A 58,890-nucleotide genomic window follows, 5' to 3' on the forward strand; every position below is an offset into this window, starting at 1 on the left:
TGTGAAATTGTGCCAAATCTCTTTTCTTTCTACTGCTAGAGATTGTCGTAGAGTTATCCTCATCAGACCCTTGTCCCTTCTGAATAACAAAAACATCATACGGAAGTTTCAACTGTGCCATATAACAACATCCAATCCAACCATAAGGTAAAAATAAGTATGCCTTATCGCCACAAATCCACCAGATATCTTTAAATGTTCCTATGGTAAAATTACCCGGTAAAGTTTGATTCTTTACACTTAGAGTTTTACCCAGTCGGCGGTGTGGTGCATGAAAGGTCACTATATACATGTCATCAATAGCCCTTTGATCACGTCGTCCAAATTGCATCATATAGTTATCACATTCTGATATTCCCATAAACATACCATCTCCACCATGAGTACCATTTGAACAAAAACAAGATTTAACCTTCACAGGTGTCACTTCCATAGGATCAGGGACTGCTGTCGTAATATCTTCATACTGATCAAGGAGATTTATATATGATAAATTCTTCAACCAAGCACAATTCCGTTGAGGTGTAAATAGATGCACCGACACGGCCATCCAATAATCATATGGTGCTTGTTGCTTAAATACCAACCACGATAGCGCATAATTTTGACATTTAGAAGTTAAAGGTTCTGGTACCGTCTCTAGAATTGAAGGCCATGTGCCTGGTGCTGGAACTCTCACAACACATGGACCACTCAAATTACTAGCCAATCTAACAGAGTGAGTCAACTGTTGGTACCACATATTTCTACTTGCCCACGGGTCTGCAATTTGCAACACCGAGGAATCAAACCCATAAGCTTTCCATTGGGTTTCACGCTTCTCTAATGCATGAAGATGTTTAGTCATGACTTCTGATGTCCCGTCAGCATCTACAAAATCATCAATCAGATTCGACATAGTCATCTGAATTGTTTCAGCTGCCTTAACTAATGTAGATGTAGCAACAGATGTCAACATCATACCTACAGACTTTGTAGACACCGAAGAACTCATCATTGTTTCGTTGATAGTAGATCCCATCTTTACAACCTCACTTGTAAAATTACTCGCAGCTAGAGTAGTAACCAAAGTTGATACGTTAATACTACTAGTTATTCTCTGAGCTACAGTAGTAGACATCATCTGTTCATCAGTCACCCTTGGAGTGACTAGTTGCTTTTGAACCTCTTTAGCCACCATAACTACTTCAATAGGATCTAGGCCTTCTACCACAAGCATTATCTTACGAGTTCTATACCCTTTTACCCAATAATTGTGATATGGTACAAATTTAAACTCTGGATCCAAATAAGTGCATGTATATTCTCCCTGATCTTCCCCTGTTACATTGATTAGGACAAGTCGTCTTCAACCCTAAACAACCTTATGTGATTATACAAAATATACTTTCTTTGATCACGAGGCACACTATTAATTTCAGGTCCTGTTAGCACTATTTCTTCACCACGAGCATTTTTCCAATTAGGGGGATTATTATCATCATTATTCCATTTTCCACATTTACATGGAAGGCGTGCTGAATTCCCTAACGTAGCTTTAATCACAATGTTTACAGGAATTTGAGTTGTAGAAATCATTTGAGGCTCAGCTGTATTTAGACGCAATATCTCTGTGACGTCAGTAACCTTCAGTTTTGAAAAGGTGGATGTCTGCTTTATTTTCTCAATCAGCGGGAGAGTTGATATGGTAGTTGACAGTTTTCCTACTTCAACAGCCAGGGGTTTTGCAATTCTAGTTTCATTTAGTACCACTAAAGTCACAATACTGTTTCTGTAACCTAACCCCGATTGGGCACTATGCTCTCCCATATTTACTAATTTTGGGTCATAATATGTACACTTATAGTCACCTTGATCTTCAATCTGAGATCTACGTAAATAAAGACTACAGTCTCCCTCAATCTTTGACCTTCTTCGATCATTAAGCAACACATACTTTTCTAGTGGTGATGTCCCCAATAAATCAATAACCTTACCATGGCTATCTTCCCACTTGACTCGGAATTTCCCTTTCCCATTATTTTCCTTTGTACACTGACATGGGAGCTGAACTGACTTTCCCAAAATCACTTCTACTCTAGTCCTCGTAACGTTTTGGTCTAACCTTTCTTCGGGTTGGCCTTGGACTCCTTGGTCCAACTGGGTCTGTGGATTTTCCTGTAGAGGCATCACAGCCCTCTGGAGTCTTTGACTCATGCTCTTGAGAAATAGACTCTGTTGTTTCTGGGACATGTTGTAAATCAATGTCACCAAATCGTCTTTCTTGCTCATGGACTGACAAGTCATCCCTGACATCATCAAAAGTGTAATCAAAATCATCATGCATAGCCCCAACATGGTCAATCCCTTCTTCCGGATCGTGACCTTGGGGGTCTGCACGAACCTCTGCTGCTTCTGCAGCTTCTGTTGGCTCTCTTGCGCTTTCAACATCTCGGTTCTGTGATCGTGGAACCTCTTCTGTTGGTGCTTTAACACAATGTGATAAATGATACCAGGTAGGAGACCCTTTAACCTGGACCGCAGTTCCCGTACTGCGGACTACTTCAAATGGTCCTTCGCGGCGTTCATTAAACCACTTCCTCCTAAACACCTTCACGAATACCTTGTCTCCAGGTTGCACTGCATTCGTCTTTTGCTCATCGAGTCTCTCTTGCACCTCCTCTCGTTTTTGCCTATCAGAGACATATGTGTATATTCTCTTATGTAAAGCAGCCATGTAATTAACATACACTCGCATTTCATCTTCTAAAAGGGCTAAACTTGGACCCTTGCCACTTGTACGCAAACAAGGTGTCGGCATCCGTCTGCCCATTGCCAACTCATGGGGTGTCATGCGCAAATCACGGAGCCCACTTGAACGACACACCATTAACGCCAGTGGAAGCGCTTCCACTCAATTCAAACCTGTGTGTTGGCAGATTTTAACAATGCGGTTTTTTAACACACCATTCATTTTTTCACAAGCACCTTGGCTTTGCGGATGATAAACAGCTCCTAAACGTTGTTTAATTCCCAATTTTTGCAGAATTAGTCTTACTGTTTTATCCACGAACTCTTTCCCATTATCTGAGGATATGCGGTCTGGGAGTCCCCACCTGCTTATAACCTCACGACACAAAAACTTGAAAACTTGGCAGCAGACTGAGCATCTTTTCGCTTGGTTGGACAGGCCTCGGGCCACCTTGAAAATCTGTCCACAACAACTAACATGTATCTTTTACCTCCTACCGGTCTTATCATGTCAACAAAATCCACAACTAACTCACGCATAGGACCTGTTGGCGTTGGAATGTAACCGGGAGGAACCATCACACCCCTACGAACGTTGTTTTTTAGACAGATAGTACACCTGCCTATGACATAATCAATCTGCTCATGCAAATACAGTACCCAAAAACCATGTTCTTTCTTAATCTTTCTCCTAACTCCCCCCTTGCACATTGGCTAAACCATGTGCCTCCTGGATCATCAGACCCAGCAGGTCTGACAATTTTCTTATCTGAGCATTCACTTATCTCTCTACTTCCTGAACCTTCACTATTCTACCTTACAATTCCTTCAACATAAATCTAACTCCTTGACCTTTCCTGTAAACAACAGAAAAGTCCTCTCCAACCTCAACATCCACTATACTCCTCTGAAACCTCTCTTAAAGCGCTGCATCCACCATCTTCCACCCCTGAACCGGCTGCTAATGGGTGAAGATATGAAGAACCTTCTCTCTCTGAGTCTTCATCATCATTGCTCACATCTGTGTCGTCCTTTCCTGGATCCACTCTTCTTATTGGCTTGTCTCCTTTTTTCTCCGCTTTAGCCAACATCCGTCTTACTGCTGGGTCATATCCACCAACAGCTTCATCCGAATCACTCTCACTGTCATCCTCTATGTCCAGTCGTCTGAACTGCTGACCACTCCAACTTCTCAAACGGGTCTTTTTATGTTTGCTGTCGGAGCTTGGGTACATTTCTATGGTCGTTGTAGCCTTTCCCTTCTCGATTATTTGTTCATCCTCGTCTGTGATGTGATAGTTGCCCTTCTGTATAATCACTGGGAGCTGGGGGTAAACATCAGTAAACTTCACTTCCTTCTCATAAGGCGGGGGCTTCTTTACTAAGGCAGTATGTGAGAAGGGTGTGTTAACCTTCTCCATTAACTTACCCACTGCCTTATCATTTTTCTGTATTTCTTGCATACCGCGGCCTCTTTTTTCATTTGCAGCTTCTAACAGTTTCTGTCCTTCATTTTCAAACAACTGCAGAACTCCAAGCTCAGTTTGTCTTTTCTCCATACGCCTTTTTCCCTTTTTCCCCTTCTTCTGCTTTACCTTGTATATAGACACAAGTACCTGTATTGTTTTGATCACATCCGGGTTCAAAGTCCCCTCCACTGGCCAAGGCTGGTCAATGTCAGGCCAACGCTTACTCTATTTTTCTGATATTTTTGGAATATCTTTAACAAGAGGATTAGTCTTCTGTACTACATCAACAGAAGTGATTGATTTTGTAATTTCGGTGTCCATCTTTGACATTACAATGACCCTCTTAGTTCCTCGTATTGTAAGTCAAACTATTTAGAAAGTACTGTTACCACACTTGAAAGTGAATGAATTTGCCAACCCCAAAGGAGACCAAAGCCTTCTTACTATAAAAGCAAAAGCACTTCTTTATCACCTAATGCATCTAATCACACTTATTTATCTTTAAAATTATGGAAATAATGTCAATGTTCCATCTCAAAATAGCCCAGGTCAAGCTAGACCATACTCAGACAATGAAACCAGCATTCACAGCACTCAACTGCATTTGAATCAAATCAACTTTTCCATAAATGATCAATCAAATCAAAAATACTCCATTATTGACCAAATGCTTCAATTAGTCAGTCTGTTGCCAAGACTTCCTCCTATATTATTGTAATGTGATACATAGAAGAAACAATGTAAGCCTCTATGCGAAAACAGACTAAGCATGTATCAAAGATGTTGACTATAAAAAATGTGTATACACAGATAGAAAAGTTCAGGTGTTTGTTGAAAGAGTTCGTGGATAAAACCGCACTGGCCTTGATCAAGCTGGATTCAGGATCCCTACATGCTGTCATCCGCAAGCTTCCAGTGTTTGTGAAGTACTGCCAGATATCTCCTCATCTGCCTTTTTGACTGATCCAGTTCAGACACAATCCATCTGTCTGTCTTCCCTTTAGCTCTCACACAGCATAGTAGAGAGAAACAGAGAAAACAGAAAGAAAACAAAACAAAAGTTTAATCACTCTGAATCCATATAGACAATGCAATAACAATTCAGTGAAATATGCACACATTATCTGTAATCTTTATCTATATATATATATTTTTTATCTATTGCAAAGGCTGTCTCCCTACTGGGGGTGTGTTTTCCTTCCCTCTGTGTCCCACAGAGAGAAGAAGGAGGAGAGGGGGCTACCTCTCCACTCCCCTTAACCGGAGGAGTAAGCTAATTGGCTTTCTATGTGAGGCAACGCCTCTTGGACCCGCCTCCTAATTTTAGCAAGGGCTTCCAGTCTAACCTGGCTGTCAAAGGGTTAACATCGTCTCCAAACCCTATGGTCCAAACCTAGTGCATTTAATGCACAGACAAGCGCATCTCACACGTGGGTGTTGTGGGTGCTGTGACACCCCTACTTTCACTAAAATGTACACTTTTTACTAGTGGAGTCATTAAAAGAAAACTTATCGGTCAAGTAAGATTTATTAAGTGACAACTAAGCCAATCATATCTATTTGATTACAGTTGAAGCACAGTAAGGTTACATTTGCATTTAATCCTCCTGTCACTCATCACTGAGTCAGAGCTCAGAGCTCACACATGGAAACATGCTGCATGTAGCATCCTTCTGAAAGAGAGTGAGTCACCCAAACAGAGGTTTTTAAGATAAATCCACCTCACAAACCAACGTAAGTGTAACATTTTCTCCTCTTGGTTGTTATTTTAGCTGTATGTATTTACTCCCATAACTTTACGATGTAGCAGAAGTCCCCTTTGCAGTTTTTCTAAATAAAAGCACATTTTATGTGAAGACCGGAAATAAAGAGACTGAGGCGTAAGGCAATAAGAAAAGCAAAATAATGGCATCACAAAGAACCGTTTTGAATCTGATTTCTAGAGCTAACTCGGTTACTCACAATGGATGTTCATAAAGTTAGTGTCTAATTATCTTTTGTAACTTTGTCTTTTTATATGATGTTTCAGCTAAACTTAGTTATTGGACATTAAATGAAACAGAATGTGTTGATTTCCTAGAGGGTGGTAATATACTAGCACAGAACACACACACTTCTAAGATCACTGCTCCACCCCTGTGCACAGAGTCTACGCACACAGAAATCAGCACAGTATCCTCCCAATCAACAGCCAAAATTGCCGATAGACGACAGAAACAGCTCCACAATATGTGCAGCAAAAAAAGAAAGAAACACTTACGAAGTGTTGGAAATAATGAACAAGCTGTGGTCCACTGAAGAAGGCCCCAACTGATCCTGTTCGTGACGCCAAAATTGATGTGGATTTCCTTGTTGTTGATATGTTTGATGATGAAGAAATTCGCCGTTGAGACTGACTTGCTTTCAAAGAGTATAATTTTATTTAAGCAAGAAACAGAATCACTGGTCACGTCTGACCAGGAGGATCAAGAAGCCAATAATGATCTCTGTCGAACACACAGAGACAATTGCTTATATGCATCTAAACATCTGCTTTCCGTCATGGGTCATAAAAACATCAAGTTACACAACCATATATGGCAATACTCCTATACAACACCTCAATTTAAACATTCCACCTAAGGGGACTCCTAAATCTCCTTCAGATACTATCTCCAGACGCACCCATTGTAAACTTATATTATCTCTGTCCTGGTTACATCAGACACTTCATCGTTGATTTCATAAACTCATAAACTTCATAAACTGCTTTTTCTCCAACCAGGTCAATGATTAACTGTGTGTTACAGAACAGTTAATCATTCACATATATGGATGTTGATTAGGAGTTTTGTTTTCCACTTTTGGCTTGTCTTCAGTACAGTAGAGAATATTTGGTCTGACAGGCTCGAGCTTGACATGCAGGCTCGATCAGAATTTAAGATTTTAAAGGCATGCGAGGCGGTTTCTCTGAGAACTCGGTTGTGAAAAAAGTTAAATAAACCAAACCTCACAAAAGGGCCTATCACAGCCTGCTCTGTTGCCTCCGACCAGTTTGATGGATGTCTGGCATTCCTGAAATGTTTGTCTTATGACTACATACTCTCACACAGTGAATGAAATTCCCAAACTTTTTTGTTCTCCTGATTGCGCCTGCGCAGACTGGCAGAGAGTGTCTGAAAGCACCATGGCAACAGCAAGCACGCCTGTTTTTATGCCTCTAACCCCTCCTAGCACAACATATATGAATAAAAGAAACATTGGCAGGAAATAGTTGCATTTCCTTAAAATACACACACACACACACACACACACACACACACACACAAACGGATTAAAAGTATTTCATGATTCTAACCCTTCACTAAAGACATGGAATGTGAAGAGGGAGTAAGAAGGAGGCTGATAAGCTGCCAAAAGCTACAGTTATTGCGTGGGCTAAATCATCACATTATACACTTTTGTCCTTCATAAATCAACATCAGAGACTCCGTGGTGTCGGAACGGTTCCCAATGTGGTTACTTTAAGACAACAGAGCCTGACCTGGACCCCTTTTACTCCTGTTGTCAGCGATATATCAGTCTTTGTTGACATTTTAAACTTGATTGGAGCTTGTTTACTTGGTAGATTAAGGGTGAACAAAGCGCTTACAGTTTCTTTTAAATCACAGTGATACAAGCTTTACCTGGTTATGTACATGGATGTTTGCATTAGGAAAAGTTAAAATGCTGATGCGGGCTCAAGCAAACAAGAAGTGTTGATTTCAGTGGTCGTCAGTAAGAGTGGTCTTGGTTTCTCCTGCACAGAGAGATGAAGAGAAAAAGAAAGGAAAAGGGAGGGTTAGTAACAAACTTATTACCTTGTTTGGTTGTTTGAATTTGCAACAGTTTTTGATGCCACTTGTTTTAAAATAAGACAATCTGAGAATCCTTAATGATGCATTGTATCAAAAAGTATTGAAGCTTTAATAAAAACTAAAGACCTTCAGTCACAAGCTGTTTTCACATCTGCCTGAAAATCTATATGCACGGTGCAGCAGTCACAGTATATAAACGTCACTCCCCCCCTCCTATTGGCTTGAGCTGAATTCTCCTGATTATATCCTGCTGCGTTTTCACATCAGCTCACTCGGCTGTGGAGAAAAATCTGGCAGGTGGCAAGTGTTGAAGCCCTAATATTTTGAACACAAAGCTGCAATGGCTCATTCAAATTCACACTCGTGTGTCATGAAGATGTAATGATTTTTTATGTCTAACAAACAGACAGCAGAAGTGGTGACTGTCTAAATTGCACAAACACATTGCTGCCAATGTATTATGTGCAATTTCAGACAATGTGCAGGAGTTTGCCTGTACATCTTTGGCAATAAAAAATGGAAATTCAACCAAAATTGTGCACTTGGGACTAGGTATCGAAACTTTTTTTTTTTAATGTCGTCTAATTCTTACTAGAATTATATTGACGTTTAAATAGTGACAATCCAACTCAAATGTTTGAATTATATTTACCTGTAGTCAGACTTTCTTGAACATCTCCCTCCGTTTCCTGATCATCTTCTGAAAAACAGATGAAATGTTAGAGTGTGAATGAAGATTAAATCGTGACTTTAAACACAAAGACGTTCTCGAGACTCATCTTGTCATCACTCCTCTGTAGAGAGAATAAAAATGGCCAACCTGTGCTAAAGTTTTGTTTTAGTCTGGGGGTGGAGTCCATGTGTGGAGATATCAGGGGAGGGTTTTATTTATATTTGACCAGAATCCCACTGTGACATCGCAAGGAGAGCACATTTGAAACAGAGCATTTCCCTCTGTGTTGTAAGACTTATGCAGACCACAAATAAAGGACTGGATGGGTTTATTTCACATTTTGTGGGTCAGTAGACACTCAGGTTACCCAAATATATGTTCAAAAACACTGTACAAGAGGATTTTTCATAACACAGTATGTCCCCTTTAAGGTCTTACAACAATGCATTTGCAAAGTCCAGGATGCAGGACAGCATCCAACATCCTCCTCTGGTGCAAAATGACATAGGTTTCAATATATTAATACCATTTTGAATTTCAAGAGATTTAAAGTTAAGATGGCTAAATGTTAAATAAACAAGAATGCATTTTCAATGGTCAGTTTTTGGATTCAAGCTGCCATGTTAAATATACAGATATATATTTAATGGTACTCACGCTGAGATCGTCTTTTTTAAAGTAGCAACCCCACGATCAGAGACCCGACGACCAACACAGAAGCCACTATCATGGTGTCCAAAATCATGTTTGAGTCTTTGGAGCCTTTGGTGCCTTCGGCGCCTTGTCCATGCCCTGAATAAATCAAATAGAAGAAAATAAAAAGTTACAGATGTAATACTTCACATGGATATAAAGATAGAACAATATTTGGAACCAGGTTGGCGTGTCATGCAGTGGTGGGAAATTCCCCCTGTGATACTTTTAGCTGCAAACATCCACTATCTCTTTCTCTCTAGGGGGGGGGGGGGGGGGGGGGTCTGAGTTGATGATCTGCCCTCCCAGACAAAGTAGAAAGTAAAGACAACGCCTGGAGGGGATTTTGGTGTTGCAAACGCGCGACTGTCGACTGCAAAACAGATATTAATCAGCTGATGATAAGTGACCGTTTACTGCATTCAGCAGATGTGGGGACTTGTAACAGCTCGGCTAAGGTCACTGCACAGATATCAACGACCCAGTTCATGAGTTTTCCCGTCAAAGAGTATGAACAATGGATCAAAACTTTCATGAAATCAAGAAGCTTGACCCCCCCATGGTTTAGAGAAAGTACTGGGTCAAACTTGGAGACTTATTGATGTCTTACAAGATGGAAGGAAACAAAACTGAAGCAACGTGGGAGGGAAAGTTGCTCCGACTTGTTTTTTTAAGGAAGCTTCAGCCTCTTTGTGGTTTAATGTTTACAAGTTCAGTCTGAGCTGCCAAGATTTTCTTTTCCCCTGCATAATCAAAACACTCCTGGGGATATTTTGCTCTTTGGACTCAGCTCTCATGGTTAAAATAACAGTTAGTGTTCAAATCAAGGGTGCTGCCAAATAAGCCCTAAGGTTCACCCAGGTTCTTCATATTCTAGAAAAAAACAAACACCTGCAAATCCGATTTGATAACGCTGAATATTCACCCTTCTTTAACATCTTGATTTATAGAAATATGTCGTATTTCAGGAACGTCTTTATTCAGCTTCTGGCAGCCTGATTCTGTGTTTTGAGTTTGTATCGGACTCACACAGTTTCCATCTTCGACATCTATAGCCGCCTACAAACAGGGGCGTGTCTAAAAAGGGTTGGCGTGGGCCCCCCCTTGAAATCTGATTGGCCACCCCTGGTGCCTGGTGAACGGCTAGGTCGGGAGAATCTCCGGAGCGGTCCTCCTGCAATTATCTAGATATCATCTGGAGTGCATATGTGAAAACAGCTTTAGTGAGTACAGCAAAGTCTGGACTGTTCAGTGTTTGTGCTGACGGGTGAGATAAGGCCGGGCCGGCTACCTGAATGAATAAATTTAAAAAAAAGGGAACCTACAAGTCACCATCATTCATGTCTTCAGTTACAAGATTTTGATTGCTAGGCCTCAATCATTTCCTCAGATCAATTCTATGTCCATATCGTACCCTGTTCCATTATTCACCATGTACCTTAATAACTTATCATTTAGTATTTGCCTACTTGCACATAGTTCTGTATATATATATTTATTTCTCGTTTACTGCATATAGTTCTGTTTACATCTGTTAGTCCGATCACTGTCCACTTACATCTACTTTTTTATATTTTGTGTTTTTAAGTTAAGTTTAAGCTTTAAGTTTTATTTAAATTGACACTTTCTATTTAGGTTCAAATGTTTCGTTTACTTGCACTGTTGTTAATTTGCTGCTCTGTGTGCCTTTGAATTGCCCCAAGGGGACAAATAAAGTTTTTTGAATTGAATTGAATTGTACTTCTGATAAATCCTCCTGGCGTTCCTCCCTCTATGACGGCCCCCTGGGTTCAAGTTCCTCTTAGTTGAGCGATCCTAAAAGAAGACCTGATTGCTTAACGGCATTGACGTCGGTGTTGCTTCAAAAAAATGTTTTGAATGACATAACATGTGACTGTAGCTAAAAGAAATCTGACAAAAAGTACCGGTTGTTGTGTGAAGAAGGAAACGAGTATCATGTGTGGTGCTCGACAACGGATACCTTCGGCCGATGATTTGTTCTGCACTGTGAAAGATTTCTCCGCCTCTTCGTCTCCTCTGGCGTTGAACACTTTGCAGGTGTACTGGGAGAAGGCAGATCCTCCCTGTATTTTCAGCGTGCTTGAGAGGATAAACAGACCATTCTTTGTCTTCAGCACCTTCACCTCGGGTTGGTCTAACCAAGGCTTGTTGTCTTTATCAAACCAGCTGAGTCGGCCTTTTGGGTAGCCGGTGGACTTGCATGTCAGGGAACCGTCGGTGTTGAGATCAATGTCCTGAGGTTGAGGCTGAATAGTTGGCACTCTGTATTTGGCTTGAAGGAGAACATGGAGATGAAACATGATTATTAATCTGAACTTCAACCCTCGACATCAATCATCACACTATTATTTTACCACTGATATTTGATGTGTGATAAGCAAATGTACTTTATGACAGCAGACATCTTATATGTCATAAAGAAACAGAAAGTAGCAAAGACACCGAGCAAACATTGAACAGTCTCTGTTGAAGGTAAATACCAGCCTGATGGGGAAGGAAAGTCTCCCGTTCTCCACACAATCTACATTCCATCTAGCTCACTTTTACATCTTTCCTGCAGTCCATCTTCTGTCTTTAATCTTATAAATGTTTACACAAACAGACACAAAAATGAGCTCTCAGGGGCTGCTTCAGAGATTAATCATTCCCTCAAAATGATGTGTGTGTGTGTGTGTGTGTGTGTGTGTGTGTGTGTGTGTGTGTGTGTGTGCCAAAAAGCTGAGACAAAGTTTTATCTTAGAGCTCACCTGTGACGCTCAGTCTGGTTTGGTTCTTGTTAAAACCACTGTTTGTGAACACATAACATGTATAAACTCCCTCGTCCTTAACAGCAGTTTTGTGAATGAGCAGGGATACGTTCACGTTCTTGTTGTTCCAGGACGGTTCAGCAAATGAATATCCAGGCAACGATGTAAGTTCTCCATGGTTGTATTTAAGTAGTTCTTCAACCCCCTCTTTCTTCCAAATTACCGTCACGATTTCAGGATCTTCTACCTCTTTTGAGTAGTGGATTACACAGTCAAGTCGTGACTCCTGCTCATACTGTCCGATATTTTGAGTCTTGCAGTGAATTTCCACAAAGCCTGTGAAGAAAGAATCACATGAATACCAAGAAGAATCAAATATTTCAAACTCCATATGACGGAGGATCTTACCATAACCCTGTGAACTCCATGCACTGTTGAGGACAGCGAGCGTTAAGAGCAGAAAACCAGCGGAGGCCATGTTCCTTTACCTGAAATGAAAGTAAAATAATTGAATGCTTTATGGCGCATTCATGTGGTGTCGGCAGGGTTGGGAAGTAACGGATTACATGTAACGGCGTTACGTATTTAAAATACAAAATAAGAGTAATTGTATTCCGTTTTAGTTACAGTTTAAATTGGTGTATTCTGAATACAGTTACTTTCTCAAACAAAGGATTGCCGGTAGGGATTACTTTACGGCACTACACGCAGGTTGCACTGTGCGGATGCAGAAGCAGGTGGCATTATGTGCGCAGGTGCGCTGCAAGTCAGTGCGCGAGAGCACTTTCCACACAACCGAACAACAATGGCAGAGGATGAGAAAAACGACCAGGAGGAGGACAAAAATGCATTTTTGGCATGGAAATTCAGAGGTCAAGAAGGCCGCAACATCACAGTGTTTACATCTTTCAAATGACAGAAAAATAAATGGCATGCATTCATTTTTTAATTTGATTCAATATTCTAATCGTTAAGGAAGAGGAACACCTTGTTGCCATATAGCCAAACAAAACTGAACATTCACAGCCTCTGCATTGTATAGAATTTCAACATTGACATTTATGTCTTCCTATTTCCCTCTTTTCGCCAACATTATATTTTTTTTATATTTCCTTTTTCTCGGGTCGTGCGTCTCTCCCCCAGCTCGCCCCCTCCGGTGCGCTCCTCTCCATAATGCGCTCGTCTCCTTCCTCTAAAGCCCGCTGCTGAGCACTCTGTAGGACGCTTGGATTGGGGGACCTCACCACTGTTTGTACCCCCGTCTTCGATACCTCTTTCCAGGGCATTTATATCCGATCAGACACAGCGCTGGCCAGCTGTCCGGTGCGCAACAACGGCGAGTGTAGAGCGTCCGTGCCACAGAGGACACAGCTCACACCTCCTGCGCAATGTATGACACTTCATTCTTAAGATGAAGGGAAGAAAAGACAGGCCCTGTTTAATGCCGAGGTTTTTCTTATAACCAAAATATTCTTTGTAATATTGAGATTTATCTGCTATAACTCGAAAGTATTGTGCGTTTATTTGCCTCTCCCACTAATACCTATTTTGCGCTTGCAGTCATCCTGCTTTCTGTCCAAACGCTCCGTGATGTAAACCAGTAGAACACGCAAAAAAACTAACTTAAATATTACCGCCTCCACAAGGTTTGCACCTGATGTCATTCGAGCAAATCTTAGTAGATCACCCGCAAAACGCCCACCAACCAAACGTGCAAACTTTTGGAGTGAACACGCAATTTAGTATTCTTTACTTGGGAGCTTAGTAAATCAGGCCCTTATAGTAGAGGAACTTGGGCCCCTAAAAGTTGAGAGACCCCTACCCGAGGTAGAACAAAGCACGACCATATTTTTTCATAACTTGAACATGTCTAGTTTATGAAACGGATTGTTGTATAAAAATATTTTACTGCAAAATAACTTTTTTTGGATGTTTTATGCATCTTACCAAAAAATGAAAATAGGTCAAATTAGGGCTTCTCCAAAAGGGACAGCTCTAGCCTTATCACATGTATCTCTGGGAATCAGAATCAGAATTTCACAAAATATGGACAGGATGTTCACAGATAGTTATTAGTTACAATTATGCAAAGTTTTTATCAATACTATTTTCATTTTTTGAATTTTTCACACTTAAACACATGTAGTTTAGGCGGAAATTGAAAATTGAAACAAAAATTCAAAAGGTATGTATATCAAAGTCTGTCATTTTTTAAGTAAGGACACCAAACATTAAAATATGTCATTTTTATCTTCTTTAGACTGTTATCTCAACATAAAAGCAAGTTATGTGACTTCTCACTTGACCCTATGCTGTCACCAGCCCCTAACAGGAAACTAGTGCAGCCAGGATTTCAGGGCGACCTGGTACAATGGGGCCCTATGGATGTGTATGTGGGAGGAGGTGGCCACAAACAATAGATTAAGACTTAACAACAAGACACAATATAATTGTATTCTGTAATATATATATAATTAAACATTTTATAGTTATTTCTAATACATTTTTTCTCATATTTTCTATCTTGTATATGATTTATATGATGACACTCAACCCGCTGCTTTCAACAATATTATCACCTATGACATTGTTTCTATTTCATTCTAAAAAATTAAAGCATTGTCTTGACATCAGTTGTGAAATATTAATGATCTAAAAACAGTATTGATATATATAACCTTGAGTTCTTAGAAATTAAATATACTTCATATAGTCTATTTGTATATCGGCCATACAGCCTGTTGTAGTTTTTTAATGTATTTCAGTCATATAAAGATGGTGTGTAGTCACCATAGCTCCTTCTTTTAAGATGAACCCTAGTTACTCCAGAGGATACACTGGATGAAGGGATTGTTTTTATAATACCCTAAGTATGATAAAGTGTTAAAAAAAAAAGCTACAATAGCTATTTTTGTTGAATGATTTATCAGGCAACCAATGGAGCTGGGATACAAAACAATTCTTATGATGGCGTAAATGTGTGTAAGGTAAATTAGGATAACAATCATGCAGACATGTTTATAAAAAACTTCTTTATACACTTATTTTACCTCATTATATATAATGACATTTGAGTTTTAATTGCTAATTACAAAGGACGATTTCCACGTTTAGACAAAATGACTGCGAACCTGAGAGCTTAATATCTTGCAACTAAAAACCTTTGTCTCACACTTAAGCATCCCCTGGAGACAAAGTTTGACCTCTTATCTCTTCGCTGATCTTGTCCTGTGCTTGTGTAAGTTGTGTTTACTGATGAAAAATCTCCTTCTGCCAAGTTTGAACCATCAAATATATCCCTAACTCTGAATGTTGGCTGTAGAAAATGACACCAACCCGCTGAAAGCAGTAACGAATAAGAATAACACAGAAGAAAATATATTCTATCTTAAGGTCTTGTTTGTTTTTGTAAACCATTTCACGATATCAGTTTAAGTTTAAGTGAGCTCCATAACCAACCAAAACAATCCTCCCAGGAGCTTTAAGAAAACAACTGCTGCAGAAAATAACCATCAACAAAGTCAACCAACCAAACATCACAAACAAATCAAGACACCATAACTAAATCAAGACACCATAACCAAATCAAGACACCACAACCAAATCAAGACACCACAACCAAATCAAGACACCATAACCAAATCAAGACACCACAACCAAATCAAGACATCATAACCAAATCAAGACACCATAACTAAATCAAGACAACACAACCAAATCAAGACACCACAACTAAATCAAGACACCATAACTAAATCAAGACACCATAACTAAATCAAGACACCACAACCAAATCAAGACACCACAACCAAATCAAGACACCATAACTAAATCAAGACACCACAACCAAATCAAGACACCATAACCAAATCAAGACACCACAACCAAATCAAGACACCATAACTAAATCAAGACACCATAACCAAATCAAGACACCACAACCAAATCAAGACACCATAACTAGATCAAAACACCACAACCAAATCAAGACACCATAACTAGATCAAAACACCACAACCAAATCAAGACACCATAACTAAATCAAGACACCACAACCAAATCAAGACATCACAACCAAATCAAGACACCATAACTAAATCAAAACACCACAACCAAATCAAGACACCATAACTAGATCATCAATAGAAAAGATTGCAGATGGTTAAACCTTTCGCAGGCATCAAAATCACTTCTACACCCACTGGCTTTGGTCTGATGAGCATTTAGTGTCTGATCAACATTGCCCTGCCTCCAAAGATAATAGTCCCCTTCGGATTCTCCATTCATATAATCTATTCTAAGAAAAATGACAACATATAACCAAACTCACAACTTTTTTGTTTGAAAATACATTTAGCTATGTTCTATTGTCTGTGGCTGGATTGCCTGTAGATGGTAATGCCTTTTCCTTGCATTTTGATGTATTGGCTGCATGTGGTTATTGTGTCAGTATTGTCTATCATTTGTAGATTGCCTTTATTTTGCTGTATTTGATTGTGTTGAATGCATTTCTACAATTCTACAGTTTATTTAGCAGACACTTTTATCCAAAGCAACATACATCAGAGAGTAAGTAAAACAAAAGCGAGGATCTAGAGAGGAGGAAAACAATGTCAGTAAATGCAAATTAACAGCTTTAAATCAGATCGGACACTAATGCTGACAGGCAGTGCACAGAGGCAAAGCACAACATTGACAGCTGTTCTTGGGAGCTCAATCAATATAGAAACCATCTTATAAGTCATCGTTATCAAACAAAAACCATCGTCAATACCATCATCATCAATAATAATTAGGTTATGTTGTCTTGATTTGGTTGTGTTGTCTTTGGTTGTGGTGCCTTGATTTGGTTGTGTTGTCTTTGGTTGTGGTGTCTTGATTTGGTTATGTTGTCTTGATTTGGTTGTGGTGTCTTGATTTGGTTGTGGTGTCTTGATTTGGTTATGTTGTCTTTGGTTGTGGTGTCTTGATTTGGTTGTGTTGTCTTGATTTGGTTGTGGTGTCTTGATTTGGTTGTGTTGTCTTTGGTTGTGGTGTCTTGATTTGGTTATGTTGTCTTTGGTTGTGGTGTCTTGATTTGGTTGTGTTGTCTTGATTTGGTTGTGGTGTCTTGATTTGGTTGTGGTGTCTTGATTTGGTTGTGATGTCTTGATTTGGTTGTGTTGTCTTTGGTTGTGGTGTCTTGATTTGGTTGTGTTGTCTTTGGTTGTGGTGTCTTGATTTGGTTGTGGTGTCTTGATTTGGTTGTGTTGTCTTTGGTTGTGGTGTCTTGATATGGTTATGTTGTCTTGATTTGGTTATGTTGTCTTTGGTTGTGTTGTCTTGATTTGGTTGTGTTGTCTTGATTTGGTTGTGTTGTCTTTGGTTGTGGTGTCTTGATTTGGTTGTGGTGTCTTGATTTGGTTATGTTGTCTTGATTTGGTTGTGTTGTCTTGATTTGGTTGTGGTGCCTTGATTTGGTTGTGTTGTCTTTGGTTGTGGTGTCTTGATTTGGTTATGTTGTCTTGATTTGGTTGTGGTGTCTTGATTTGGTTGTGTTGTCTTGATTTGGTTGTGTTGTCTTTGGTTGTGGTGCCTTGATTTGGTTGTGTTGTCTTTGGTTGTGGTGTCTTCATTTGGTTATGTTGTCTTGATTTGGTTGTGGTGTCTTGATTTGGTTGTGTTGTCTTGATTTGGTTATGTTGTCTTTGGTTGTGGTGTCTTGATTTGGTTGTGGTGTCTTGATTTGGTTGTGGTGTCTTGATTTGGTTGTGTTGTCTTTGGTTGTGGTGTCTTGATTTGGTTATGTTGTCTTTGGTTGTGGTGTCTTGATTTGGTTGTGTTGTCTTGATTTGGTTGTGGTGTCTTGATTTGGTTGTGATGTCTTGATTTGGTTGTGTTGTCTTTGGTTGTGGTGTCTTGATTTGGTTATGTTGTCTTTGGTTGTGGTGTCTTGATTTGGTTGTGGTGTCTTGATTTGGTTGTGGTGTCTTGATTTGGTTATGTTGTCTTTGGTTGTGTTGTCTTGATTTGGTTGTGTTGTCTTGATTTGGTTGTGTTGTCTTTGGTTGTGTTGTCTTGATTTGGTTGTGGTGTCTTGATTTGGTTGTGTTGTCTTTGGTTGTGTTGTCTTGATTTGGTTATGTTGTCTTTGGTTGTGTTGTCTTGATTTGGTTGTGTTGTCTTGATTTGGTTGTGGTGTCTTGATTTGGTTGTGTTGTCTTGATTTGGTTGTGGTGTCTTGATTTGGTTGTGTTGTCTTTGGTTGTGGTGTCTTGATTTGGTTGTGTTGTCTTTGGTTGTGGTGTCTTGATTTGGTTATGTTGTCTTTGGTTGTGGTGTCTTGATTTGGTTGTGTTGTCTTGATTTGGTTGTGGTGTCTTGATTTGGTTGTGGTGTCTTGATTTGGTTGTGGTGTCTTGATTTGGTTGTGATGTCTTGATTTGGTTGTGTTGTCTTTGGTTGTGGTGTCATGATTTGGTTATGTTGTCTTTGGTTGTGGTGTCTTGATTTGGTTGTGTTGTCTTTGGTTGTGGTGTCTTGATTTGGTTGTGGTGTCTTGATTGGTTGTGTTGTCTTTGGTTGTGGTGTCTTGATTTGGTTATGTTGTCTTGATTTGGTTGTGGTGTCTTGATTTGGTTGTGTTGTCTTGATTTGGTTATGTTGTCTTTGGTTGTGGTGTCTTGATTTGGTTGTGTTGTCTTTGGTTGTGTTGTCTTGATTTGGTTGTGGTGTCTTGATTTGGTTATGTTGTCTTGATTTGGTTGTGGTGTCTTGATTTGGTTGTGTTGTCTTGATTTGGTTGTGGTGCCTTGATTTGGTTGTGTTGTCTTTGGTTGTGGTGTCTTGATTTGGTTATGTTGTCTTGATTTGGTTGTGGTGTCTTGATTTGGTTGTGTTGTCTTGATTTGGTTGTGTTGTCTTTGGTTGTGGTGTCTTGATTTGGTTATGTTGTCTTGATTTGGTTGTGGTGTCTTGATTTGGTTGTGTTGTCTTGATTTGGTTATGTTGTCTTTGGTTGTGGTGTCTTGATTTGGTTGTGTTGTCTTGATTTGGTTGTGGTGTCTTGATTTGGTTAAGTTGTCTTTGGTTGTGGTGTCTTGATTTGGTTGTGTTGTCTTGATTTGGTTGTGTTGTCTTGATTTGGTTGTGGTGTCTTGATTTGGTTGTGATGTCTTGATTTGGTTGTGTTGTCTTTGGTTGTGGTGTCTTGATTTGGTTATGTTGTCTTTGGTTGTGGTGTCTTGATTTGGTTGTGGTGTCTTGATTTGGTTGTGTTGTCTTTGGTTGTGGTGTCTTGATTTGGTTATGTTGTCTTGATTTGGTTATGTTGTCTTTGGTTGTGTTGTCTTGATATGGTTGTGTTGTCTTGATTTGGTTGTGTTGTCTTTGGTTGTGTTGTCTTGATTTGGTTGTGGTGTCTTGATTTGGTTGTGTTGTCTTTGGTTGTGGTGTCTTGATATGGTTATGTTGTCTTGATTTGGTTATGTTGTCTTTGGTTGTGTTGTCTTGATTTGGTTGTGTTGTCTTGATTTGGTTGTGTTGTCTTTGGTTGTGTTGTCTTGATTTGGTTGTGGTGTCTTGATTTGGTTATGTTGTCTTGATTTGGTTGTGGTGTCTTGATTTGGTTGTGTTGTCTTGATTTGGTTGTGGTGCCTTGATTTGGTTGTGTTGTCTTTGGTTGTGGTGTCTTGATTTGGTTATGTTGTCTTGATTTGGTTGTGGTGTCTTGATTTGGTTGTGTTGTCTTGATTTGGTTGTGTTGTCTTTGGTTGTGGTGCCTTGATTTGGTTGTGTTGTCTTTGGTTGTGGTGTCTTGATTTGGTTATGTTGTCTTGATTTGGTTGTGGTGTCTTGATTTGGTTGTGTTGTCTTGATTTGGTTATGTTGTCTTTGGTTGTGGTGTCTTGATTTGGTTGTGTTGTCTTGATTTGGTTGTGGTGTCTTGATTTGGTTGTGTTGTCTTGATTTGGTTGTGTTGTCTTGATTTGGTTGTGGTGTCTTGATTTGGTTGTGGTGTCTTGATTTGGTTGTGATGTCTTGATTTGGTTGTGTTGTCTTTGGTTGTGGTGTCTTGATTTGGTTATGTTGTCTTTGGTTGTGGTGTCTTGATTTGGTTGTGGTGTCTTGATTTGGTTATGTTGTCTTTGGTTGTGTTGTCTTGATTTGGTTGTGTTGTCTTGATTTGGTTGTGTTGTCTTTGGTTGTGTTGTCTTGATTTGGTTGTGGTGTCTTGATTTGGTTGTGTTGTCTTGATTTGGTTATGGTGTCTTGATTTGGTTGTGTTGTCTTGATTTGGTTTTGGTGTCTTGATTTGGTTGTGTTGTCTTTGGTTGTGGTGTCTTGATTTGGTTATGTTGTCTTTGGTTGTGGTGTCTTGATTTGGTTGTGTTGTCTTGATTTGGTTATGGTGTCTTGATTTGGTTGTGGTGTCTTGATTTGGTTGTGGTGTCTTGATTTGGTTGTGATGTCTTGATTTGGTTGTGTTGTCTTTGGTTGTGGTGTCTTGATTTGGTTATGTTGTCTTTGGTTGTGGTGTCTTGATTTGGTTGTGGTGTCTTGATTGGTTTTGTTGTCTTTGGTTGTGGTGTCTTGATTTGGTTATGTTGTCTTTGGTTGTGGTGTCTTGATTTGGTTGTGGTGTCTTGATTGGTTGTGTTGTCTTTGGTTGTGGTGTCTTGATTTGGTTATGTTGTCTTGATTTGGTTATGTTGTCTTGATTTGGTTGTGGTGTCTTGATTTGGTTGTGTTGTCTTGATTTGGTTATGTTGTCTTTGGTTGTGGTGTCTTGATTTGGTTGTGGTGTCTTGATTGCTTGTGTTGTCTTTGGTTGTGGTGTCTTGATTTGGTTATGTTGTCTTGATTTGGTTATGATGTCTTGATTTAGTTATGATGTCTTGATTTGGTTGTGTTGTCTTGATTTGGTTGTGTTGTCTTTGGTTGTGTTGTCTTGATTTGGTTGTGGTGTCTTGATTTGGTTGTGGTGTCTTGATTTGGTTGTGTTGTCTTGATTTGGTTGTGTTGTATTTGGTTGTGGTGTCTTGATTTGTTGTGGTGTCTTGATTTGGTTGTGTTGTCTTTGGTTGTGGTGTCTTGATTTGGTTATGTTGTCTTTGGTTGTGTTGTCTTGATTTGGTTGTGGTGTCTTGATTTGGTTATGTTGTCTTGATTTGGTTGTGGTGTCTTGATTTGGTTGTGTTGTCTTGATTTGGTTATGTTGTCTTTGGTTGTGTTGTCTTGATTTGGTTTTGTTGTCTTGATTTAGTTATGATGTCTTGATTTGGTTGTGTTGTCTTGATTTGGTTGTGTTGTCTTGATTTGGTTATGGTGTCTTGATTTGGTTGTGTTGTCTTGATTTGGTTATGTTGTCTTTGGTTGTGTTGTCTTGATTTGGTTTTGTTGTCTTGATTTAGTTATGATGTCTTGATTTGGTTGTGTTGTCTTGATTTGGTTGTGTTGTCTTGATTTGGTTGTGGTGTCTTGATTTGGTTGTGGTGTCTTGATTTGGTTGTGGTGTCTTGATTTGGTTGTGTTGTCTTTGGTTGTGGTGTCTTGATTTGGTTATGTTGTCTTTGGTTGTGGTGTCTTGATTTGTTGTGGTGTCTTGATTTGGTTGTGTTGTCTTTGGTTGTGGTGTCTTGATTTGGTTATGTTGTCTTTGGTTGTGTTGTCTTGATTTGGTTGTGGTGTCTTGATTTGGTTATGTTGTCTTTGGTTGTGTTGTCTTGATTTGGTTGTGTTGTCTTGATTTAGTTATGATGTCTTGATTTGGTTATGGTGTCTTGATTTGGTTATGATGTCTTGATTTAGTTATGATGTTTTGATTACTTATGGTGTCTTGATTTGGTTGTGGTGTCTTGATTTAGTTATGGTGTCTTGATTTGGTTGTGTTGTCTTGATTTGGTTGTGGTGTCTTGATTTAGTTATGGTGTCTTGATTTGGTTGTGTTGTCTTGATTTGGTTGTGTTGTCTTGATTTGGTTGTGTTGTCTTGATTTAGTTATGATGTCTTGATTTGGTTATGGTGTCTTGATTTGGTTGTGTTGTCTTGATTTGGTTGTGGTGTCTTGATTTGGTTGTGTTGTCTTTGGTTGTGGTGTCTTGATTTAGTTATGATGTCTTGATTTGGTTGTGTTGTCTTGATTTGGTTGTGTTGTCTTTGGTTGTGTTGTCTTGATTTGGTTATGATGTCTTGATTTAGTTATGATGTCTTTATTTGGTTATGGTGTCTTGATTTGGTTGTGGTGTCTTGATTTAGTTATGGTGTCTTGATTTGGTTATGGTATCCTGATTTGGTTGTGGTGTCTTGATTTAGTTATGGTGTCTTGATTTGGTTGTGTTGTCTTGATTTGGTTGTGTTGTCTTTGGTTGTGTTGTCTTGATTTGGTTGTGTTGTCTTTAGTTATGGTGTCTTGTTTTGGTTATGATGTCCTGATTTAGTTATGATGTCTTGATTTGGTTATGGTGTCTTGATTTGGTTATGATGTCTTGATTTGGTTATGATGTCTTGATTTGGTTGTGGTGTCTTGATTTAGTTATGGTGTCTTGATTTGGTTGTGTTGTCTTGATTTGGTTTTGGTGACTTGATTTAGTTATGGTGTCTTGATTTGGTTGTGGTGTCTTGATTTGGTTGTGTTGTCTTTGGTTGTGGTGTCTTGATTTAGTTATGATGTCTTGATTTGGTTGTGTTGTCTTGATTTGGTTGTGTTGTCTTTGGTTGTGTTGTCTTGATTTGGTTATGATGTCTTGATTTAGTTATGATGTCTTTATTTGGTTATGGTGTCTTGATTTGGTTGTGGTGTCTTGATTTAGTTATGGTGTCTTGATTTGGTTATGGTATCCTGATTTGGTTGTGGTGTCTTGATTTAGTTATGGTGTCTTGATTTGGTTGTGTTGTCTTGATTTGGTTGTGTTGTCTTTGGTTGTGTTGTCTTGATTTGGTTATGATGTCTTGATTTAGTTATGATGTCTTTATTTGGTTATGGTGTCTTGATTTGGTTGTGGTGTCTTGATTTAGTTATGGTGTCTTGATTTGGTTATGGTATCCTGATTTGGTTGTGGTGTCTTGATTTAGTTATGGTGTCTTGATTTGGTTGTGTTGTCTTGATTTGGTTGTGTTGTCTTTGGTTGTGTTGTCTTGATTTGGTTGTGTTGTCTTTAGTTATGGTGTCTTGTTTTGGTTATGATGTCCTGATTTAGTTATGATGTCTTGATTTGGTTATGGTGTCTTGATTTGGTTATGATGTCTTGATTTGGTTATGATGTCTTGATTTGGTTGTGGTGTCTTGATTTAGTTATGGTGTCTTGATTTGGTTGTGTTGTCTTGATTTGGTTTTGGTGACTTGATTTAGTTATGGTGTCTTGATTTGGTTGTGTTGTCTTGATTTGGTTGTGGTGTCTTTGGTTGTGTTGTCTTGATTTAGTTATGATGTCTTGATTTGGTTATGGTGTCTTGATTTGGTTATGATGTCTTGATTTAGTTATGACGTCTTGATTTGGTTATGGTGTCTTGATTTGGTTATGGTGTCTTGATTTGGTTGTGGTGTCTTGATTTGGTTGTGGTGTCTTGATTTGGTTGTGTTGTCTTGATTTGGTTGTGTTGTCTTGATTTGGTTGTGTTGTCTTTGGTTGTGTTGTCTTGATTTAGTTATGATGTCTTGATTTGGTTATGGTGTCTTGATTTAGTTATGATGTCTTTGGTTGTGTTGTCTTGATTTGGTTATGATGTCTTGATTTAGTTATGATGTCTTGATTTGGTTATGGTGTCTTGATTTGGTTGTGGTGTCTTGATTTAGTTTTGGTGTCTTGATTTAGTTATGATGTCTTGATTTGGTTATGGTGTCTTGATTTGGTTGTGGTGTCTTGATTTAGTTATGGTGTCTTGATTTGGTTATGGTGTCTTGATTTGGTTATGATGTCTTGATTTAGTTATGATGTCTTGATTTGGTTCTGTTGTCTTGATTTTGTTGTGTTGTCTTTGGTTGTGTTGTCTTGATTTGGTTGTGTTGTCTTGATTTAGTTATGATGTCTTGATTTGGTTATGGTGTCTTGATTTGGTTATGATGTCTTGATTTAGTTATGATGTTTTGATTACTTATGGTGTCTTGATTTGGTTGTGGTGTCTTGATTTAGTTATGGTGTCTTGATTTGGTTGTGTTGTCTTGATTTGGTTGTGTTGTCTTGATTTAGTTATGGTGTCTTGATTTGGTTGTGTTGTCTTGATTTGGTTGTGTTGTCTTGATTTGGTTGTGTTGTCTTTGGTTGTGTTGTCTTGATTTGGTTGTGTTGTCTTGATTTAGTTATGATGTCTTGATTTGGTTATGGTGTCTTGATTTTGTTGTGTTGTCTTGATTTGGTTGTGTTGTCTTGATTTGGTTGTGTTGTCTTGATTTGGTTGTGTTGTCTTGATTTAGTTATGATGTCTTGATTTGGTTGTGGTGTCTTGATTTGGTTGTGTTGTCTTGATTTGGTTGTGGTGTCTTGATTTGGTTGTGTTGTCTTGATTTGGTTTTGGTGTCTTGATTTAGTTATGGTGTCTTGATTTGGTTGTGTTGTCTTAATTTGGTTGTGTTGTCTTTGGTTGTGTTGTCTTGATTTGGTTATGATGTCTTGATTTAGTTATGATGTCTTGATTTGGTTGTGGTGTCTTGATTTGGTTGTGGTGTCTTGATTTAGTTATGGTGTCTTGATTTAGTTTTGATGTCTTTATTTTGTTATGGTGTCTTGATTTGGTTGTGGTGTCTTGATTTGGTTATGGTGTCTTGATTTGGTTGTGGTGTCTTGATTTAGTTATGATGTCTTGATTTAGTTATGATGTCTTGATTTGGTTGTGTTGTCTTGATTTTGTTGTGTTGTCTTTGGTTGTGTTGTCTTGATTTGGTTGTGTTGTCTTGATTTAGTTATGATGTCTTGATTTGGTTATGGTGTCTTGATTTGGTTATGATGTCTTGATTTAGTTATGATGTTTTGATTACTTATGGTGTCTTGATTTGGTTGTGGTGTCTTGATTTAGTTATGGTGTCTTGATGTGGTTGTGTTGTCTTGATTTGGTTGTGGTGTCTTGATTTGGTTGTGTTGTCTTGATTTGGTTGTGTTGTCTTGATTTGGTTGTGTTGTCTTGATTTCGTTGTGTTGTCTTTGGTTGTGTTGTCTTGATTTGGTTGTGTTGTCTTGATTTAGTTATGATGTCTTGATTTGGTTATGGTGTCTTGATTTGGTTGTGTTGTCTTGATTTGGTTGTGGTGTCTTGATTTAGTTATGGTGTCTTGATTTGGTTATGATGTCTTGATTTGGTTATGGTGTCTTGATTTGGTTATGATGTCTTGATTTAGTTATGACGTCTTGATTTGGTTATGGTGTCTTGATTTGGTTGTGGTGTCTTGATTTAGTTATGGTGTCTTGATTTGGTTGTGTTGTCTTGATTTGGTTGTGGTGTCTTGATTTAGTTATGGTGTCATGATTTCGTTGTGTTGTCTTGATTTGGTTATGGTGTCTTGATTTGGTTGTGTTGTCTTTGGTTGTGTTGTCTTGATTTAGTTATGATGTCTTGATTTGGTTATGGTGTCTTGATTCAGTTATGATGTCTTGATTTAGTTATGGTGTCTTGATTTGGTTGTGACGTCTTTGGTTGTGTTGTCTTGATTTGGTTATGATGTCTTGATTTAGTTATGATGTCTTGATTTGGTTATGGTGTCTTGATTTGGTTATGGTGTCTTGATTTGGTTGTGGTGTCTTGATTTAGTTATGGTGTCTTGATTTAGTTTTGATGTCTTTATTTTGTTATGGTGTCTTGATTTAGTTATGATGTCTTGATTTAGTTATGATGTCTTGATTTAGTTATGATGTCTTGATTTGGTTGTGTTGTCTTGATTTTGTTGTGTTGTCTTTGGTTGTGTTGTCTTGATTTGGTTGTGTTGTCTTGATTTAGTTATGATGTCTTGATTTGGTTATGGTGTCTTGATTTGGTTATGATGTCTTGATTTGGTTGTGGTGTCTTGATTTGGTTGTGTTGTCTTTATTTGGTTGTGTTGTCTTTGGTTATGTTGTCCTGATTTGGTTATGTTGTCTCGATTTAGTTATGATGTCTTGATTTGGTTGTGTTGTCTTGATTTGGTTGTTTTGTCTTTGGTTATGTTGTCCTGATTTGGTTATGTTGTCCTGATTTGGTTATGTTGTCCTGATTTGGTTGTGTTATCTTTGTTTGTTTGGTTGACTTTGTTGATGGTTATTTTCTGCAGCAGTTGTTTTCTTAAAGCTCCTGGGAGGATCGTTTTGGTTGGTTATGGAGCTCACTTAAACTTATATTGATTTCGTGAAATGGTTTACAAAAGCAAACAAGACCTTAAGATAGAATATATTTTCTTCTGTGAAGTTATTCTTATTCGTTACTGCTTTCAGCGGGTTGGTGTCATTTTCTACAGCCAACATTCAGAGTTAGGGATATATTTGACGGTTCATACTTGGCAGAAGGAGATTTTTCATCAGTAAACACAACTTACACAAGCACAGGACAAGATCAGCGAAGAGATAAGAGGTCAAACTTTGTCCCCAGGGGATGCTTAAATGTGACACAAAGGTTTTTAGTTGTACGGTGTTAAGCTCTCAGGTTCACAGCCATATTGTCTTAAGTGGAAATCGTCCTTTGTAATTAGCATTTAAAACTTAAATGTCATTATATATAATGAGGTAAAATAAGTGTATAAAGACGTTTTTTATAAACATGTCTGCATGATTGTTGTCCTAATTTACCTTACACACATTTACGCCATCATAAGAATTGTTTTGTATCCCAGCTCCATTGGTTGCCTGATAAATCATTCAACAAAAATAACTATTGTAGCTTTTTTTTTTAACACTTTATCATACTTAGGGTATTATAAAAACAATCCCTTCATCCAGTGTATCCTCTGGAGTAACTAGGGTTCTTCTTAAAAGCAGGAGATATGGTGACGACACACCATCTTTATATGACTGAAATACATTAAAAAACTACAACAGGCTGTATGGCCGATATACAAATAGACTATATGAAGTATGTTTAATTTCCAAGAACTCAAGGTTATATATATCAATACTGTTTTTTAGATCATTAATATTTCACAACTGATGTCAAGACAATGCTTTAATTTTTTATGAACAATGTCATAGGTTATAATATTGTTGAAAGCAGCGGGTTGACTCTGAGTGTCATCATATAAATCATATACAAGATAGAAAATATGAGACAAAATGTATTAGAAATAACTATAAAATGTTTAATTATATATATATATATATTACAGAATACAATTATATTGTGTCTTGTTGTTGAGTCTTAATCTATTGTTTGTGGCCACCTCCTCCCACATACACATCCATAGAGCCCCATTGTACCAGGTCGCCCTGAAATCCTGGCTGCACTAGTTTCCTGTTAGGGGCTGGTGACAGCATAGGGTCAAGTGAGAAGTCACATAACTTGCTTTTATGTTGAGATAACAGTCTAAAGAAGATAAAAATGACATATTTGAATGTTTGGTGTCCTTACTTAAAAAATGACAGACTTTGATATACATACCTTTTGAATTTTTGTTTCAATTTTCAATTTCCGCCTAAACTACATGTGTGTTTAAGTGTGAAAAATTCAAAAAATGAAAATAGTATTGATAAAAACTTTGCATAATTGTAACTAATAACTATCTGTGAACATCCTGTCCATATTTGGTGAAATTCTAATTCTGATTCCTAGAGATACATGTGATAAGGCTAGAGCTGTCCCTTTTGGAGAAGCCCTAATTTGATCAATTTTCGTTTTTTGTTAAGATGCATAAAACATCCAAAAAAAAGTTATTTTGCAGTAAAATATTTTTATACAACAATCCGTTTCATAAACTAGACATGTTCAAGTTATGAAAAAATATGGTCGTGCTTTGTTCTACCTCGGGTAGGGGTATCTCGAAAACTAAAGCCTTTTTGGGGGGTTTGTTCCTCTACTATTAGAGTTTAACAAGTGGCAAAATGAATGCTGAATGATGAAGGAAAGCACATTTGGCAGAATTAAAAACAATCCACTAGTGGTGGAACATGACAGCAGCCTACCATTTAGTCCATAAATGTATTGGCACCACTAGGGTTGCAGGACAAAATTTATCACATTGGTGTTTTGTGTACTTGCATAAGAAGGCAGTAATTAGATCGTTCTCTAAAGCATGTGTTAACTAAAGTCAGTGTTCCAGATAAACATTCCAACAGGCTACATTACTTTACTTGAGTAATCCAATGGAATACATTACAGATTACATTTTAGGACATGTAATCAGTAATCTGTAGGGGAATACATTTAAAAAGTAACCCTTCCAAAACTTTTTAGTAAGCTAATTAACGTATTGTACATCAACTTTTTGCTCAGATATCACTTTTAACAGTTACATTTCACTGATCTTCTTCATAGCATCAACGCTGTTTTTTGCTGTTGTTACAACTTTCCAAACTGAAATCAAAGTGAACACACTGAAGTCCGAAGAACAACTTCCCAACTCGGAAACTTGGACCAGCCGAGCAGCACCTGAATGCAGCATTAAACGCAGGGATGGATTCAATATAGACTGCGGTCAAGCCAGGCGCTCCTGGAGTTCACATGGTGAAGTGAGCCTCCAGTCCGGAGCATTTACCATAAAGATCAGAATACGTGGGCACTTCATATTTAGGGGCGGCTCACTTCACCATGTAAACTCGAGGAGCGGCTGGCTTGACCGCAGTCTATAAAGCATTTGGCAGTTTTTTCGAGCTCTGCGGGAGAAAGTCCACTTCTAGAGGAGCAGGGAGAAAAGGCGACAGCAGTTTAGTGTAATCTGAAAAGGAGAAGTGTGAGCTGTTTCATCATATAGGGTGAAGTCAGGTAAAATTGACCAGGTAAGGTTGGAGCATCATAGACCTTCGACAATGTACAACCAATCACAATAAATGATCTTGCACTCATGCTACTTGTTAAAGCCAAATGAGGTGTTTGTTTTGTGTGATGCTATTTTCCTTGTGCTTGTGTGTGTTGGCCCTCTACTGGGCACTATGTGTAGCCTGGGCGGATGCTGTGGTTAAGGCAAGGCTCCAGGTGAGGTGGGACAGGTGATTGAATGGAGGCAAACAGTTTTTTTTACCGTGTCAGCCTGTCGGAGTTAAACGCATCCAACGCGGATTTGTTTGTTTTATTTATAGACAGTGGTTCGTCATATTTTCCTTTATTTGATAAGAAGTGTTTAAAAAGAAATGGATTGAAATATCCAAATCAAATCATCAATGGACTGTGTTCATTTCTTCAAGCTAAGCACGCTTCAGAAAGCTTCCACATTCATCCCTCAAGTGACTTTTCTAAACAATATTGGGTTTGTTAAAATTGGTCACTGCACTACTGTAACCCCCTTCTTCTGGTTCTATCTCAGCAGACAGTAGAGATCACGCGACAACTTCTCTCAGGTTCATGGCATTTATTTATCAGCACACAGCTGTCAGGCAAACACAAACATATGATAGGTGATGATGGTAAAACATACAGCACAGCTCCAGCCCCTATACATTGAAATAGGAATACAATTAACACACTGAAGCCGACGGCATACTTAAATTAGCTGTTGGAATGTAAACACAAGTGCACGACACAGTACAGCCAGTTACTTCAACGTTTTTTTTCCTGCGGGCCAAATTTGTCGTATTAGAATCACTCACAGGCTACAGGTTTTAAATATTTAAAATACTTTTGTGGTGAACTTTTTATATTTTGACCTCTTTAATCGACTGTTTAATCGGACTCTTTAACAACATCACCACCTCACTGTGTGTGTTTTTTTAAGAACAAGTAACTGTGTAATTTTACATTTACATTATTGTATTTTTTTACATTATTGTATTTTTTTACATTATTGTATTTTTTTTACATTATTGTATTTTTTTATTTAAATGATGTAAATATGTTTGATCTGTTTTTAACTTCTATTTTTATTTTTTATAAGTATATTCCCGTCCCTTGTTTTCTGGAGCTGCTGTAATGCACAAGTTTCCCCCACGGGGATCAATAAAGTTTATCTTTATCTTTATCTTCCAAGAATAAGGTAAATACACAATAACTAATTACAGGGAAAGACTATTGTCTTCTCATTATTTAAAAAAAAATAGTAAGGCTTTGTAGATGTCAATCAAAAGGCTAGCAAAAGAAACCCTTTATTAAAAGGGAATCAAATACTTAGATTTCTTTATTCTACTTTTTTTTTATTTTTGCCTGTTAACAAATAAGGTGGTTCATTTTTTTGTAAATTCTGTATTAAGCTCAGGTTATTGAATGGTGAAACAACAGTCCGCTTGTTTGCAAAAATTGTGCCTAGGTTTATTTTCATAGTTGACAAAAAATGTGGAAAATAGTAAAAGCAGTCGAAAAAAAAAGAAAAAACATACATTGTACAGAACATTTTCTATTTTAGGAATATTTTTCAGCCCTTGCTAACATGAAAAAAAAAATATATATATGACAATCTGAATGAGGCCTTGGGCCAAAATCTGTTCTGATTCTTTTCTAAGTGTTAAAACTAATAACTAATGTACAAGAGAAATAGTTCAGAGGGAATATGTTTGAATATGTTTGGAATAATCTGTACACTGGCATTGACTGGAAAAACACTTTGTTATTACCAAGGAAATATTTTGTGTCAATTAAGGGTCCAGAAGTGTCTTTGAAGATTCTGCACAAGTGCTATCCATCCATCTGCACTTCCTGCAAGAGAGTGTATGCTGTCCTCCAATGCTGCCCTCTTCTGGTAATCGTCTGAACTGAAGCTCTGAGGCTTCCATTGTAAAGGAGGAAAATAAAGGATATAGAATTACAGTGTTGCTGTGATTTTAAGCATATTCTTCAGAGGTCCTAGCACCTTTTCGAAAACAGACTGCTCCCTTCTCCTAGGGCCCTTAATTAATCTCCTCCTCCTCCCCATAACCTGCCATGCCCGAGCTGTCCACCAGGTGTCCTCAAATACTTTCAACAGACTCTAGCCCTCACCTGCTCTCACTCCTCTCCTGTTGATTCCAGCTATGTGCCTCATGAGGACACATAAATATCATCTATGTATTTTATAAATATTTGTGTTAGTGTGAATGCTCGTGCATTGCACACTTCATGTTTTACAGAAAAGCACTTCATGAAAACATGCACATGCTTTACAGGTTTTCTTTGAAACAATTATGACAACATATCAAGCAGTAACCTAACAAGCTAACAGTGAAGCTAACAGGAAGTGCAAAACAACTGCACTTCTTCAAGTGGCCACATGGGGCACAAAACAGCAACAAAACAAAAGAAGAGCTTTGGTCTTCAAAGCTTTCTTTATTCATGACAAGAAGGATGCATTGTGGTTAAACTCAAAATCAAAGCTATCAAAGATTGACAGAAGGAGGCTGCTGGCTGTCTGCTGTGTCAACTAAGACCTAAGGGGCCAACAACAACAACCTACAAATGGACCCAATAAAGCACATAAAACACCTTGAAGTCAAAGTGATGGGATTTTTATGAGTCACAAAAAAGAATTTAAAAAAGTCAAAAAATTACTGAGGGAGGCTCCCGCAGCAGCCGCCACTCCAAAACTCTTTGGGGCGGCAGTAGCTCAGTCTGTGGAGACTTGGTTTGGGAACCTGAAGGGTTGCTGGTTCAAGTCCTGGTGAAGACCAAAATATGGAAGCTGGAGAGGTGCCAGGTCACTACCCGAGTACTGCCCTTGAGCAAGGCTTCAACAGCTCCAGCGTGCATCCTGCAAAGCAACGTGTAGGAGCGCTAAGCAACATTTAGCAAATTTATAGTGGCAAGAAAACAGACAGAAACCTCGAAAAGGACCAGACTCATGTTGAACTCGTACACTGTAAATATGAATATACGAAGCCTGAGTGATTTCACCCATCTGTTCCTGCAGGGGGCGCTGGAGTAACACTGATGGCGGTCTCCATGCTGGAAATCACGTCTCAGCCTAACTTTCATTCAACCTAACGAGCTGAGGCGGATTTTAAGCCTCCTGACAAACTGTTACACCGTGTCCGCTTGTCATTTAGGTCAGCTACGCTCCTTATTTTGAAAAACGCTCATCCTTCATAAAATCAAAACAGCTGAGTTGTTAAAAAAAATCACCCCTCTTACAGTGTGTGCCGATCGAGACATGAGCTAACCAGACCTATTTAGTTATTTAAACCAGGTTGAAAACGTGTTTATTTATACTGTAGCGTTTTTAAAATGGGTGTGTGTGTGTGACTTCTGGTGCTTCTGCAGCCAGCCTCTAGTGGACACTTTTTTTTCCCACATTTTTCGACACCAGAGGTTTCTGCTTGGTTGAGGGGCCATCTGTCACAATGGTGTTGGGCTTGTAAAGTGAGATAGACAGACAGATGGAAAGAAAAAGACAGACAGAGACAAACAGAGCAGCAGCAACAACAACAGAAATGAATGAATGTTGTTTATGCTACGGGTAATACTTTGAAAACTTGTGTTGTCTGCACGGCAGTACTCTTTGTCAGAAAGTGGACTTTATTTCAACAGAGCTGATCTGGATCTGTTCTATTTATGGAAGCATTCTTCTTTCTCTGTTCACCACAAAACAGGAGCTTATCTCACTTGTTCTGCAGGCTGGATTTAGATGCAGGCAGAACCAACAAACCAAACTGAAACAGTAACTGCAGGAGATATCTAGAGCAGATTTTAAACTTGGTATTCTGTTGACCATTGTGGGAATGATTTAAGTCAACAGCAAAGTGATTTATTTGGATTATGGCAAACTGGAAAAGGAACCTTATTGTTTACATGCTCATATTGTCCTTGAAACGTGGAAACTACAGCTCAGGTTTCCATTGAAATGACTTTTGTCTGTTTAAAACAAATGGTAAATAAAAAAATGCTCTACTAAAAAACAGCATCATATAGTGAGCTCTGTTATGATGGCAGCATTCCAGTCTATAATGATTTACAGGAATTGAATCTTGACTTATTGAAGTTTGATCTGGAGGAAAGTGATACTGATATGATATGATGAGGAAGGTATTTAATGCTGATATGAAAAACAAACAAATTCAGCCATATCATGATTTTTTGGAATTTTTAGTTAAAAAGATCCCAGCTCATCTTAGCTCACATTTATTCATATTACCCGGCCAGTGACAACCAAGGATCCATGTGCACATCATGAAGCTGCTTTATTCGTGGCAGTGTGTTCTTGTCTACTCGTTTATTGATACTTTGAATACGTCCAATTAACCACAGCATTAATATAAAGGCAGAATCTGTCATTATATGCCGTGGTTCCCAACCTTTAATGGATTGTGAGCTCAGTTTGACTTCACAAAGCTCTGGGGACCACAGACATCCAAAACACATAGAGCTTTTTGCTTGAGACCGGGGCAGACAGGCCGGGGTGAGATTGGTGCACAAAGGGGGATTTTATGTTTCTCAGTGTCTGATGTGTACAGCCAGGTGAGCTTGTATTTTACAATGCTGGATCGTTTTTAGCATGTGCTACAAGGAACTGGATACCGTCTTGTAGCTTAATTAAGGCATATTATTTATATATTTTATTTTGGTCAATAATTTGAAATTTCAGGGGACCCCATTTGGACTCCATGTGGTACCCCAAGATTGGGAAATCCTGCATTATCGAGTCGGACTCACTGAAAATGCAACTCAGATGGATTTCAGTTGGCAGGCTGTCCTGTGTGAAAACAGCTTAAGAGACATCCATAACCAGAGAGATCAAATAGTGCTGCAATCACATGAACATTTGGTGCTTTAGTGCGCTTATGAGTCGGTTTTAAAGAAAGTGAAGAGAACGAGGAAGTGTGATGAATGCTTTGACAGGTCATGAATAAATCAGATCTTGTGTGGCGATAAGTTGCTCTGTCATCAGATGAACATATAAGGGAAGAAGATGAAAATGGAAACGGGCCAAAACAAGACAACATGCCACCAACCGAGAGAGGAGCGGTGCGAAGTAGAATATCAGAGAGTGTGCAGATGTTTTCACACAGGGCTCCCTGACGAACATCAGGGAGTAAGAACAAGACAAGTGAGGATCTAGAGGGGACGAAACGACGTCAGTAAGTGCAAACAAACAGCTTTAAGCACCCACCTGGGGGAGGGGTTACTGCCCTTTGTGATGTCATGAAGGGAAAATCTCCAAAATGGCCTGTTTGAGCACACATTTTCATGCACATATTTTCTGAAAAGTGGAGCAGGCAAAAGACTTAGAGGATGGACTTTTCTCATAACTGGGGGGTGGTTTGTAGACGGCCTAGAGACACATTAGTGTTTAATTGTATTTTGGATAATGTGTGACCTTTAATACATCGTCATCAACAACTACATCGACAGCTGCACCACTTTTGCCTGAATGTATTTTTTATTTTCATTAAACAAGAGCTATCCTTCATGACACACAACATGAAACTTTATCACAGGGCTGTTTTATGTTTTTTTTATTTAGACTTTGTTTTATTACCATACAATCACAATTCACAGTTTGTACAAGGTGCTAGTGCTAAAAAACACGATAAAAAAATAATTAAAAGAGTATACAGTTCATTTTACAAACACATACATGTATATAAACCTAATTTTCACGACACACAGAATCTGAATGACTGACAGTAGTGTAAGGACGTTTGTCGTTGATTTCATAAACTCATAAACTTCATAAACTGCTTTTTCTCCAACCAGGTCAATGATTAACTGTGTGCTACAGAACAGTTAATCATTCACATTTATGATTGATTAGGAGTTTTGTTTTCCACTTTTGGCTTGTCTTCAGTACAGTAGAGAATATTTGGTCTGACAGGCTCGAGCTTGACACGCAGGCTTGATCAGAATTCAAGATTTTAAAGGCATGTGAGGCGGTTTCTCTGAGAACTCGGTTGTGAAAAAAGTTAAATAAACCAAACCTCAAAAAAAGGGCCTATCACAGCCTGCTCTGTTGCCTCCGACCAGTTTGATGGATGTCTGGCATTCCTGAAATGTTTGTCTTATGACTACATACTCTCACACAGTGAATGAAATTCCCAAACTTTTTTGTTCTCCTGATTGCGCCCGCGCAGACTGGCAGAGAGTGTCTGAAAGCACCATGGCAACAGCAAGCACGCCTGTTTTTATGCCTCTAACCCCTCCTAGCACAACATATATGAATAAAAGAAACGTTGGCAGGAAATAGTTGCATTTCCTTAAAATACACACACACACACACACACACACACACACACACACACACACACGAATTAAAAGTATTTCATGATTCTAACCCTTCACTAAAGACATGGAATGTGAAGAGGGAGTAAGAAGGAGGCTGATAAGCTGCCAAAAGCTACAGTTATTGCGTGGGCTAAATCATCACATTATACACTTTTGTCCTCCATAAATCAACATCAGAGACTCCGTGGTGTCGGAACGGTTCCCAATGTGGTTACTTTAAGACAACAGAGCCTGACCTGGACCCCTTTTACTCCTAGAGATTAAGTAGACAGGTAGATTAAGGGTGAACAAAGCGCTTACAGTTTCTGTTAAATCACAGCTTTACTTGGTTATGTACATGGATGTTTGCATTAGGAAAAGTTAAAATGCTGATGCAGGTTCAAGCAAACAAGAAGTGTTGATTTCAGTGGTCGTCAGTAAGAGTGGTCTTGGCTTCTCCTGCACAGAGAGATGAAGAGAAAAAGAAAGGAAAAGGGAGGGTTAGTAACAAACTTATTACCATGTTTGGTTGTCTGAATTTGCAACAGTTTTTGATGCCACTTGTTTTAAAATAAGACAATCTGAGAATCCTTAATGATGCATTGTATCAAAAAGTATTGAAGCTTTAATAAAAACTAAAGACCTTCAGTCACAAGCTGTTTTCACATCTGCCTGAAAATCTATATGCACGGTGCAGCAGTCACAGTATATAAACGTCACTCCCCCCCTCCTATTGGCTTGAGCTGAATTCTCCTGATTATATCCTGCTGCGTTTTCACATCAGCTTACTCGGATGTGGAGAAAAATGGGCTCTGGCAGGTGGCAAGTGTTGAAGCCCTAATATTTTGAACACAAAGCTGCAATGGCTCATTCAAATTCACACTCGTGTGTCTTGAAGATGTGATGATTTTTTATGTCTAACAAACAGACAGCAGAAGTGGTGACTGTCTAAATTGCACAAACACATTGCTGCCAATGTATTATGTGCAATTTCAGACAATGTGCAGGAGTTTGCTTGTACATTTTTGGCAATAAAAAATGGAAATTCAACCAAAATTGTGCACTTGGGACTAGGTATCGAAACTTTTTTTTTTAATGTCGTCTAATTCTTACTAGAATTATATTGACGTTTAAAAAGTGACAATCCAACTCAAATGTTTGAATTATATTTACCTGTAGTCAGACTTTCTTGAACATCCATCCTGAAAAACAGATGAAATGTTAGAGTGTGAATGAAGATTAAATCGTGACTTTAAACACAAAGACGTTCTCGAGACTCATCTTCCTCCATGTGTATCATGACTTGATGGTCACCTGGAAAAAACCCAATATATAATTATGGTGGAGGACAATGGGCTGTAAAAACAACACCATGTAAATTTATTGACATCACCCTACACAGCCAACTCATAAATCAGACACTAAAGGGAGCCCATCAAACACCTGGAGCCCAGTTAGAACACCGATGGTTGTACATGTAAGTTGTTATGTGACAGAAGTTATCAACAGTTGAAAACAAGGCAGGAGGACATGCATGGACAGGCCTCGGAATGACATGTGAAACCTATTTGTGGTGAGTTATTTGGTTACATGATGTTTCAGAAGATATAGCCCAGGAGGCCCCACATCGCCTCGTTGAATTAAAAAAAAAAAAAAACCCTCAAGCTATTAAAGACACAGTCTGATTTAAGAGGTTTAAAATGTCTACCTGCGTAATGATTTCTCTTGTGTTCAGCCAAGTCCACAACGTGCAGTTTCTCTACAGCTTTCTGTTTTTGCTTTGTGTGGGTTTACACTCCTACTAGCTACCCTAAGGTAGACTACGGTGAAAGTTGTGATGTTCTTGTTCTAAGTCCACTCTGATCAATCTGAGAGCTGGAGCTGAGGCGGGTTTTAAAGGTGACATATTGTCCTCCTCTTCAACCAGTTTAAGTCTCAGAGCTCCTCAAAACATGTGTGAAGTTTCATGTTCTAAATCCACTCTGATCCTGTATTTGATCATGTCTATAAACCCCTCTATTTCAGCCCTGCTCAGAACAGGCTGTTTTTGTGTCTGTACCTTTAAATATGTAAATGAGCTGTGTCTGACCACGCCCCCTCTCTGGAAGGGCTTGGGTGGCTCGGGCTTTCTCGCTCCATGTCCTATTGTTTACGGTGAGAAGGCAGACTCAGAGGGCAGAACAAACACCTAGCTGTGGGAGTGTCACCCACCTGGGGGAGGGGCTACTGCCCTTTGTGATGTCATGACGGGAAAATCTACAAACGGCCTGTTTGAGCACACACTTTCTGAAAAGTGGATTGACTTTTCTCTTAATTGGGGGGTTTGTAGACAAACTCGGGACAAAAATTAGTGTCTGACACCTTCAAAAGTTCTCGTGTTATCCATTGTCAGGAGTATTTATTTCCTTTTGGCTCTGACAGGAAACAAAGGGCACACTCACACTAGGCAAGCACGTTTGACCACAAAGGCCAGTTCGCTTTGACTAGAAGTGTGAGTGATCCATTTTGTGCATCAAGAAATGGAACACAGAAGGAAAAATAAAAGTGAACGCTCCCTCACTGCAAACATCTACTTCAGTTGACCGCCGTTTTTTTTAAAACAAAGCTCATGTCCTCACTCCACTGTTAAAAACAAACGTCACATTTATAGTAAATACACTAATGAACCCAACCCGACAACAAAGGAGAGCGTACTTTCCCAGCGTGCATAACGTGGCTGCATGCCAAGTGCTGATCAGGTTTGTCCACCTTTAAAAGTCCCCGTGTTATCCATTGTCAGGAGTATTTATTTCCTTTTGGCTCTGACAGGAAACAAAGGGCACACTCACACTAGGCAAGCACGTTTGACCACAAAGGCCAGTTCGCTTTGACTAGTAGTGTGAGTGATCCGTTTCGTGCTTGATAATGGTACTTTAAAGAGGACATATTAGCCCCCCCCCCCCCCGCCCCCCCCCCCCATCCACCTTTTCAAACAGTCCCCTGTGGTCTAAATGAAACATCTGTGCTGTGCTTTGGTCAAAATATAACATGAATCAAGCACCAGAGGAGGTTTGTGACCCTGTATAAAACAGCTCTCTCAGAACGCTCCGTTTTGGTGTGTGTGTCTCTTTAAATGTAATGAGCCCCCGCTGAGTTTTCCCCGTAGACATCACTCCTCTGTAGAGAGAATAAAAATGGCCGACCTGCGCTAAAGTTTTGTTTTAGTCTGGGGGTGGAGTCCATGTGTGGAGATATTAGGGGAGGGTTTTATTTATATTTTACCAGAATCCCACTGTGACATCGCAAGGAGAGCACATTTGAAACAGAGCATTTTTCTCTGTGTTATAAGACTTATGCAGACCACAAACAAAGGACTGGATGGGTTTATTTCACATTTTGTGGGTCAGTAGAAACTCAGGTTACCCAAATATATGTTCAAAAACACTGTACAAGTGGACTTTTCATAACACAATATGTCCCCTTTAAGGTGTTACAACAATGCATTTGCAAAGTCCAGGATGCAGGACAGCATCCAACATCCTCCTCTGGTGCAAAATGACATAGGTTTCAATATATTAATACAATTTTGAATTTCAAGAGATTTAAAGTTAAGATGGCTAAATGTTAAATAAACAGGAATGCATTTTCAATGGTCAGTTTTTGGATTCAAGCTGCCATGTAAAATATACAGATATATATTTAATGGTACTCACGCCAAGATCGTCTTTTGTAAAGTAGCAACACTAGAGACCCCACGATCAGAGACCCGACGACCAACACAGAAGCCACTATCATGGTGGCCAAAATCATGTTTGAGTCTTTGGTGTCTTGTCCCAGCCCTGAAAAAATCAAATAGAAGAAAATAAAAAGTTACAAATGTAATACTTCACATGGATACAAAGATAGAACATAGAAGAAGATATTTGGAACCAGGTTGGCGTGTCATGCAGTGGTGGGAAATTCCCCCTGTGATACTTTTAGCTGCAAACATTCACTTTCTCTTTCTCTCTACAGGGGGAGGGGGGGGTCTGAGTTAATGATCTGCCCTCCCAGACAAAGTAGAAAGTAAAGACAACGCCTGGAGGAGATTTTGGTGTTGCAAACGCGCGACTGTCGACTGTAAAACAGATATTAATCAGCTGATGATAAGTGACCGTTTACTGCATTCAGCAGATGTGGGGACTTGTAACAGCTCGGCTAAGGTCACTGCACAGATATCAACGAACCAGTTCATGAGTTTTCCCGTCAAAGAGTATGAACAATGGATCAAAACTTTCATGAAATCAAGAAGCTTGACCCCCCCATGGTTTAGAGAAAGTACTGGGTCACACTTGGAGACTTATTGATGTCTTACAAGATGGAAGGAAACAAAACTGAAGCAACGTGGGAGGGAAAGTTGCTCCGACTTGTTTTTTTAAGGAAGCTTCAGCCTTGTTGTGGTTTAATGTTCACAAGTTCAGTCTGAGCTGCCAAGATTTTCTTTTCCCTGCATGAACACTCCTGGGGATATTTTGCTCTTTGGACTCAGCTCTCATGGTTAAAATAACAGTTAGTGTTCAAATCAAGGGTGCTGCCAAATAAGCCCTAAGGTTCACCCAGGTTCTTCATATTCTAGAAACAAACAAACACCTGCAAATCCGATTTGATAACGCTGAATATTCACCCTTCTTTAACATCTTGATTTATAGAAATATGTCGTATTTCAGGAACGTCTTTATTGAGCTTCTGGCAGCCTGATTCTGTGTTTTGAGTTTGTGTCAGACTCACACAGTTTCCATCTTCGACATTTATAGTCGCCTACAAACAGGGGCGTGTCTAAAAAGGGTTGGCGTGGGCCCCCCCTTGAAATCTGATTGGCCACCCCTGGTGCCAATCCCAAAATAACCTAAATATTATTGGCTAATTGATTTGCCAAGGGCGTACTATTTGAACTGATTTGCATCAGGCTGCTAGTAACATTCTTTGCGGGCCGATTTGTCTCGTTTCCTCTTGTTAGTTCTTCAAACCGCAACTTTAGACTTAATTCTCTTTTTTTGAAGAAATTTGAATGTTTCCTCTTTGTTTCCTCCCAGATTTGTAAAGCAGAACTTTCTTAACACGGGAGCACGTTGGTAACGTTTGAGCATTTGAAGAAAAGGCCATGATGAATGGCTCATCTTTGACCTTCACCTTAACCGTCCATGCTTTGACTTTTCTTTCATTTCCATTTCTAATCCCTCGCCTTAAAACCTCTTCATCATCTTCTCTCCTTCGCTTTTGTTTCTTCCTCTGCCTCGGCCACTAAACAACGGAGCAGACTCTTTACTATACAAAAACATATTACTATAGTAACCACGCTACACACTGTCTATTCACTATGTTCCTTTAAAGCCAACCCCCCAAAAAATATGGCTTGAATTCAGATTTTTGATGTCACATTTTGAGTTTTATCATATATTTATCATATTACCTGTGACGTTCAGTCTGGTGTGGTTCTTGTTAAAACCACTGTCTGTGGACACATAACATGTATAAACTCCCTCGTCCTTAACAGCATTTTTGTGAATGAGCAGGGATATGTTCACGTTCTTGTTGTTCCAGGATCGCTCAGCAGCAAATGAATAGCCAGGCAATGGTGTAAGTTCTCCATGGTCTCTAATTGTACGATGGGAGGTAGAGCCTTCGACTATCAGGCCTGCTCGTGGTACCTGCAGTTTCTAAATGTACAACGGTAAGTGCTCATGATGGATTAAGCGGGGTCTATGTAATATAGCCAAGAAGAATCAAATATTTCATGAAATTCCTGCACTGATGAAAGAATTCCTCGCCTCTTCGTCTACTCTGGCGTTGAACACTTTGCAGGTGTACTTGGACAAGGCGGATCCTCGCTGTATATTCAGCGTGCTTAAGAGGGTAAACAGACCATTTTGATCTAACAAAGCATTATTGTCTTTGTCAAACCAGCTGAGTCGGCCTTTTGGGTAGCCGGTGGACTTGCATGTCAGGGAACCGTTCGTGATGAGATCAATGTTCTGAGATTGCGACTGAAAAGTAAGCTCTCCGTATTTGGCTTGAAGGAGAACATGGAGATGAAACATGATTATTAATCTGAACTTCAACCCTCGACATCAATCATCACACTATTATTTTACCACTGATATTTGATGTGTGATAAGCAGGACAAATGTACTTAATGAAAGCAGACATCTTATTTGTCATAGAGAAACAGAAAGTAGCAAAGACACAGAGCAAACAGTGAACATTATCTAAATGTACTACGGGAGGTAGAGCCCTCGGTTATCAGGTCTGCATGTGGTACCTACAGTCTCTAAATGTACTATGGGAGGTAGAGCCTTCGATTATCAGGCCTGAGCGTGGTACCAAAAGTCTCTAATTGTACGATGGGAGGTAGAGCCTTCGATTATCAGGCCTGATCGTGGTACCAAAAGTCTCTAATTGTACGATGGGAGGTAGAGCCTTCGATTATCAGGCCTGAGCGTGGTACCAAAAGTATCTAATTGTACGATGGGAGGTAGAGCCCTCGGTTATCAGGCCTGATCGTGTTACCAAAAGTCTCTAATTGTACGATGGGAGGTAGAGCCTTCGATTATCAGGCCTGAGCGTGGTACCAAAAGTATCTAATTGTACGATGGGAGGTAGAGCCTTCGGTTATCAGGCCTGATCGTGGTACCAAAAGTCTCTAATTGTACGATGGGAGGTAGAGCCTTCGACTATCAGGCCTGCTCGAGGTACTTGCAGTTTCTAAATGTACTACGGGAAGTGCTCATGACGGATTAAGCGGGGTCTTTGTAATATAGCAAAGAGTAAGCTCTTTTACCTGCTTTTTGTAAAGTGTCTCAAGATAGCACTTGTTATGAATTGGCGCTATACAAATAAAGATTGATTGATTGAAATACCAGCCTGATGGGGAAGGAAAGTCCCTAGTTCTCGACACAATCTACATTCAATCTAGCTCACTATTACATCTTTCCTGCAGTCCATCTTCTGTCTTTAAGTAGATCTTATAAATGTTTACACAGACGCACACAACTCATGACTTAAAAAATGAGCTCTCAGGGGCTGCTTCGGAGATTAATCATTTCCTCAAAATGATCCATATGTGTGTGTGTGTGTGTGTGTGTGTGTGTGTGTGTGTGTGTGTGTGTGTGTGTGTGTGTGTGCCAAAAAGCTGAGACAAAGCTTTATCTTAGAGCTCACCTGTGACGTTCAGTCTGGTGTGGTTGGTGTTAAAACCACTGTTTGTGAACACATGACATGTATAATCTCCCTCGTCCTTAACAGCAGTTTTGTGAATGAGCAGGGATACGTTCACGTTCTTGTTGTTCCAGGACGGTTCAGCAAATGAATATCCAGGCAATGATGTAAGTTTTCCATTTTCGTATTTAAGTATGGGTTCTTCAACCCCCTCTCTACTCCAAGTTACCACCACGATTTCAGGATCTTCTAGGTCTTCAGCATGGTGGATTACACAGTCAAGTCGTGACTGCTGGTCATACTGTCCAACATTTTGAGTCTTGCAGTGAATTTCCACAGAGGACTGAGCATGACTCTGTGAACTTCCTCCACTGATGAAAGATTCCTCCGCCTCTTCGTCTCCTCTGGCGTTGAACACTTTGCAGGTGTACTTGGAGAAGGCAGATCCTCGCTGTATTTTCAGCGTACTTGAGAGGGTAAACAGACCATTCTCTGTCTTCAGCACCTTCACCTCGGGTTGCTCTAACCAAGGCTTGTTGTCTTTATCAAACCAGCTGAGTCGGCCTTTTGGGTAGCCGGTGGACTTGCATGTCAGGGAACCGTCGGTGTTCAGATCAATGTCCTGAGGTTGAGGCTGAATAGTTGGCACTCCGTATTTGGCTTGAAGGAGAAGATGGAGATGAAACATGATTATTAATCTGAACTTCAACCCTCGACATCAATCATCACACTATTATTTTACCACTGATATTTGATGTGTGATAAGCAAATGTACTTTATGACAGCAGACATCTTATATGTCATAAAGAAACAGAAAGTAGCAAAGACACCGAGCAAACATTGAACAGTCTCTGTTGAAGGTAAATACCAGACTGATGGGGAAGGAAAGTCTCCCGTTCTCCACACAATCTACATTCCATCTAGCTCACTTTTACATCTTTCCTGCAGTCCATCTTCTGTCTTTAATCTTATAAATGTTTACACAAACAGACAGAAAAATGAGCTCTCAGGGGCTGCTTCAGAGATAAATCATTCCCTCAAAATGATGTGTGTGTGTGTGTGTGTGTGTGTGTGTGTGTGTGTGTGTGTGTGTGTGTGTGTGTGTGTGTGTGTGTGTGTGTGTGTGCCAAAAAGCTGAGACAAAGTTTTATCTTAGAGCTCACCTGTGACGTTCAGTCTGGTTTGGTTGGTGTTAAAACCACCGTCTGTGCACACATAACATGTATAAACTCCCTCGTCCTTAACAGCAGTTTTGTGAATGAGCAGGGATACGTTCACGTTCTTGTTGTTCCAGGACGGTTCAGCAAATGAATATCCAGGCAACGATGTTAGTTTTCCTTGGTCGTATTTAAGTACAGGTTCTTCAACCCCCTCTCTACTCCAAGTTACCAACATGATTTCAGGATCTTTTACTTCTCCCGAGTAGTGGATTACACAGTCAAGTCGTGACTCCTGCTCATACTGTCCGATGTTTTGAGTCTTGCAGTGAATTTTCACAAAGGCTGTGAAGAAAGAATCACATGAATACCAAGAAGAATCAAATATTTCAAACTCCATATGACGGAGGATCTTACCATTACTCTGTGAACTCCATGCACTGTTGAGGACAGCGAGCGTTAAGAGCAGAAAACCAGCGGAGGCCATGTTCCTTTACCTGAAATGAAAGTAAAATAATTGAATGCTTTATGCTGCATTCATGTGGTGTCGGCAGGGTTGGGAAGTAACGGATTACATGTAACGGCGTTACGTATTTAAAATACAAAATAAGAGTAATTGTATTCCGTTTTAGTTACAGTTTAAATTGGTGTATTCTGAATACAGTTACTTTCTCAAACAAAGGATTGCCGGTAGGGATTACTTTACGGCACTACACGCAGGTTGCACTGTGCGGATGCAGAAGCAGGTGGCATTATGTGCGCAGGTGCGCTGCAAGGCAGTGCGCGAGAGCACTTTCCACACAACCGAACGACAATGGCAGAGGATGAGAAAAATGACCAGGAGGAGGACAAAAATGCATTTTTGGCATGGAAATTCAGAGGTCAAGAAGGCCGCAACATCACAGTGTTTACATCTTTCAAATGACAGAAAAATAAATGGCATGCATTCATTTTTTAATTTGATTCAATATTCTAATCGTTAAGGAAGAGGAACACCTTGATTAAACTACAGGCTATTGTTGCCATATAGCCAAACAAAACTGAACATTCACAGCCTCTGCATTGTATAGAATTTCAACATTGACATTTATGTCTTCCTATTTCCCTCTTTTCGCCAACATTACATTTTTTTTATATTTCCTTTTGCTCGGGTCGCGCGTCTCTCCCCCAGCTCGCCCCCTCCGGTGCGCTCCTCTCCATAATGCGCTCGTCTCCTTCCTCTAAAGCCCGCTGCTGAGCACTCTGTAGGACGCTTGGATTGGGGGACCTCACCTCTGTTTGTACCCCCGTCTTCGATACCTCTTTCTAGGGCATTTATATCCGATCAGACACAGCGCTGGCCAGCTGTCCGGTGCGCAACAACGGCGAGTGTAGAGCGTCCGTGCCACAGAGGACACAGCTCACACCTCCTGCGCAATGTATGACACTTCATTCTTAAGATGAAGGGAAGAAAAGAGAGGCCCTGTTTAATGCCGAGGTTTTCTTATAACCAAAATATTCTTTGTAATATTGAGATTTATCTGCTATAACTCGAAAGTATTGTGCGTTTATTTGCCTCTCCCACTAATACCTATTTTGCGCTTGCAGTCATCCTGCTTTCTGTCCAAACGCTCCGTGATGTAAACCAGTAGAACACGCAAAAAAACTAACTTAAATATTACCGCCTCCACAAGGTTTGCACCTGATGTCATTCGCGCAAATCTTAGTAGATCACCCGCAAAACGCCCACCAACCAAACGTGCAAACTTTTGGAGTGAACACGCAATTTAGTACTCTTTACTTGGGAGCTTAGTAAATCAGGCCCTTATAGTAGAGGAACTTGGGCCCCTAAAAGTTGAGAGACCCCTACCCGAGGTAGAACAAAGCACGACCATATTTTTTCATAACTTGAACATGTCTAGTTTATGAAACGGATTGTTGTATAAAAATATTTTACTGCAAAATAACTTTTTTTGGATGTTTTATGCATCTTACCAAAAAACGAAAACAGGTCAAATTAGGGCTTCTCCAAAAGTGACAGCTCTAGCCTTATCACACGTATCTCTGGGAATCAGAATCAGAATTTCACCAAATATGGACAGGATGTTCACAGATAGTTATTAGTTACAATTATGCAAAGTTTTTATCAATACTATTTTCATTTTTTGAATTTTTCACACTTAAACACACATGTAGTTTAGGTGGAAATTGAAAATTGAAAGAAAAATTCAAAAGGTATGTATATCAAAGTCTGTCATTTTTTAAGTAAGGATACAAAAATATGTCATTTTTATCTTCTTTAGACTGTTATCTCAACATAAAAGCAAGTTATGTGACTTCTCACTTGACCCTATGCTGTCACCAGCCCCTAACAGGAAACTAGTGCAGCCAGGATTTCAGGGCGACCTGGTACAATGGGGCCCTATGAATGTGTATGTAGGAGGAGGTGGCCACAAACAATTGATTAAGACTTAACAACAAGACACAATATAATTGTATTCTGTAATATATATATAATTAAACATTTTATAGTTATTTCTAATACATTTTGTCTCATATTTTCTATCTTGTATATGATTTATATGATGACACTCAGAGTCAACCCGCTGCTTTCAACAATATTGTCACCTATGACATTGTTTCTATTTCATTCTAAAAAATTAAAGCATTGTCTTGACATCAGTTGTGAAATATTAATGATCTAAAAAACAGTATTGATATATATAACCTTGAGTTCTTAGAAATTAAACATACTTCATATAGTCTATTTGTATATCGGCCATACAGCCTGTTGTAGTTTTTTAATGTATTTCACTCATATAAAGATGGTGTGTCGTCACCATATCTCCTGCTTTTAAGAAGAACCCTAGTTACTCCAGAGGATACACTGGATGAAGGGATAGTTTTTATAATACCCTAAGTATGATAAAGTGTTAAAAAAAAAAGCTACAATAGCTATTTTTGTTGAATGATTTATCAGGCAACCAATGGAGCTGGGATACAAAACAATTCTTATGATGGCGTAAATGTGTGTAAGGTAAATTAGGATAACAATCATGCAGACATGTTTATAAAAAACGTCTTTATACACTTATTTTACCTCATTATATATAATGACATTTGAGTTTTAAATGCTAATTACAAAGGACGATTTCCACGTTTAGACAAACTGACTGCGAACCTGAGAGCTTAACATCTTGCAACTAAAAACCTTTGTCTCACACTTAAGCATCCCCTGGAGACAAAGTTTGACCTCTTACCTCACAGGAGCTTTAAGAAAACAATTGCTGCAGAAAATAACCATCAACAAAGTCAACCAACCAAACATCACAAACAAATCAAGACACCATAACTAAATCAAGACACCATAACCAAATCAAGACACCACAACCAAATCAAGACACCATAGCTAAATCAAGACACCACAACCAAATCAAGACACCATAACCAAATCAAGACACCACAACCAAATCAAGACACCACAACCAAATCAAGACACCATAACTACATCAAGACACCACAACCAAATCAAGACACCATAACTAGATCATCAATAGAAAAGATTGCAGATGGTTAAACCTTTCGCAGGCATCAAAATCACTTGTACACCCACTGGCTTTAGTCTGATGAGCATTTAGCGTCTGATCAACATTGCCCTGCCTCCAAAGATAATAGTCCCCTTCGGATTCTCCATTCATATAATCTATTCTAAGAAAAATGACAACATATAACCAAACTCACAACCTTTTTGTTTGAAAATACATTTAGCTATGTTCTATTGTCTGTGGCTGGATTGCCTGTAGATGGTAATGCCTTTTCCTTGCATTTTGATGTATTGGCTGCATGTGGTTATTGTGTCAGTATTGTCTATCATTTGTAGATTGCCTTTATTTTGCTGTATTTGATTGTGTTGAATGCATTTCTACAATTCTACAGTTTATTTAGCAGACACTTTTATCCAAAGCAACATACATCAGAGAGTAAGTAAAACAAAAGCGAGGATCTAGAGAGGAGGAAAACAATGTCAGTAAATGCAAATTAAAAGCTTTAAATCAGATCGGACACTAATGCTGACAGGCAGTGCACAGAGGCAAAGCACAACATTGACAGCTGTTCTTGGGAGCTCAATCAATATAGAAACCATCTTATAAGTCATCGTTATCAAACAAAAACCATCGTCACTACCATCATCATCAATAATAATTAGGTTATGTTGTCTTGATTTGGTTGTGTTGTCTTTGGTTGTGGTGCCTTGATTTGGTTGTGTTGTCTTTGGTTGTGGTGTCTTGATTTGGTTATGTTGTCTTGATTTGGTTGTGGTGTCTTGATTTGGTTGTGTTGTCTTGATTTGGTTGTGTTGTCTTTGGTTGTGGTGCCTTGATTTGGTTGTGTTGTCTTTGGTTGTGGTGTCTTGATTTGGTTATGTTGTCTTGATTTGGTTGTGGTGTCTTGATTTGGTTGTGTTGTCTTGATTTGGTTATGTTGTCTTTGGTTGTGGTGTCTTGATTTGGTTGTGTTGTCTTGATTTGGTTGTGGTGTCTTGATTTGGTTGTGTTGTCTTTGGTTGTGGTGTCTTGATTTGGTTATGTTGTCTTTGGTTATGTTGTCTTGATTTGGTTGTGTTGTCTTGATTTGGTTGTGGTGTCTTGATTTGGTTGTGATGTCTTGATTTGGTTGTGTTGTCTTTGGTTGTGGTGTCTTGATTTGGTTATGTTGTCTTTGGTTGTGGTGTCTTGATTTGGTTGTGTTGTCTTTGGTTGTGGTGTCTTGATTTGGTTGTGGTGTCTTGATTTGGTTGTGTTGTCTTTGGTTGTGGTGTCTTGATATGGTTATGTTGTCTTGATTTGGTTATGGTGTCTTTGGTTGTGTTGTCTTGATTTGGTTGTGTTGTCTTGATTTGGTTGTGTTGTCTTTGGTTGTGTTCTCTTGATTTGGTTGTGGTGTCTTGATTTGGTTATGTTGTCTTGATTTGGTTGTGGTGTCTTGATTTGGTTGTGTTGTCTTGATTTGGTTATGTTGTCTTTGGTTGTTGTGTCTTGATTTGGTTATGATGTCTGGATTTAGTTATGATGTCTTGATTTGGTTGTGTTGTCTTGATTTGGTTGTGTTGTCTTTGGTTGTGTTGTCTTGATTTGGTTGTGGTGTCTTGATTTGGTTGTGTTGTCTTGATTTGGTTGTGGTGTCTTGATTTGGTTGTGTTGTCTTGATTTAGTTATGATGTCTTGATTTGGTTGTGTTGTCTTGATTTGGTTGTGTTGTCTTGATTTGGTTATGGTGTCTTGATTTAGTTATGATGTCTTGATTTAGTTATGATGTCTTGATTTGGTTATGTTGTCTTGATTTGGTTGTGTTGTCTTTGGTTGTGTTGTCTTGATTTGGTTATGTTGTCTTTGGTTGTGGTGTCTTGATTTGGTTGTGTTGTCTTTGGTTGTGTTGTCTTGATTTGGTTATGGTGTCTTGATTTGGTTGTGTTGTCTTGATTTGGTTGAGTTGTCTTTGGTTGTGTTGTCTTGATTTGGTTATGATGTCTTGATTTAGTTATGATGTCTTGATTTGGTTATGGTGTCTTGATTTGGTTGTGGTGTCTTGATTTAGTTATGGTGTCTTGATTTGGTTATGGTGTCTTGATTTGGTTGTGGTGTCTTGATTTAGTTATGATGTCTTGATTTGGTTATGGTGTCTTGATTTGGTTGTGGTGTCTTGATTTAGTTATGGTATCTTGATTTGGTTGTGTTGTCTTTGGTTGTGTTGTCTTGATTTGGTTGTGTTGTCTTTGGTTATGGTGTCTTGATTTGACCACATGATGTCTTGATTTAGTTATGATGTCTTGATTTGGTTATGGTGTCTTGATTTGGTAATGATGTCTTGATTTAGTTATGATGTCTTGATTTGGTTGTGGTGTCTTGATTTAGTTATGGTGTCTTGATTTGGTTGTGTTGTCTTGATTTGGTTGTGGTGTCTTGATTTAGTTATGGTGTCTTGATTTGGTTGTGTTGTCTTGATTTGGTTGTGTTGTCTTTGGTTGTGTTGTCTTGATTTAGTTATGATGTCTTGATTTGGTTATGGTGTCTTGATTTAGTTATGGTGTCTTGATTTAGTTATGATGTCTTGATTTGGTTATGGTGTCTTGATTTGGTTATGGTGTCTTGATTTGGTTGTGGTGTCTTGATTTAGTTATGGTGTCTTGATTTGGTTGTGTTGTCTTGATTTGGTTGTGTTGTCTTTGGTTGTGTTGTCTTGATTTGGTTGTGTTGTCTTTGGTTGTGGTGTCTTGATTTGGTTGTGGTGTCTTGATTTGGTTGTGTTGTCTTTGGTTGTGGTGTCTTGATTTAGTTATGATGTCTTGATTTAGTTATGGTGTCTTGATTTGGTTGTGGTGTCCTGATTTAGTTATGATGTCTTTGGTTGTGTTGTCTTGATTTGGTTATGATGTCTTGATTTAGTTATGATGCCTTGATTTGGTTATGGTGTCTTGATTTGGTTGTGGTGTCTTGATTTAGTTATGGTGTCTTGATTTAGTTATTATGTCTTGATTTGGTTATGGTGTCTTGATTTGGTTATGGTGTCTTGATTTAGTTATGGTGTCTTGATTTGGTTGTGTTGTCTTGATTTGGTTGTGTTGTCTTTGGTTGTGTTGTCTTGATTTGGTTGTGTTGTCTTTGGTTGTGGTGCCTTGATTTGGTTGTGTTGTCTTTGGTTGTGGTGTCTTGATTTGGTTATGTTGTCTTGATTTGTTTGTGGTGTCTTGATTTGGTTGTGTTGTCTTGATTTGGTTGTGTTGTCTTTGGTTGTGGTGTCTTGATTTGGTTGTGTTGTCTTTGGTTGTGGTGTCTTGATTTGGTTATGTTGTCTTGATTTGGTTGTGGTGTCTTGATTTGGTTGTGTTGTCTTGATTTGGTTATGTTTACTTTGGTTGTGGTGTCTTGATTTGGTTGTGTTGTCTTGATTTGGTTGTGGTGTCTTGATTTGGTTGTGTTGTCTTTGGTTGTGGTGTCTTGATTTGGTTATGTTGTCTTTGGTTGTGGTGTCTTGATTTGGTTGTGTTGTCTTGATTTGGTTGTGGTGTCTTGATTTGGTTGTGGTGTCTTGATTTGGTTGTGTTGTCTTTGGTTGTGGTGTCTTGATTTGGTTATGTTGTCTTGATTTGGTTGTGTTGTCTTTGGTTGTGGTGTGTTGATTTAGTTGTGGTGTCTTGATTTGGTTTTGTTGTCTTTGGTTGTGGTGTCTTGATTTAGTTATGATGTCTTGATTTGGTTGTGTTGTCTTGATTTGGTTGTGTTGTCTTTGGTTGTGTTGTCTTGATTTGGTTGTGTTGTCTTTGGTTGTGTTGTCTTGATTTGGTTATGATGCCTTGATTTGGTTGTGGTGTCTTGATTTAGTTATGGTGTCTTGATTTGGTTGTGTTGTCTTGATTTGGTTGTGGTGTCTTGATTTAGTTATGGTGTCTTGATTTGGTTGTGTTGTCTTGATTTGGTGGTGTTGTCTTTGGTTGTGTTGTCTTGATTTAGTTATGATGTCTTGATTTGGTTATGGTGTCTTGATTTGGTTTTGATGTCTTGATTTAGTTATGACGTCTTGATTTGGTTATGGTGTCTTGATTTGGTTGTGGTGTCTTGATTTAGTTATGGTGTCTTGATTTGGTTGTGTTGTCTTGATTTGGTTGTGTTGTCTTTGGTTGTGTTGTCTTGATTTAGTTATGATGTCTTGATTTGGTTATGGTGTCTTGATTTGGTTGTGTTGTCTTGATTTGGTTGTGGTGTCTTGATTTAGTTATGGTGTCTTGATTTGGTTGTGTTGTCTTGATTTGGTTGTGTTGTCTTTGGTTGTGTTGTCTTGATTTAGTTATGATGTCTTTATTTGGTTATGGTGTCTTGATTTAGTTATGATGTCTTGATCTAGTTATGGTGTCTTGATTTGGTTGTGGTGTCTTGATTTAGTTATGATGTCTTTGGTTGTGTTGTCTTGATTTGGTTATGATGTCTTGATTTAGTAATGATGTCTTGATTTGGTTATGGTGTCTTGATTTGGTTGTGGTGTCTTGATTTAGGTATGGTGTCTTGATTTAGTTATGATGTCTTGATTTGGTTATGGTGTCTTGATTTGGTTGTGGTGTCTTGATTTAGTTATGGTGTCTTGATTTGGTTATGGTGTCTTGATTTGGTTATGATGTCTTGATTTAGTTATGATGTCTTGATTTGGTTGTGTTGTCTTGATTTTGTTGTGTTGTCTTTGGTTGTGTTGTCTTGATTTGGTTGTGTTGTCTTGATTTAGTTATGATGTCTTGATTTGGTTATGGTGTCTTGATTTGGTTAAGATGTCTTGATTTAGTTATGATGTTTTGATTACTTATGGTGTCTTGATTTGGTTGTGGTGTCTTGATTTAGTTATGGTGTCTTGATTTGGTTGTGTTGTCTTGATTTGGTTGTGGTGTCTTGATTTGGTTGTGTTGTCTTGATTTGGTTGTGTTGTCTTTGGTTGTGTTGTCTTGATTTAGTTGTGTTGTCTTGATTTAGTGATGCTGTCTTGATTTGGTTATGGTGTCTTGATTTGGTTATGATGTCTTGATTTAGTTATGATGTTTTGATTACTTATGGTGTCTTGATTTGGTTGTGGTGTCTTGATTTTGTTATGGTGTCTTGATTTGGTTATGTTGTCTTGATTTGGTTGTGGTGTCTTGATTTGGTTGTGTTGTCTTGATTTGGTTGTGTTGTCTTGATTTGGTTGTGTTGTCTTGATTCGGTTGTGTTGTCTTTGGTTGTGTTGTCTTGATTTGGTTATGGTGTCTTGATTTGGTTGTGTTGTCTTGATTTGGTTGTGTTGTCTTGATTTGGTTGTGTTGTCTTTGGTTGTGTTGTGTTGATTTGGTTGTGGTGTCTTGATTTGGTTGTGTTGTCTATGGTTGTGGTGTCTTGATTTAGTTATGATGTCTTGATTTGGTTGTGTTGTCTTGATTTGGTTGTGTTGTCTTTGGTTGTGGTGCCTTGATTTGGTTGTGTTGTCTTTGGTTGTGGTGCCTTGATTTGGTTGTGTTGTCTTTGGTTGTGGTGTCTTGATTTGGTTGTGTTGTCTTGATTTGGTTGTGGTGTCTTGATTTGGTTGTGGTGTCTTGATTTGGTTGTGGTGTCTTGATTTGGTTGTGTTGTCTTTGGTTGTGGTGTCTTGATTTGGTTGTGGTGTCTTGATTTGGTTGTGTTGTCTTTGGTTGTGGTGTCTTGATTTAGTTATGATGTCTTGATTTAGTTATGGTGTCTTGATTTGGTTGTGGTGTCCTGATTTAGTTATGATGTCTTTGGTTGTGTTGTCTTGATTTGGTTATGATGTCTTGATTTAGTTATGATGTCTTGATTTGGTTATGGTGTCTTGATTTGGTTGTGGTGTCTTGATTTAGTTATGGTGTCTTGATTTAGTTATTATGTCTTGATTTGGTTATGGTGTCTTGATTTGGTTATGGTGTCTTGATTTAGTTATGGTGTCTTGATTTGGTTGTGTTGTCGTGATTTGGTTGTGTTGTCTTTGGTTGTGTTGTCTTGATTTGGTTGTGTTGTCTTTGGTTGTGGTGCCTTGATTTGGTTGTGTTGTCTTTGGTTGTGGTGTCTTGATTTGGTTATGTTGTCTTGATTTGGTTGTGGTGTCTTGATTTGGTTGTGTTATCTTGATTTGGTTGTGTTGTCTTTGGTTGTGGTGTCTTGATTTGGTTGTGTTGTCTTTGGTTGTGGTGTCTTGATTTGGTTATGTTGTCTTGATTTGGTTGTGGTGTCTTGATTTGGTTGTGTTGTCTTGATTTGGTTATGTTTACTTTGGTTGTGGTGTCTTGATTTGGTTGTGTTGTCTTGATTTGGTTGTGGTGTCTTGATTTGGTTGTGTTGTCTTTGGTTGTGGTGTCTTGATTTGGTTATGTTGTCTTTGGTTGTGGTGTCTTGATTTGGTTGTGTTGTCTTGATTTGGTTGTGGTGTCTTGATTTGGTTGTGGTGTCTTGATTTGGTTGTGTTGTCTTTGGTTGTGGTGTCTTGATTTGGTTATGTTGTCTTGATTTGGTTGTGTTGTCTTTGGTTGTGGTGTGTTGATTTAGTTGTGGTGTCTTGATTTGGTTTTGTTGTCATTGGTTGTGGTGTCTTGATTTAGTTATGATGTCTTGATTTGGTTGTGTTGTCTTGATTTGGTTGTGTTGTCTTTGGTTGTGTTGTCTTGATTTGGTTGTGTTGTCTTTGGTTGTGTTGTCTTGATTTGGTTATGATGCCTTGATTTGGTTGTGGTGTCTTGATTTAGTTATGGTGTCTTGATTTGGTTGTGTTGTCTTGATTTGGTTTTGGTGTCTTGATTTAGTTATGGTGTCTTGATTTGGTTGTGTTGTCTTGATTTGGTGGTGTTGTCTTTGGTTGTGTTGTCTTGATTTAGTTATGATGTCTTGATTTGGTTATGGTGTCTTGATTTGGTTTTGATGTCTTGATTTAGTTATGACGTCTTGATTTGGTTATGGTGTCTTGATTTGGTTGTGGTGTCTTGATTTAGTTATGGTGTCTTGATTTGGTTGTGTTGTCTTGATTTGGTTGTGTTGTCTTGATTTGGTTGTGTTGTCTTTGGTTGTGTTGTCTTGATTTAGTTATGATGTCTTGATTTGGTTATGGTGTCTTGATTTAGTTATGATGTCTTGATTTAGTTATGGTGTCTTGATTTGGTTGTGGTGTCTTGATTTAGTTATGATGTCTTTGGTTGTGTTGTCTTGATTTGGTTATGATGTCTTGATTTAGTAATGATGTCTTGATTTGGTTATGGTGTCTTGATTTGGTTGTGGTGTCTTGATTTAGGTATGGTGTCTTGATTTAGTTATGATGTCTTGATTTGGTTATGGTGTCTTGATTTGGTTGTGGTGTCTTGATTTAGTTATGGTGTCTTGATTTGGTTATGGTGTCTTGATTTGGTTATGATGTCTTGATTTAGTTATGATGTCTTGAATTTGTTGTGTTGTCTTGATTTTTTTGTGTTGTCTTTGGTTGTGTTGTCTTGATTTGGTTGTGTTGTCTTGATTTAGTTATGATGTCTTGATTTGGTTATGGTGTCTTGATTTGGTTATGATGTCTTGATTTAGTTATGATGTTTTGATTACTTATGGTGTCTTGATTTGGTTGTGGTGTCTTGATTTTGTTATGGTGTCTTGATTTGGTTGTGTTGTCTTGATTTGGTTGTGGTGTCTTGATTTAGTTATGGTGTCTTGATTTGGTTGTGTTGTCTTGATTTGGTTGTGTTGTCTTGATTTGGTTGTGTTGTCTTGATTCGGTTGTGTTGTCTTTGGTTATGTTGTCTTGATTTGGTTGTGTTGTCTTGATTTAGTTATGATGTCTTGATTTGGTTATGGTGTCTTGATTTGGTTGTGTTGTCTTGATTTGGTTGTGTTGTCTTGATTTCGTTGTGTTGTCTTTGGTTGTGTTGTGTTGATTTGGTTGTGGTGTCTTGATTTGGTTGTGTTGTCTATGGTTGTGGTGTCTTGATTTAGTTATGATGTCTTGATTTGGTTGTGTTGTCTTGATTTGGTTGTGTTGTCTTTGGTTGTGTTGTCTTGATTTGGTTATGATGTCTTGATTTAGTTATGATGTCTTTATTTGGTTATGGTGTCTTGATTTGGTTGTGGTGTCTTGATTTAGTTATGGTGTCTTGATTTGGTCATGGTGTCCTGATTTGGTTGTGGTGTCTTGATTTAGTTATGGTGTCTTGATTTGGTTGTGTTGTCTTGATTTGGTTGTGTTGTCTTTGGTTGTGTTGTCTTGATTTGGTTGTGTTGTCTTGATTTAGTTATGGTGTCTTGATTTGGTTGTGTTGTCTTAATTTGGTTTTGGTGTCTTGATTTAGTTATGGTGTCTTGATTTGGTTGTGTTGTCTTGATTTGGTTGTGGTGTCTTTGGTTGTGTTGTCTTGATTTAGTTATGATGTCTTGATTTGGTTATGGTGTCTTGAGTTGGTTATGTTGTCTTGATTTAGTTATGACGTCTTGATTTGGTTATGGTGTCTTGATTTGGTTGTGGTGTCTTGATTTAGTTATGGTGTCTTGATTTGGTTGTGTTGTCTTGATTTGGTTGTGGTGTCTTGATTTGGTTGTGTTGTCTTGATTTGGTTGTGGTGTCTTGATTTGGTTGTGTTGTCTTGATTTGGTTGTGTTGTCTTTGGTTGTGTTGTCTTGATTTAGTTATGATGTCTTGATTTGGTTATGGTGTCTTGATTTAGTTATGATGTCTTTGGTTGTGTTGTCTTGATTTGGTTATGATGTCTTGATTTAGTTATGATGTCTTGATTTGGTTATGGTGTCTTGATTCAGTTGTGGTGTCTTGATTTAGTTTTGGTATCTTGATTTAGTTATGATGTCTTGATTTGGTTATGGTGTCTTGATTTGGTTGTGGTGTCTTGATTTAGTTATGGTGTCTTGATTTGGTTATGGTGTCTTGATTTGGTTATGATGTCTTGATTTAGTTATGATGTCTTGATTTGGTTGTGTTGTCTTGATTTTGTTGTGTTGTCTTTGGTTATGGTGTCTTGATTTGACCACATGATGTCTTGATTTAGTTATGATGTCTTGATTTGGTTATGGTGTCTTGATTTGGTTATGATGTCTTGATTTAGTTATGGTGTCTTGATTTGGTTATGATGTATTGATTTAGTTATGATGTTTTGATTACTTATGGTGTCTTGATTTGGTTGTGGTGTCTTGATTTTGTTATGGTGTCTTGATTTGGTTGTGTTGTCTTGATTTGGTTGTGGTGTCTTGATTTAGTTGTGTTGTCTTGATTTGGTTGTGTTGTCTTGATTTGGTTGTGTTGTCTTTGGTTGTGTTGTCTTGATTTGGTTGTGTTGTCTTGATTTAGTTATGATGTCTTGATTTGGTTATGGTGTCTTGATTTGGTTGTGTTGTCTTGATTTGGTTGTGTTGTCTTGATTTGGTTGTGTTGTCTTTGGTTGTGTTGTCTTGCTTTGGTTGTGTTGTCTTGATTTGGTTGTGTTGTCTTGATTTGGTTATGATGTCTTTATTTGGTTATGGTGTCTTGATTTGGTTATGGTGTCTTGATTTAGTTATGGTGTCTTGATTTGGTTATGGTGTCCTCATTTGGTTGTGGTGTCTTGATTTAGTTATGGTGTCTTGATTTGGTTGTGTTGTCTTGATTTGGTTGTGTTGTCTTTGGTTGTGTTGTCTTGATTTGGTTGTGTTGTCTTTAGTTATGGTGTCTTGTTTTGGTTATGATGTCCTGATTTAGTTATGATGTCTTGATTTGGTTATGGTGTCTTGATTTGGTTATGATGTCTTGATTTGGTTATGATGTCTTGATTTGGTTGTGGTGTCTTGATTTAGTTATGGTGTCTTGATTTGGTTGTGTTGTCTTAATTTGGTTTTGGTGTCTTGATTTAGTTATGGTGTCTTGATTTGGTTGTGTTGTCTTGATTTGGTTGTGGTGTCTTTGGTTGTGTTGTCTTGATTTAGTTATGATGTCTTGATTTGGTTATGGTGTCTTGATTTGGTTATGATGTCTTGATTTAGTTATGACGTCTTGATTTGGTTATGGTGTCTTGATTTGGTTGTGGTGTCTTGATTTAGTTATGGTGTCTCGATTTGGTTGTGTTGTCTTGATTTGGTTGTGGTGTCTTGATTTGGTTGTGTTGTCTTGATTTGGTTGTGTTGTCTTGATTTGGTTGTGTTGTCTTTGGTTGTGTTGTCTTGATTTAGTTATGATGTCTTGATTTGGTTATGGTGTCTTGATTTGGTTATGATGTCTTTGGTTGTGTTGTCTTGATTTGGTTGTGGTGTCTTGATTTAGTTATGGTGTCTTGATTTGGTTATGTTGTCTTGATTTGGTTATGATGTCTTGATTTAGTTATGATGTCTTGATTTGGTTGTGTTGTCTTGATTTAGTTATGATGTCTTGATTTGGTTATGGTGTCTTGATTTGGTTATGATGTCTTGATTTAGTTATGATTTTTTGATTACTAATGGTGTCTTGATTTGGTTGTGGTGTCTTGATTTAGTTATGGTGTCTTGATTTGGTTGTGTTGTCTTGATTTGGTTGTGGTGTCTTGATTTGGTTGTGTTGTCTTGATTTGGTTGTGTTGTCTTTGGTTGTGTTGTCTTGATTTGGTTATGTTGTCTTTGGTTGTGGTGTCTTGATTTGGTTGTGTTGTCTTTGGTTGTGGTGTCTTGATTTAGTTATGATGTCTTGATTTGGTTGTGTTGTCTTGATTTGGTTGTGTTGTCTTTGGTTGTGTTGTCTTGATTTGGTTATGATGTCTTGATTTAGTTATGATGTCTTGATTTGGTTATGGTGTCTTGATTTGGTTGTGGTGTCTTGATTTAGTTATGGTGTCTTGATTTAGTTATGATGTCTTGATTTGGTTGTGTTGTCTTGATTTGGTTGTGTTGTCTTTGGTTGTGTTGTCTTGATTTGGTTGTGTTGTCTTTGGTTATGGTGTCTTGATTTGACCACATGATGTCTTGATTTGGTTATGATGTATTGATTTAGTTATGATGTCTTGATTTGGTTGTGTTGTCTTGATTTTGTTATGGTGTCTTTGGTTGTGTTGTTTTGATTTGGTTGTGTTGTCTTGATTTAGTTATGATGTCTTGATTTGGTTATGATGTCTTGATTTAGTTATGATTTTTTGATTACTAATGGTGTCTTGATTTGGTTGTGGTGTCTTGATTTAGTTACGGTGTCTTGATTTGGTTGTGTTGTCTTGATTTGGTTGTGGTGTCTTGATTTGGTTGTGTTGTCTTGATTTGGTTGTGTTGTCTTTGGTTGTGTTGTCTTGATTTAGTTGTGCTGTCTTGATTTAGTGATGATGTCTTGATTTGGTAATGGTGTCTTGATTTGGTTATGATGTCTTGATTTAGTTATGATGTTTTGATTACTTATGGTGTCTTGATTTGGTTGTGGTGTCTTGATTTTGTTATGGTGTCTTGATTTGGTTGTGTTGTCTTGATTTGGTTGTGGTGTCTTGATTTTGTTATGGTGTCTTGATTTGGTTGTGTTGTCTTGATTTGGTTGTGGTGTCTTGATTTAGTTATGGTGTCTTGATTTGGTTGTGTTGTCTTGATTTGGTTGTGTTGTCTTGATTTGGTTGTGTTGTCTTGATTCGGTTGTGTTGTCTTTGGTTGTGTTGTCTTGATTTGGTTGTGATGTCTTGATTTGGTTGTGTTGTCTTGATTTGGTTGTGATGTCTTGATTTGGTTGTGTTGTCTTGATTTGGTTGTG

General features: G+C 38.6%; 2 protein-coding genes across 3 annotated transcripts; both read right to left on the reverse strand.

Annotated features, from left to right (window-relative positions):
* Nucleotides 1-6,596: 6,596 nt before the first annotated feature.
* LOC110003770 (CD276 antigen-like) lies at nucleotides 6,597-13,527 on the reverse strand. The gene is made up of 6 exons (XM_065954054.1): nucleotides 12,578-13,527; nucleotides 12,170-12,505; nucleotides 11,383-11,694; nucleotides 9,366-9,500; nucleotides 8,688-8,735; nucleotides 6,597-7,977 (listed from the first exon to the last, which is right to left on the reverse strand). Exons 1-4 carry the CDS (start codon nucleotides 12,645-12,647, stop codon nucleotides 9,382-9,384), a joined length of 837 nt encoding a protein of 278 aa, XP_065810126.1. The 5' UTR covers nucleotides 12,648-13,527; the 3' UTR covers nucleotides 6,597-7,977; nucleotides 8,688-8,735; nucleotides 9,366-9,381.
* A 21,065-nt stretch (nucleotides 13,528-34,592) lies between these two features.
* LOC109975834 (titin) lies at nucleotides 34,593-43,229 on the reverse strand. 2 transcript variants are annotated; one of them, XR_010667014.1, is made up of 4 exons: nucleotides 40,782-42,474; nucleotides 39,046-39,171; nucleotides 36,527-36,555; nucleotides 34,593-35,812 (listed from the first exon to the last, which is right to left on the reverse strand). XR_010667014.1 is itself a non-coding variant. In XM_029275745.2 (4 exons), exons 1-3 carry the CDS (start codon nucleotides 43,212-43,214, stop codon nucleotides 36,533-36,535), a joined length of 834 nt encoding a protein of 277 aa, XP_029131578.2. In that variant the 5' UTR covers nucleotides 43,215-43,229; the 3' UTR covers nucleotides 34,593-35,812; nucleotides 36,527-36,532. The 2 variants fall into 2 exon arrangements, 1 of the variants encoding a protein (XP_029131578.2); XM_029275745.2 differs by lacking the exon at nucleotides 40,782-42,474 and adding an exon at nucleotides 42,530-43,229.
* Nucleotides 43,230-58,890: the final 15,661 nt, after the last annotated feature.

This window comes from Labrus bergylta, chromosome 1, assembly GCF_963930695.1.
Source record: "Labrus bergylta chromosome 1, fLabBer1.1, whole genome shotgun sequence".
Classification (NCBI taxonomy): domain Eukaryota; kingdom Metazoa; phylum Chordata; class Actinopteri; order Labriformes; family Labridae; genus Labrus; species Labrus bergylta.

What these genes read in the sequence shown, in the direction of transcription:
- LOC110003770 (XM_065954054.1), bottom strand. Translation starts at nt 12,647, where the DNA reads ATGGCCTCCGCTGGTTTTCTGCTCTTAACGCTCGCTGTCCTCAACAGT. An exon ending in AACCAGACTGAGCGTCACAG is followed by an intron (nt 11,695 to 12,169) that starts GTGAGCTCTAAG and finishes TTCTCCTTCAAG; the next exon opens with CCAAATACAGAGTGCCAACT. An exon ending in GAACAAATCATCGGCCGAAG is followed by an intron (nt 9,501 to 11,382) that starts GTATCCGTTGTC and finishes TGATTTATTCAG; the next exon opens with GGCATGGACAAGGCGCCGAA.
- LOC109975834 (XM_029275745.2), bottom strand. Translation starts at nt 43,214, where the DNA reads ATGTTTCATCTCCATCTTCTCCTTCAAGCCAAATACGGAGTGCCAACT. An exon ending in CACCAGACTGAACGTCACAG is followed by an intron (nt 39,172 to 42,529) that starts GTGAGCTCTAAG and finishes TGATTTTTTCAG; the next exon opens with GGCTGGGACAAGACACCAAA. An exon ending in TTACAAAAGACGATCTTGGC is followed by an intron (nt 36,556 to 39,045) that starts GTGAGTACCATT and finishes TCTGTTTTTCAG; the next exon opens with GATGGATGTTCAAGAAAGTC.